This window comes from Dinoponera quadriceps, unplaced genomic scaffold, assembly GCF_001313825.1.
Source record: "Dinoponera quadriceps isolate SergipeBrazil2010 unplaced genomic scaffold, ASM131382v1 scaffold192, whole genome shotgun sequence".
NCBI classification, from domain to species: Eukaryota; Metazoa; Arthropoda; class Insecta; order Hymenoptera; family Formicidae; genus Dinoponera; species Dinoponera quadriceps.
In genome coordinates, this window is record NW_014554324.1 from 280,390 (window position 1) to 347,739 (window position 67,350).

At 44.4% G+C, this 67,350-nt stretch overlaps 6 protein-coding genes across 13 annotated transcripts in view; 3 read left to right on the forward strand and 3 right to left on the reverse strand.

The window, feature by feature from the left end:
• LOC106747025 (protein asunder homolog) overlaps positions 1-5,635 on the forward strand; it is a 6,293-nt gene extending 658 nt beyond the window's left edge. The window contains exons 2-9 of one of the 2 annotated variants that reach the window (XM_014624272.1): positions 1-36; positions 385-671; positions 796-835; positions 947-1,154; positions 1,317-1,696; positions 2,051-2,212; positions 2,624-2,952; positions 3,318-5,635. The exon at positions 1-36 is cut by the window's left edge and continues 39 nt beyond it. In XM_014624272.1, the coding sequence (XP_014479758.1) occupies positions 1-36; positions 385-671; positions 796-835; positions 947-1,154; positions 1,317-1,696; positions 2,051-2,212; positions 2,624-2,952; positions 3,318-3,588 (1,713 nt within the window). In that variant the 3' untranslated portion in view covers positions 3,589-5,635. Of the gene's footprint in view, positions 37-384; positions 672-744; positions 836-946; positions 1,155-1,316; positions 1,697-2,050; positions 2,213-2,623; positions 2,953-3,317 lie in introns of both variants that reach the window. The other variant, XM_014624265.1, reaches the window with a different exon arrangement.
• Positions 5,636-15,599: 9,964 nt separating this feature from the next.
• On the reverse strand, positions 15,600-25,029 carry LOC106746892. The gene is made up of 4 exons (XM_014624026.1): positions 23,117-25,029; positions 19,002-19,098; positions 17,825-18,140; positions 15,600-17,397 (listed from the first exon to the last, which is right to left on the reverse strand). Exons 1-4 carry the CDS (start codon positions 23,263-23,265, stop codon positions 16,934-16,936), a joined length of 1,026 nt encoding a protein of 341 aa, XP_014479512.1. The 5' UTR covers positions 23,266-25,029; the 3' UTR covers positions 15,600-16,933.
• A 12,036-nt stretch (positions 25,030-37,065) lies between these two features.
• LOC106746716 (protein zer-1 homolog) lies at positions 37,066-44,282 on the reverse strand. Of its 2 annotated transcripts, none has more exons than XM_014623585.1 (9): positions 44,055-44,282; positions 41,359-41,641; positions 40,944-41,244; positions 40,361-40,566; positions 40,087-40,258; positions 39,492-39,815; positions 39,115-39,264; positions 38,750-39,002; positions 37,066-38,374 (listed from the first exon to the last, which is right to left on the reverse strand). In XM_014623585.1, the coding sequence occupies exons 1-9, from the start codon at positions 44,140-44,142 to the stop codon at positions 38,175-38,177; spliced, it is 1,977 nt and encodes a 658-aa protein (XP_014479071.1). In that variant the 5' UTR covers positions 44,143-44,282; the 3' UTR covers positions 37,066-38,174. The 2 variants fall into 2 exon arrangements, with proteins under 2 accessions (XP_014479071.1, XP_014479061.1); XM_014623575.1 differs by lacking the exon at positions 44,055-44,282 and adding an exon at positions 42,700-44,045.
• A 38-nt stretch (positions 44,283-44,320) lies between these two features.
• LOC106746724 (nuclear speckle splicing regulatory protein 1) lies at positions 44,321-46,121 on the forward strand. Of its 2 annotated transcripts, none has more exons than XM_014623600.1 (3): positions 44,321-44,542; positions 44,624-44,733; positions 44,811-46,121. In XM_014623600.1, exons 2-3 carry the CDS (start codon positions 44,717-44,719, stop codon positions 45,955-45,957), a joined length of 1,164 nt encoding a protein of 387 aa, XP_014479086.1. In that variant the 5' UTR covers positions 44,321-44,542; positions 44,624-44,716; the 3' UTR covers positions 45,958-46,121. The 2 variants fall into 2 exon arrangements, with proteins under 2 accessions (XP_014479086.1, XP_014479095.1); XM_014623609.1 differs by having other exon boundaries at positions 44,323-44,542; positions 44,836-46,121.
• A 305-nt stretch (positions 46,122-46,426) lies between these two features.
• Positions 46,427-49,499, reverse strand: LOC106746729 (serine/threonine-protein phosphatase PGAM5, mitochondrial). Of its 2 annotated transcripts, none has more exons than XM_014623635.1 (5): positions 49,167-49,499; positions 48,820-48,998; positions 48,324-48,538; positions 47,980-48,101; positions 46,427-47,884 (listed from the first exon to the last, which is right to left on the reverse strand). In XM_014623635.1, exons 1-5 carry the CDS (start codon positions 49,451-49,453, stop codon positions 47,734-47,736), a joined length of 954 nt encoding a protein of 317 aa, XP_014479121.1. In that variant the 5' UTR covers positions 49,454-49,499; the 3' UTR covers positions 46,427-47,733. The 2 variants fall into 2 exon arrangements, with proteins under 2 accessions (XP_014479121.1, XP_014479110.1); XM_014623624.1 differs by having other exon boundaries at positions 47,980-48,110; positions 49,167-49,498.
• A 250-nt stretch (positions 49,500-49,749) lies between these two features.
• Positions 49,750-55,553, forward strand: LOC106746703 (coiled-coil and C2 domain-containing protein 1-like). Of its 4 annotated transcripts, none has more exons than XM_014623531.1 (13): positions 49,750-49,852; positions 50,010-50,260; positions 50,547-50,691; positions 50,821-50,930; positions 51,009-51,363; positions 51,499-51,894; positions 52,269-52,613; positions 52,794-53,155; positions 53,225-53,400; positions 53,678-53,944; positions 54,435-54,473; positions 55,151-55,241; positions 55,328-55,553. In XM_014623531.1, the coding sequence occupies exons 2-13, from the start codon at positions 50,207-50,209 to the stop codon at positions 55,445-55,447; spliced, it is 2,460 nt and encodes an 819-aa protein (XP_014479017.1). In that variant the 5' UTR covers positions 49,750-49,852; positions 50,010-50,206; the 3' UTR covers positions 55,448-55,553. The 4 variants fall into 4 exon arrangements, with proteins under 4 accessions (XP_014479017.1, XP_014479047.1, XP_014479037.1 ...); XM_014623540.1 differs by having other exon boundaries at positions 49,822-49,839; XM_014623561.1 differs by having other exon boundaries at positions 49,789-50,238.
• Positions 55,554-67,350: the final 11,797 nt, after the last annotated feature.

Consider the following 67,350-nt stretch of genomic DNA (forward strand, 5'->3'; position numbering starts at 1 on the left):
AACTCGTGGAGCCCATCGCAACAAAATTTGAATCATGTGAGTATCTTCTCAAATTTTTACGTTTAATCGATATGTTACTGCCAGAAACAGTCAGTTTGTGAAATATTAGGCTAATTCTAATAGAGATTTGTCTAACTATATATCAGACTAAGATCTAAAAAGTTAGTTTTGATATTGACAGCTCTTAAGATCAAGATTGAAAACATTTATTTATTATATTCAAGGTGAAATTGTTTATCTTACTCAAACGATGAGTCTATAACTAAATGTATAACTTTGGCTGTTACTGTAACTATAATAAATACGTAATTGTTAAAACAAATATCGATATTAGTATATGTTGGAATTTGCTTGATATTTTGCTTTTATTTGTTTCATGTACAGATAATGAATGGTACTGCAATCCTGGGAGTACCGACGAAAGTTCCGGAGCCCGGAGAGGACTATTCGGTGGTACATGGCCTACGAGTGGCGATCGGGACTCTGACTGAGTGTTCCGAAATACAACACGAGAAAAGGACCTCTTTAAATGAGAACGCGAATAATCTAGTAAACAGGGGCCGAGTGATATGCATCACAAGTGCACGCGACGACAGCAATATGAAAAGCTTGGAAAACATATTCCTGAATGAATTGGCACAGGAGAACAAGACTGCGTTAGCTTCGGATCGGTCAGTATTTGCATAATTATTTCACGAAAGCGTTATGTTTTACCGTAACATTACCGTTCTTACTTGTTTGCAGTTTAGTACCCATCGATTATTGTCACTTGGTTATACTAAATATATTTCCCAGCAACATCGAGCCACAAGTCACTAGCCAAGGTCCTCGAGAGGTATGTCTTGAATTATGAATCATTATTACTCAATTTTATTCGTAATATCTTATGAAAAAAATCACAAGGATTAATACAGGGATCTTTAATAAAGTAATTTTCATCACGCAGGTCTCACCATTACTGACAGTGGAAGTGCATTCGATCAAAGCTTCGGCGCTTTATTCCAAATTGTCGCATCTCATCCTGTCCCATTATGACCTGGCCAGTACCACAGTAACTGGCATACCTATGAAGGAAGAGCAGAATGCCAGTTCATCCGCGAACTACGATGTCGAGATATTCCATTCTTCTGCCGCGCACGCTGTTATATTAAGAGGTACTTCTTCAGAATTGTATTACTTGAGATATAAATGATAATTTTTTTCCACACTAAGCGTTTCAACAGGTAATAATTTTGAGCGTTCGGTAAATGATAGTCCGTAAAACTTGACGCCACACTGGTTGGTGGAGAATTTCTTCATCTGTTCTCCTCTCGCAGGAAATCCGCAAGATTCGGCGTTGGTGAAGACTTTCAGACGTTTCGAGGAAGGCTCGGAGTACGAGACCGTGACACTCAAGTGGTGCACGCCGCGCGGCTGCAGCGCATCGGAAATGCAAAATTGCACGGCGATGCACCGGATCACACCGGTCGACGTCAACAGCAGACCGTCCTCGTGTCTGATCAATTTCCTACTAAACGGCCGGTCGGTGATGCTGGAAATGGCCAGGAAGACCGGCGGGAAGACCATCTCTCACTTGCTGGCAGCACACGGTGGCGAAATCTTTATTCATACTTTGTCCACCGCTAGGAGTGTGCTCGAAGATCCACCTTCGATAAGTGAAGGCTGCGGCGGCCGTGTGACCGATTACCGAATAACCGTAGGACGCTTTTCGTAATTACCTGATAATTACACACTTCGAAAACTCCCGGAACTCACTTCGTCGAAGGAGATATATTGACTCTAGAATACTGACTCTATTCTGAATCTATATTTTTAATTCTAGAGAATTCGGGCCCTTTAACGTGACAAACGTATGATTTTTCTTTTTTTCCTTTTTCAAAGATGTCACGTAGAGAAATTGTTGGAGAAATAGAGGAAATGGGGGTTTGTAAAATATATATTTACATGTCGGAGACACACATCGATATTCTAGGGTTAAAATTGTTTACACTTTTTCTCCTCGTATTATGCGTAGCGCAATTGTAATTCGATAATGTTTCTCTTACCGCAGGACTTTGGGAATCTTATGCGAAGTAACATGTTAGTGCCGCTGAAGCGAGCTTCCAACGACAGTACCGATGGCCCGGTGGAGAAGATGAGATCCAGACTGGAACGTCACACGAAGTACTGGCCCATCGCTATCTCCGGTACTCTCATGTTTAACGTAAAGCAGGTTCGTATTCGGATTGGAAGTTATTTACGATTAAATATAAATATGAAATATAGTCCTGTTTTTACGGCCGATACGTTTAACCCTCTGTTGGTACGTTGGATCTGCGAGACCTAGTAACTTTTTTTACGCGCCCTTAAGTATCTATAAATATGCTTATTCAATGTCAGATATCATAATTTTGAGCGTACAGGAGATAAATAATTTAACAACTTGATCGCAATTATTAATTCTAAAGTTGACAATTTAAAAGATTCAATATCATTCAAGATCTCTTTAGGATCGTAATAATATTTTTGTTTAAGTCAACTCCACCCATGAATGCCAAATTAGGGTTAAAAGTAGTCCAGCACTTTGTACCTTCCTCCCGTGTGCTCTTTCTTCTCGCGTAACAGTAATTTTGTTCGCACGCAGGTGATCGATCCGCTGCCGGAGCTCATGGTGAAGGAAAAGCTCACCGCGGAGGAGGTGCTGCAGTGCAAGCAAGTGCTGTTCAGTTTGCTCCAACTGGAAGCGAAACACGAGCCGTTACCATTGCCGAGCATCGGCGGAGGCCGCGGTGGCAAAGGCGTGAGGAAAGAAGAGCATTACCGCGTGCTGTGGGAAGAGCTGGAGACTTTTCTGAGGCACCACGCCAACAACTCGGCCGCGCACATCGAAGTACTCGACTGTCTGCTGGACATTAGAAGCAAAGATGACAAGAACAAAGTGGAGTTGGATCAAGCCCTGCGGGAACTCGACGGGTAACCGAATGAACGATATTTAACTTGCGCGCACTTGCGCGATAAATAGACGTTTCATACAGATGAGAACAGCAATCGCTGAATTTTTTCCGAGAGAAATGTGAAAAGTGAACTATTCCCTAAGTGTTTTCAAGTTAGAACATTTTGTTACGAGAAATTCTAACATTTCTAAATTTTCTCTTAGGAAATCTTAAAACTTCTCAATTTTCCTTCGGAAGATCCTAAAATTTCTGAATTCTAAAATTCCAATTTTTCTAGTTTGAAGGCATTTGGAAACGATCGCTTTTCACGTTTCCGCTCCCGGAAAAATTTATGTGATCGTTGCTTACGTAGATCTGGAAATCCAGAAGTGGATTGGTTTACAGTTTTGGAAAGGAAGACGGAACCACGGGACGGGTGAACGTGATCAGAGCGACGACGGACTCGCCGATGTCCCCGCCGACGAGCGCGTCGATGCCGCTGAAGCAGTCGCACAAAGGTAAGAGCCTGCTGGACATCCTGCTGGAGCGTAGCATACCGAAAAACCCGAGAATGGAGTTCTACGGCAGACTCAACAGCGACGGTCCGAAAGCGAAGCTGTATCGCAATCTGAAGGAGACCGGAAGGGAACCCAGGGAGCCGATTATCGAGGGTTGATTCTCCCCCGACCGGGAAATAACCCTAATGGCCTCCGGCCCATAAATGCCGGACACAGGATGACGATATGTGACGTACCGCATTGTAAATACAACCGGTTTTCTACCTCGACGGTACTCGAGGATTTGTCGAACCGGAACTGTTAATTAAATTCATTGTATATAAAACACACTCGCCCAATTAGTGTTTACATCGAACGACGAACATCCCGCGACGCGGCCAACACATACGATCGGTTACAAAAAGACTGCAACACTTTTTTTTGGTAAATTTTCGAACGCATCCCGTGTCCAACAGAATTTATTTTTAAATGATTCTCAGGAAATACGTTTTCCTATTTGACACAAGATGCGTTGCAAAACTTGTCGGGGAAAAAGTGCCGCAACTTTTTTGTGACTGACCATACGTTCCCACTTTTCTCACTCGATTAGCGTAACATACTTTTATCTTCAACAGTTGACTCGTTCGGTTGATTATCTCCCACTTTTTATGACAGAATTATAGATACAAGAATGTATGATAATGTTTCCCCGAATTGGACGCAAGTTTCGCGATGAGGGATACAAATGTGCCGTAAATTTGCGAGATCACGCAATCTTTCGGATTCGATAGGAAAGAGAAATTTCGGGACTCAACTGGGACGTGAATTGGATTTGGTTACGGTCCGAAGATGCGAGATCCGGGGGTACGATTGTCCGATTGATCAGCGCCGGTGGGCCGTCTCGGCTTCGTGTGAAGACGCACCTGCGCGAGAATATAGACGGGATGAAGGCATAATGAAAGTAGTGTACCGTTCTTACCATCTCCTCGCCTCGCCTCGCCCGCCTTTCCTCGCCACTCCGCTGTTTTACGGCCGACACGTCTGCCGAGTGTCTGGTACGTCGGCCACTATATGAAACCCATAGTTCACTTTGGCGCCTTGCCCTCCCTTCCCGTGCTAATCGATGGATGGATGGAAGGACGCTCAAACCGAGTGGAGGGAGGAGGAGAGGAGACCGTATTACGTGTAAGTCAGTGTGACGCGTGCATGATCTCAACTTCAAGCAGAGAGAGGGTTCTGGGATGATTTTCACTGAACTCTGATTGGGCTGATCGATGAATGATAATACAAATTGTCAACGCCAGTTTGCAGTCCCGCAACTTATTTAACGATCAATCAAAAAGCTACTAGCGATTTGTTTGTGCCAGCGAGACAGAGCAGGTAAACACTTGAGACTGACAGCGATTTTGGATCGTCGATTTAATCATTTCAAATCGTCGAGCTTAATCGGAATTCGGAGCGAAAGTCACCTTTAGGGAGAAAGAAACGATCACGAAGCCTGTGATGTGAACCCAGGGGTGAGAAAGTTCACAAAAGTTCACGAAAGTCGCGCGTAAAAGGGCGACGTTAAAATTGAAATCAACACTCAAGCATTCCGGATCGAAAGTTCCAAAGGATTCTTCGTATGAGAGATGAAGAGTCATTGTCGCCGTTCGCTCGACACTGGCGAAGTCAACGACTCTACTCGCTCGAGTACTTGCTCGAGGATTGCTCGGGATGCCTCAAAGCTCCCGAATCCGCCCGCGATCTGCTGCTCCGGCAAGAGGTCGACGAGAGAGAAAAAGAGGCGAGAGCCTCGAGAGAGAATCAGCCGTCGATGAAATCGGTCTATTTCGAGAGCGGAGTCATTACTTATGCCGCATCTACTTACGCTCGTATAATGCAAGCAGCTAAAAGAGAAACGGACGGAGAGGTGACGAGGAAGCGCGAGAGGGTTACAAGAGATGGAGGAGGAAGCGGAGGAGGAGGAAGAGGAGGAGAAAGAGGAGGAGGGTTGCGGAAGGGGATCAGTGAGTACAAGTGCATGACGTAACGGTTCATTCATCCCGAGACAGGCGATAGAGGATATCTCGGTCAATGGTATACTTATGCATGTAAACGCCGCGCATACGTACGCGCCAGCCCGCGCACGCGTGTGTGCGTGCGGATACGCGTCAGTCTGTATCTGTGTACGTGTGGCGTGCATGTCTGCTGTCGCGCCGCTTTCCTCTTATTTTCTTTTTTCGGTCGTATACGCGCCCCACGTGTGTGCACGCGTGCAGAGACGCGGCGGCCACCGCGCTGGTAGAATGTTTGTACGCTCCAGTCTCCGTCTTCCTCTCGAGCCTCCCCCCCCCTTTCACCCCCCGACCGAACTCTCTTGAATCTCGCACCTTTCTACAGTGCTTCGCTGGCAACACTTGCCGATTCTCGCACGATCCTCGTGTGCCCCGCACGGGTCTCGATCTCGCGGAAACAAGATTTGCAGTAATGAGGTTGCGAGTTGCATCCTTAAACGTCATTTTAGACGTCTTCTTTGACGTGTCTTTTGCCGCAGATAGACAGATGCTCGTAGTCCGCTTTTCTCATCTCTCCCGTTGAGTCGTTAAGCGATGAGGAGACGACCTCGCTTATCTGAGCGAAATATATGACATAAGCGAGTAATTAATAATAGCAGTAGGAGGGTATCGAACAGTAGCATCGGTGATATTTATATCAGAGATAAGATCTATCAGATTTTATCGCGAAGGTATATATATATATATATATAAGGAAAATACGGATGTATGGCTGCGAGCGGCAGCTACGATCGTCGAACGTTAAATACGACGATTGTCATCGCATTTATGTAATTCAAACGAACACATACACGCGTACACACACATACGGAGAATGATACGCGGAGCGTATACGATGATCGATATCAATGAAGTGCGATAACGTTTCGCGTAATTATTCAGCGTCGCTGATATTTTACGTCATGAATATTGAACACGACATGCCAGCCGGCAATGCCTGGGATACGTAAATGAGCGTATTAATTGTTGCTGATAGCGTCACGCAGAGCTACCGTGTTGGTAGTGTGGCTATGCGAGAGCGCACCGTTTATATAATTGAAGCTCGTGTATATAGCCGGTACATATCGATCGCGGCTTTAAGGGTCACTGAACGAAACGAAAGAGAGAACGAGGCGCTGCGTAGCACAACTGCGCTGTGTGCCTCCGCGTTAATGTATAATCATAAACGGGAGTTTTGGTGAAGAAACGCTCAAAGAAGAAGAAAAACATCGGTTAATATCAATTGCGCGAAGACGAGGCAAAATCGAGCGATTTTCGCGGTGAATTCGGTTTAAAACCTGCCACCAGCTCGGCGTGGAGCTTCCACCGAAGTTGTAAACCTACTTGGTTAAATATACAGTCAGTCTGTCTGATAAGAACGTGACCGACGTAACTTTTAAGCTGTTTATCGTAAAAAAATATTTTAAATTACATATGTAGCATTCGATCAGTACTGTAACGCTTTTGTATTAATAAGTCGGCCAATCACCGCCGTTGTCAATTATCGCTCGGCATCTTCGAGGTCGCATTTCTACGAATGTTGCGGTATACTCTCGAGGTGAAGATCGCTATCGAATATCGAACGAATCTGTCGGGATAGTTGTCTCACCGTGTTTCACATTTTTTCCCCCACGTACCTCCATCTTCATTCCCCAGACATTTTCAATAGGATTTGCATCTGGTGACGGCCAAATGTTTCCCAACGCTATCTTCTTCTTTCCACCAGGCAGTAGAAACGAGCTCGAATACTCTCGAGTGATAAAACTAATGTCTTCTTTTTTTAACTTAGTTTTTGTCCCTGACGTATAATGATGCATAATAGAGGATTTGTAAAAAATATCTGTACAATCCGTTCATCCTCTCTGTCCGATGTTTTCCGTGTTTTATCAGAGTCTGGCAAATCGACAACGGTGTTTGTTGTTTCATACCGTTTGCCCCTAAACACCTCTGACCTTCTTATGTATTCTCCAGCCGCTTCCGGTGACATTTTCTGTCCTTTCGGACGAAGGAAAACAGCTTCGAATTCTCTAGCGTATGCGGAACTCATCGTTAAATATTAAACATGGTTCTCTAGCAAAAGCCGGACAATGACTGGGACCCTCTGTATAATACATCTCAGAAGGAAAGCCCTTTTATACCTGCTCGTTCAAAAGTTCTCAATGTAACGATTTTCAAACAAAAGTTTGCCCAGTCGCTCTCTTATTGGACAGACGATATTTCTTAAAATAACAATTTCTTTCTGTGTTTGTATTTTGTGTGCAAAATTTCGCCGGCTTATTCGGTCGGGCTTTTGCGCGACGAATCAGCATATTTCTCGAAATATCAATATTTCCTTCTCATAGGTGCGATCTTTTCGAAGTACCACCAAACTACATATTTATATATTTACACGGTTTTTGCACGGTTCAGTTGCTATACAGGTTTTGTCGGGGCCGGAAGCTCGGACTTGAATTTTTCAGTGCATCCCGAGCTCCGTGGAGCGCGACGCGGCAGCGCAGAAACCGCTTCCCCTTCGTAGGGCTGCCGCCCCTCCGAGCTTACGGCCGACCGATCCTTTGTCATCTCTTTGAACGACGTCCCTGGAGGATGTGAACGAAGCGGTATGGCAACGTAGGGGCGTATTTCACGGGGGAACAGAGCGCGTTTCACGGTAACGAATTTTGCGCGCGTTGAGCACGCGCCTTGTTTTCACATTTTTGTTACAACGAATGCGAAATATTTGCCACAACACACACGACGTACAATCCGTACGTAAAATTAATTAATTGCCTCCATATTATCTTATTGCCCGGATATTTTGCGTTGAATTTACTACCAACGAGAGTCCGAATTAAATGCATGATCGATATGATATATCAAAAATAACGTAATTTTAGAACACGAATTCTCCGAGAGACACGAGCCGAATTTACGCGTTATTTATGACATATCACGGGCATTAATTTCACCGAATAAATACGCGTCCCGTGTGCATTTATTACCGGTGACATATTTCATACGTCAAAATTCGCAGACTAGTTGCGTTAATTCCCCCTCCCCCCCCACCCCGTGATGGAACCGCCGTATCTATGTCGGTTAATTGAAGTTACTTCGGCTCGAAATTCTGTCGACTGGGTAATTTCACGTCGATTTCATACGACTTGTGCCCAAGTTTCATGATATATATCTCTCGCAGCTCCGCGGGAAAGGGGAAGCGCACTCATTTCCCATCCTCGGTTCGCCGGTTGAGAAGCGCTATCGTCGGCGTATTCTCCCGCTGAAAGTGTCGTCTCCAGGGGAAGACCGATGTGCCCGAACGGACGGTCACTGCTGGAGTGGCCAAGCGTAGCGAAGGCCGGCGCCCGCTTTCGTAGAACAGCTGCTCGTAGCTCGAGCCAACTTTCAAAGAGCAACTTCTAACGAGGTCTCTCCGCGGCTCGGCTGGTCGAAGGGTCGATCGAGCATGCCCGTTAGGGGATTTTATCCCCGTGTTTGCTCTTCTACATTCCTGCGGATTGCGACGATGATGCTAACTGACGGCAACCGTCCGGTAAACCTCAATCTCGTATCGCAACGTTGCGACTCCCCACTCGCCGGTGTTATTGCTACATGCAACGTATGTTGCGCTCGTACTGTCGAGCGGGAAATGACAACATTGATCCCAGAAGGCACGAATGGCTAGAACACGTCTCGGAGAGATCCTGAAGGGACCTCTGAAGCGAGCAGGATATCCTTCAGACGCCTCTCTGAGGCGCCTGTCGGTAGTCGTTACTTGAAACTTGTCACGTGAAATATACTCGGGTCAGGATTTAAAATTAGATCGAAGATTTCCTGTTTAAATCGTATGCTATGTTATATCCGCGATTCAACTGACAAACTTCACGTCTAACCGGAGATTTCTGACCGAGTGTCTCACTCGAGACGAGTCTCAAGTGACGATTATTGACACAGGCCTGAGGTGTCTTTCAGGCTGGATCTACGATAGTAAACCTTTAACCTTTCGCTCCGAGCATTAAATTGTAATTCCAGCGAGAAGTTCGTTTCGAGGAACGTTTCCAGCGTGAAATCTGGAAATTTAAGCGTTATCCCGGCTTTCTCTCGAGAATCACCTTACATTCTCTCATCTACACATTCCATTTTATCGTTCAAAACAAAAGGCTGACTACACCTATCGTAGACTCGGGAGTGATGAGAGGAATACGCACCGTAAGCACAGATCCTAAGGTTCTTTAAAAGCGTACGATCGCTTAGGTTTCAAGAAAGGTCCTTTTTACAACAGATCCAGACGGGTAATTGCGGTAACTGCAGACGTGAGATAACCTTCGGCCCTCCTATTAGTGATCGGTGATTAGACTCAGACCGTATGGGATGTAATGCTGCTGTCGGTTGGCTTACTGAATAATTGCTGGTTCACGCAGCGCACGTGGTAGTGGCGAACAACCACGATGATAATATCGTGCACAGTTGTGCTCGCGTGCTATCGTGCTCACGTTCTCCTCGTCGTCGTCGAGAATTGCGCCGGCGGCAGGCCGCATGTGTTACGTCATTGCATCTTCACCGACAGCAGGCGTCCACAATCGCACTTATGACCTTGTGTTTCGTATGTACCTCTCTCTCTCTCTCTTCTCTTCCTCGCCAGCAGTCCCATGCCGCACCCCGCCGGAATATCCCTTGCCCTACCCTCGGCCTCTCCACCGCTCTGGCGTCACGTGTGACGCGGATAGGAGAAAGGGAACGGGAAGGGGAGTAGAAAGAGAAGGAGAAGGGTGAAAGGGGGAGATAGGGTGGTTTAAACGGGTGAACACGTCGCAGCTAAGGTCGCGGCGGACATTACTAGGTCACTGGAGTGACCGCGATGCATCGCACCCGCTCCTCTCCCGCTACGCTTCTCTCCGGTGTCCTTTCTTTGACGCCGCCTTCCTTTGGAATCTCTTTAGGTCAAAGGGCAAGAGGCGAAGGTGCGGCCCCGCCGTGGATAAGGTGCCCGCTTCTTTCTCTCTTTCCTCTCCCTCACGCCTTCTCTTCCCCTCTCTCTCTCTCATGTTTTTCTCACTCGTTAATATCGCGCGATGATCTTTGTTCTCTTCTTACTCTCTGAGGCCCGTGTTAATGATTTTGTAACTTGACATTTATCCCGCGTGAGATATTCAGATGTAAATTTAGAGTTGGATTTTTGTTCAAGTTTTTCATTTCAGTCGCGTATAATACAGGCGGCATTACATTTGTGAGCGCGTGTGATTCCACTGAAAGAACCTCACATCTGATTCTGATCTCAGATCTGAGTATCTCGCTCGAGAGACGTTTCAAGTAACGACTATTAAGACGGGCGTTACTCTCTAAGAAGTTTCTCTCGGAGTGAAATCTCACCGAAGAAGGGTGGAAAATTTACCCGAAGCGATAGTGGGAACACCGCCGCTCGGAGCTCGCAAAAGTGAATGTCCCTCTCTCAAGCTCAGAGCGGATTCCGACTCCTACGAGCGGACGTTTCAGTCGATCCGAGTGAATTTCTCCCTATGACAGTGAAACACGTCGGATTCACTTTTCCGCGTGAAAATATCCATTCGGCGATTCAGAACGGCAAATTCGCTTTTGTGAGTGAAGATTCGAGCTCGAATTCGAGCGACTTCGCTGTCATTCCACTTTTCTGCTGCAATTTCACTTCGAGAGATCTGGAGAGTATCCCTCCGATATTTCTCCTCTACAGGAGGAGTCAACTTTATATCCGTCGGAGAATCTCGTTAAAACGAAGGTCGCCACTCAGTAACCACTAACTGGCAATCACTTTACAACTTACTGTCGTATACTGTAACTGTTGCATGCAATGCATGTTAAATAATGCATTTACAGCGTTGAGCTGAGAAATTGTAGCATTACTCCGGTTTAGTAATAACCGTAGTTGTAATTCAGTGGGCGTAGTTATAACTCAGTGGTAACTTTTTCTACATTCGCGTTTGTTTCCACGAAACGACTTTAATTAATCCCCATCGCGGAATTGATCTCTATAAAATCGTTTAACTGAACGAGCGTTTAACTGAACATCACAAGATAAGTGAAAATAAACAATATGTGGTCTTTTTATTATATCTTTTAATTCGCAGTTTAACCGTAAGAACGATTTTATCGTTCTTACGATCCCTTAAGACCGAACCTATTAGTCTACATCTGTTCGAAAATAGATGTAAGCTGATAACAACCGGTGTTATAATACCGGTGTAAAGTAGCTGTTTATATATTTGACATTAAAATTTATAACTATGATTGTTACTGAAGATGCCTAAAGACATACGTCTAAGAGTACATATGTCTAAGAGACACCTGAAAGATGTTCTACTGTCTCTAAAAGACGTCTACGACAGCTTAAGGACTGTACTGTCTACGATAACCGTAAAGTGTGCAGTAAGACGTAAGCAGTAAGCTAATTGACAAATTGGATTCATACGTTCCAAAAATAAATTCACTGCGGTTGGATCTATTAGCTTACTGCTTACGTCTCACTGTATACTTCACGGCTATTGTAGACGGTCCTTTAATGTCACCCGGATGGTTTAGTGTTGCCTTTCAAGGATATCTCCTTTTTACATCGGTTTGCAATCTTACAAAATCGTCCAAAGTCAATCGAGTTTTCTCGAACAATCGATTCTTGAGATTCCTCGAACCGGCGATTTTGCAAAAATCGCTTCACGCGGAAGTTCGTGTTGCCATTTCGGAGTTTGTCTGTTCTTTTTGCCTCTCTTCCTCTCTCTTTCTCTTCCTTCAGACGTCGGGGGCACGTAATCCAGCGGGGCCCGACCGAGCTCGAGTTCCCGCGGAGTTCTCGCTCAGGCAAACCGGTTCCGGCGATTTCAGTCGCCGGCGAAAAACCGGCCCCCGAGGGGCATGCGCGCGCGTGCCTCGTTCGAAAAGTGCGTAGTCGAGATCGACGTAGAACGGACAGGCCGCAGCGAATAAACAATTGCGAACGAACAGATGCCTTTGTTCAGTTCCTCCGAGGCGACCGTCTCGTCCGCTTTGCGCTCGTGTCTTCCTAACCCCTTCAGGGACGAATTTGTTCAAATCGGAGCAGCATCCCAGGTAGAATAAAAAAATGACGTAAAAATGATCGAAAAAGTGAATTTTTACAGTTACTTTTTTGTCACTTCGACGTTATCGTGATTTTTCGTTCCACCGTGGACAATTTAATTGCCAAATGAATACATAAATATGATATCTGTCGGCCGTGTGACGAGATTTCTCCTTTTCCTGCGGAATTTTGTGATGAAAGTTCGCTCAATATTAATTACGTCGTCGACAACGTTCGAATGAAAAAGGAAAATTTCAACGTATCGGAACGTATGTATCCTTGAAAAAGTGAAACACGCAATTCGTGCTACGAAGCGTCGATTCAAAAGTTTACACCTCCGAGGACAATTCGTCGATCAATCACGACAGAGACTCGCCCGACAATCGCACTTCCTCTCCAAGGATTCGAGGGGAATCCTTATATTGAACTATAGATTCAGTTTTACTCCAGATGCTTTCAGAGAGACCCACCAGGCGAGTCAGTCGGTGAGTCCGGTCGCGAACAGTGAAGGTTTCCTGTCGAGCAATATACTGAGAGCAAAGTACACGTGAATCATACACCGGAGATACATATCGACGATAATCGCTGGTTAATCGCCGATCTCCTCAAGAATTAGAGTCCAAGACGACGGAAACGCGCAGACCGTATCGTATAATTATATATATATATATATATACGGTGACCGAAAACGAAGAGACACGCGGTTTCGATTTCGCTTTGCGCTCCGGCGGGATGCAGGACGAGAGAGTCGAGAAAATTAGGATATGGAAAAAGAGACGTATCTTACCTTCACTCGACGAGTCCGTCCGTATTCCGTGAAGCCAACGGACGATCTTTTCGACGATCCGCGTCGGCGAGTGAGAAGCAGGACAGAAAGTCGAGAAGAGACCGAAAAAGACGAGCAGCTGAGAAGTCCGAGGGTGACCGAGATTAAGCCGATCGAAGAACAATAATAAGAATCGCCGGCCCCAATCTCCGGTTCTGAAACTTACCGACGCTCACAAAGGGTAATCGAATAATAAAATGTCAATAAAGTATCCGAATAGTCGAAAAGTTCATTCCTATCCGCGTCAGCAAGATGGGTGATGTTCGGCTGATAGCAAAATGTAAAATCGTCGATTCCACTAATCGGAATTTACCGAGTCACCCTGAAACTTCAGGAAGTTTCGGAACGTCCTCTTTAAGAAAAAGTCGGAGTATTCGCTGCAAAGTTTGAATATAATCCATAATCGTGATTCGCTGCGTCCACAGCGAAACAAAGCGGGAAGAATCAATAGTTATTGGTCTTTACTGTTAGATCTCCGAACGTAGACCAATTATTGACGAATTGCTCAACCGTTGTGCAAGCGTTGTTTTGTCTGAACGCTGCTGCTGCATTCCTCGCTTCACGTATCACTCGAGGAAACCCGAACGCGCTCGGGATCACGTATCGCACGCGCTTGCGAAAGTGCGAACGTGTATATATACGTGCGTGCGCGCGCACGCGCGCGCCACCGCGTGTCAGGGCAAACGGCGATCTTACTGAGCTTGATGGACTGAAAGCATTACTTTTATTTCCTTCTAAAGTTTCTTTTTACTTACAAGGTATTTGGTTTTCTCCATGCATCACTCTGACATGCAGTTGTTCATTAGGTATATAAATTATGGTAATGATTCGGTATTATAATAATTATAATTATATAATAATTATTTATTATTATTATATTATTAATATTAATATTATCATTATGTCCAGTATCCCGCCTTTGTTTTCCTTTTTTTTCCCTTTTCGCTATTCGCGGAGTCGTTTGCCTTCTTCCCCCCTCGCACACATACAATTCCCCCTTCTCTCTTTCTCTCCCTCTTTTACGTTTTTTTTTCTCTTATTTGCAACGATGTGTGTGTGTGTGTGTGTGTGTATGTGCGTGTATGTATGTGAGTATGTGATAGTCTCTTTCCAAGGAATGATTCGAGAACTCCGCCCTTAGTGTGCAGACGTCGCTAGAAAACAAAACCGACTAAAGCGGGGGATCATCGATATGTACGGGGATAATGGTGAGTGATTCGCGTCTGAACGTAATCCACGATCCCGTCATTCCAAGATCTCTTCGGGGCTGTAGTTCGGGGGAAGAGGGGGGGGGGGTTTCAAGAGGATACCACCGGGTGTGTATCTACTCAAGACATGAGAAATCCAGGAAACTTAAAAATACGAGAAATTCGGTAATTTTCGTGCTCCTTCCTTTCGCAGGAATTTACGGGTAGCCGCAGGGAAGCCGCTGAGATTTTCGCGGATGCCAATGAACGGGGAAATGGAAAACGCTAAGGTGAAATTTCCACGTATATCAGCGAATTGTCAGCCTCGCGCGGGGGAAGGATCACACGTTGATATATCGGCAGCTTGAGCGTAGTCGCGCGTAGTCGAATCTCCGCATTCTTCGCTCTCGGTGATCGCGAGATCCAAACAGGCTGGAAAAAGTAAAAGGCAACCATTGTTCCTTATATCGTCTGTATGTTTCGACGCGCGCTCCACGTTGCGTATGAAGTCGCACAACTTGCGTATTCTAATATCGGTCGAATTAACGGCTAAGCATTCTCCACACTGTCTCACGCTCGCTCGCGCGGTCCAAGTTGATTGATCATCTACTGTGAAATGTGAAATGAAGTTTCAAAAAGAGCGAAATGAAGAGAAAGAAAGAAAGGAAGAACGAACGAACGAACGAAAGAGGGGAGGAGGGAGGACGCGAAGTGGAACGAAAGCGAGAAGAATTAAAAAAATCGTGGAAACTCCACTACTCTCGGCGTGCGGCGGCGGTCCAGAAGAAACAGAATGTCACGAAGGAGAATATTTCCGTGTCAGTTTATTGCTCAGGATGTGTCCGATGCGTGCGACGTATGCGAATGGATCGGCACGGAAGAAGCAAGATGTACGTAAGAAAGTTTTGCATCACCTCCTTTTTTTTTCTTTCTGAAAGATAGATATTCGCATTGAAGAGCGGCGGTTGAGGAACTGTGGAAGAGAGGGGAGGGTGCGCGCGGCATCCGATTTCAAGATCCAACGTTCGCAAGCAGCTCGAGCTGCCGCCTTGTGTGTTTCGCAATCTCGAGATTTCGCGCACGCGGATCCCCCCCCCCCNGAGCGAATCTACGCGAACGCATATCCGAGAGTAGATCGCTAGCTCTCTTCGGCTCCTTCGATTCGTGCGAGCCGAGACTCGAGGTGTCAAGTGTCCCGGCAACTACATCGGACTACGCACTGTCCCCAAGTGTGTTATTATTGATCGAAGAAATAAAGAGAAACAGATCCATTGATTCGTGAAGTTCCGGGGATGTGCAGAGGTGTTTCATCACTACCGTTCGTGAAAGAGTCTCTTTATTTCTAACATTATTGTTGGCTTCTACTTCCACGTTTCCTCGTCCGTTCATCCGATATATACTTTGTATATACAAGAGAGATCCATAAATCAAGGTAGTGCAAAACTCGGGGGGCTTCGACGGTGCGAGTGTGTGACGACGCGCGCGAAATTATCCGAGCAATAACATCAACGAGAATCGGGCTGTGTCGTTATATTGCATTTACATCTATGATCGCCTACGATGACGACGACGAAATGCAGGATCCGTCGATCCGTCACTCAATAAAAGTTGTTAGCGGGACGATGGGAGCGTAAAAAGAAGCGAGACATAATCGTGACGAGAGAGAGAGGGAGAAAGAGAGAGAAAGAGAGAGAGAGAGAGAGAGAGAGAGAGAGATGGATAGGGAGGATTCGAGGAAGGAGAGAAGGGGGCAGAGAAAGAGAGAGAGGGGAGGGGAGAGAGAGAATTAGAGTTTCTAATGCTCCCTTTCTTCTCGTCCTCACAAGAGCCGAGGATGAAGCGAGCGCCCGGGCTCCGGTCTAAGCATCGCGCGATTGTGATCCATCCATCCAATTACTCAACCATCCATCCATTCATCCACCACCTATCCGCCCGACCATCCATCCCTCCTTCCATCTGTCCATCCGTCTATCCAATTACTCAACCATCCATCCATTCATCCGTCTTTGTCCTTCCGTCCGTCCGTCGGATCATTCATTTATATTCTCTCTCTCTCTCTCATCTGCTCAACCAGCCAACGGAGCCAGCCAGCCAGCTATTCTATTCATCCACTCGTCCGTCCATCCATTCGTTCAACTATCCAGCCATCCATCCGTTCGCACGTATGCCTACACACGCCTCTCGTTCGTTCTCATCCATTCATTTGTCCATTCACTCGTTGACTCATCCGTCCGTCCGTCGGTCCGTTCGTTTGTTCGTTCCTCCGTCGGTGCCTCCGCGTTCCGTTCATCCGTCCGTTTTTGTCCGTTCGTTCGTCCGTCTGTCCGTACGTACGTCCGTCCAGATTCAAAATCGACGACGCGCCGCGATGATCGACAGACTTCGGGCGGGCACAAAAGTGCTGACGCTATTAGTGCTCGTTGCGAGCCGATCGGGTCACTTCTTGCTCTTCTTAGTGGGAGGCTCCTGCGCGTCCTGCGAGTCCTCCTCGGTATCTTCACTGTCGGTCGGCCGCGGCGTGTTGTTGCTGTCGTCATCGTTGGTAATTAGGGAGTCGTTGGTATCCTCGCTGGCGACCACAGCGTCGCCGGCGGTAATCGGTGTCGCCGGCTTGTCCATCGAGTCCTCGGTAAAGGATGTCGTGGTGCTATTTTCGTCGATCGCTGCCGGATCGAGCATGCCCGCGACCGCGGCCGGCGTTTCCTTGCCGTTCGCCATCGCTTCCTGATTGCTATCGTCCGACGGCTCCGTCGCCTCGCCGTTGCTGGCGCTGTGCGAGTTGCCGTTCTCCGTCGAGCCCGGGATGCCATCTAACAATTCTGGCTTGAGCTCTGATGCCACGTAGTGCGTCCATAGCGCCAGCTCGACTCTGTGTGGGCTCCATGTTTTACCGTTTGACGCTGGAGCACAGCAAAAGTTTTCTTTTTTTCTCTAACTTTCGGGGGGATGCATCCTGAGTAATACGCGTCTTTAATATGCTTTAAGCGATACTTTTAGCGGATTTTTCAAGTGTTGCTTTTATCGATATTTGAGTTTTTTTTTTATACATGGATATATCATGAGGAAATTTGCAAGATACGGAGACGTGCACGTTAAGAATTTAACAAGGATGAAAGACTATCGGACAATCACGAGTGATCTCGTGTAAATTCTGGAAATCGGAATTACAACGAACACATATGCTTGAAACGAAAGTGAAGATACGCAACGATCGTGGACTCAAGGCGGCGGAAAAACTTTCGGGGTGTTTCCCCCTTTTAAGGACCTAAAGGAGTGCTACGGTAATAGGACGGATCGGGTGGAGCGTTAGAACTTATAAGCGCTCACCTTGTTTGTTCAGCCTCTCGACGGTGTTCTGAATGTGCTGAACGAAGTTGAGGTATTCCTTAGTAGTGTAATCGATACCCTCAATCTCCGGTATCGCCATCAGGCACTCGTCCGCCATGAAGGGCGCGTTCTCCGGCGACGCCGCGGCGAGCAAGGCGGACGCCATCGTGGTACCGACACCCTTCAGGTTCGAGAGTGCCGTAATCGCCTGTTCGAGATTCGGAAGCTTCTTGAACGCTTTCTTCGTCTCCGCCATTACGGCACGCGGTGTGTTCACCTTCACCAAGTACGACAGCTGCGGGTAGAACTTTCCGCGCTGGAACAAAATGGCGGTCAGCCTCGCGGAATCCGTTTGGATCCTGGGATCGATTCTCGCGACGAAATCTTTTCGTATAGTTATCCTCGTATCGTTATTTTCGTACGAATCGCAGCGACAAGGTGACAAAATAGATAGAGAGAGAGAGAGAGAGAGAGTAGCAACCAAGCCAACGCTTCGCCAAGCCCGGCTCTGACTTTCGCAATTAAATCTTGCCGACAATTTGACATGCAAAATACTCGGCCGACACTTTCATTCTCGACTATCTCGTGATTCCGACATGAATTCTGCACTTTCCCCAGTTAACAAAGACACGTGCGCGGCTCTCCTCATTTGCAAGAGCCACAATTACATTTTGTCCCCCGACTCTCTTTCAATCAATCATACAGTCAGCATATATATGCGCGCGTATATATCACGTATATATGCACCACCTTAAATTGAAACTTTTTACTATTACGCAATTTTTAACTCGCAATTTTCCCCACGTATATACAAAGTCGAAACTATCAGAATTAGAACTCGTGATGATCCATTGTGACTAGAGACGCTTCTGCGATTTTCAGTCTTATGTGTACACGACTCGGTCATTTTAGACTAGGTTTCTTCACCAGCCTGCTGAATGTAACACCAGTAAACATTCTAAGGAACAAACTAGAGCTCGATCCCCGCGATAACATTGTTGAACCAAGAAGTAACTTCGCCACCTTGCCGTACGCGACCAAGATGTCCATCAACAGCACTCGATTATCCGACGCGCGTCGGGAGACGATGCATCTTACTCGAATTTGGCAGACCGTGCGATACGGACGGTCGTTTTGACCGCGCCAAACTGCGGATGAAAGCAGAGGAGAGACTTACTATTTGTTTCCATTTCATCGTCTGCACCAGCTCCTCGTGATTGAGATGCGCGTCCTTGCCGCGCGACTTGATCTTCTTCGGAAGCTCATTCTGGTACCTGCAGGCACAAACAACGAGATCTAGGCGATCAAGATTAATCCGACGCGCGTGCACAGGAGGGGGGAGACAAGAAATACGCGTGCATAAACACACTCGCGCGCGTGCACACACACACACACGCGCGCGCAAGCAGCGTCGCCAGACACACGCCTACGAGAGTGTACATATGAAAGCGGGCGGGCGTTGACGTAACCACGCCGCCGGTCGTCGCCGCTGCGAAATACAGGAGAATTCGTTAAAGGCCCATTAAAAATACAAACGTTGCCGCAAGGAGCCGACACGCCCCTCGTCCACGATTGGAGGATACCCATCTTTATCGCGCACGTGGATCACACGTGGATGTGGCGCGACGTTGCGCCGCTCTTGCACCTTGTGTTGTCGATCCCCACGCCGATTACAGCGTCGATTTGCGAGCCAGGCGACTCCGGTCGCGGCGAAAGGTGAGGATTTCTCAAAGCCCGGGGGAAACAGTGCCGAAGGTGCTTCGGAGGGAGCAACGAGAGCTCCGACGGAAGAACGGTTGATAGAAACGACCCAAGATAGGAGAAACACGTGTATGAGAACGCGCGACATCGTTTTCATTTATTAATTAGCTTCGTGCCGTCGGAAAATCGAGTTCGTTCCAGAGTAATTTGCTCAGATATTGAGCAAATCGTATTTTCGCACGAGTAATTAAAAAAAAAAAGGAAAATAAACTATATCGTCAAGTGCGTACTTCGAGGAAACGAGTCGTATATCCTCCGGGATCAAGTTGCTAAAATCGAAATAAAAATCGACCGAGACACGCTCATTCTCTGGGAGCGTACTTCCGTTAAATATAATCAATTATGCGCGCAACAGGGAATATATACAATAAAAATGTATTGGTTATGAACAAAGAAAGAACGATTCTCAAGGTAAACGTTATCGCGCATCTACTCGATATTGTAACACACGCTTCTCGAGAGAGCAATTTTTAAAACAACTGCAACACTTCGCGTGTTTAAAAAGGAATGTTTAACAAGACTGCAAATAACAAAGTCAAATGTACACATACCGCTTTTCGATATATGGGAAAAACTCTAGAAAGAAGAACGACCCGAAACTGTACCGTTTTCTCGGGTATATCCGCGGATCTTTAAAATCGCAAGACGTCTTCGAACGTGTTTCCTGAGTCGCGTTACGTACTCTTCTCAGCGAAGCTTTTCGACATTTTCCACACAGTGGCCGAGGTTGCGTTAACAAAGCTTAGAAAAAAAAAGGTAGGAAAAAAGAGCGCGTACCACACCACGTAATATCGCATATCCGCACGGCTTGGCACCGTAGAAAAGCAGCCTTGACACAAACTGGCCTCAATGGGAATGAAAACAACGGTACTCCACTTCCCCTGACCCGCGCCCTCACCCGCGCGCTTCTGCAACACGGAAGAAACTAGCGCGTAAAGTCTACCCTTCCTCCCTCACTCCTCCGTTCCTTCCCACGTGTTCTTTCTGTCACTCTATGGCTCTCTTTTTTTTTCCCTCAGTTTCGCTCTGACATGCATTGCGCTTGCATCACGATCGAACCACGAGCGACTCGGATTCATCGTTAAATCCTCGGCGAATTTTGTCTACAATTCACTTTGCTCCTGGGTGAACAAAAATTTACACTCGTTACATCCAACGATAAGTTTTCTCAATGTTACGGAGATTTCCGAGTAAATTTTGAAAAATTTTATACAGAATGTGTGCATTAGAATTTTGCTATCGAATATGCTAACGAATTGTGTCACACACACAAACACAAATATTAATTATATTATCGATTTTATTTTCTGAAACGAGTTATGATCTTACGTATTATTCACTCGTAAAATGAACTAATTTATGCTACCTGTAACAATGAGCATTTTTTTTGTAACAGCGGAAGCACTTTTAAGGAAAACATTATTTATAATGTAATTTATAGCAATAAATTATTCAAGTAAAGAACTTTGATTTTGATCTGGGAGAAATATTTAGATTCCATCATCACAGAATTTTCATTCTATCGAGTATTGTGTACTAATTTTTTTTTAATATTGTTATTTATAGATTAGCAAATTTTCTAATTTCTGAATACTCAAAATTGGATTCTTAGATCCAAAGGTCCAAAATTACAAATATCCTATGATCTAAGAATGTATCATTATTATTTTAAAATACCAAAATTTCATGTATCTCATCATTTTGCAAGCTATAATTTATAAATTTATTTATAATTCTGGATTTATATAAACTATTTTTTAAGATCCATATTTTCGTATATTCGCAAATCTTTTCATTTTCTGCATGAAAGAAACTTATAACTTGATTATTTCAACATTTTCAAAAACATTCAGAAACTATTAGGAATGTCTACTGTATAATTTCACTTCAAATTTTCAGTTATTGTAAAATTTTAATTATTTTATTATTATATTAAAATTATTATTATTTTGTTAACTACGTAAGACTTTTTTCTTCAATGTTCTCGTTAACGTTTAACGTACAACTTGCTATATGTTAAAAAATGTGTTCAAATTGTATTTCCATATAATTCGGCTCTTCAATTACGGCACATTGATTTTTTCATATCAGGTCTTTGTGAACGTAATTACTGTTAGATGCACCGGTTTAGACATCGATAATAATAGCTTTTCAAGTAAACAAATAACCCTATTTACAAACGAACACACGTGCCATTTACGCGAATGCCTTATGTACACAATGCAACATATAATCCGTATACGAGCTTCAATGTAAAATTTTTAATAATTTCCATAAAATTTTATCATTTTCAAGAAACAAAATAAAATAAAAGGGATTTGTCGTCGTCGTTCTTCGTTTCGATCCAGGTAGCCAAATCGTGTTGATTAATTTGAACGACAGCCGTCGCCAAAACAAAATAACAATAAAATCACACAAATGATTGTTTTGAAAAAACAAGAAAAGAGATCCTCAGTTATACTTTATATCGATCTGGATAGTCGTGTCGACTAATTCAAACGACAGTCGTCACAAAAGAATAATAACAACAATAAAATAATACAACCAATTGTTTTCAGGAAATAAGAAAATATGTAATTTTTAAGTTTCGAAAAAAAAATCTGTTTTGTCTCAATTTTTCCGCAGATATTTTTGGTTTCTTATTTTCTTTATAGAAAAAAAGAAAGTAAATGTGGCCGGTTTTAACCGAACACATGTGAATTTTCTCTAAACGAATTCTTAAGCCCTTGGAACGGAAACTAGAGAAATTCGCGGAAAAATTCACGAGGAAAGGGTAGATTTTTTTTCCCGAAACTTTCCAACTATAAAGAAAAGAGATCCTCGGTACTCGTATTCGCTATCGATCTAGGTGGCCGTTGAAGCCATGTCGAGTAACTCAGACGACAGACCGGCATCGACCAAATAGTCATAGCGCTCACATGTTTCTCTCTCTCACACAAATACACACGCACACCGCTTCTCGCATTTTCGTATCCTCTCCGGGACGGGACGGAATGTGTCACTTTCGCGACGACCACGTGATGTGCCAGTCTCAGCGCGACTCGCGCTTTCCGCGAGTTCGCGGGGTGGTAGATAGGTAGGTAATCCCCCGCGATGACGTCTCTCTCTCTCTCTCTCTCTCTCGGCAGCGGTACCCTCCGTGCGAGGGTGACATACGGGCGCGCAGGCGGCGTTGCCGCTCGTTCGCGCTGCCGTGGAGTGCAGCGCAAAGAGCGGGTTCATTGTCCCGCGTGCGCCCCGTGGTAGCGCCGTTTCCTCCCTTGAGCCGTTGTAACGTTGCCCGTCAGCGGCGGCGTTCGTCTCTCTCTCTCTTTCCCTTCCTCTCTTGACATGCGCACGCGCACACACACAAGTCACGCGCACACATGCACACAAAGAGAGAGAAAGAAAGAGAGGGAGGGAGGGAGAAAGGGAGAAAAAGAGAGAGAAATGACAGCGTGTGTAACGCGGTCGAGCACGTATACACGCACATACATATACACACACACACACATATGTACACACCGACCGAGTACGTGCCTCACGACTTACCAATTGTCCAGCTTGATCAGCTCCTCGGGTTTTTTCGTCTTCCGATCGGCTTTCAGGCGCAGGGCTTGCGGGTAAAGTTTCAAAACGTGTTCGAATTGCGCCGCGGTACCCTCCGCGAAGAAAGTCGCTGTGTCTTTCACGGAAGCCATTGCGATAACGCGGGCTTCGATCGACGGCCGTCGGGGCGCAGCACTAGCGCCGCCTGCTGCCGCTGCTCCGTAAAGCGCCGCGTCGTCCGTCGTTCCCGTTGCTACCGCCGCCGCTGCTGTTACCACCGCCGCCGCAGCCGCCACCACCGCTGCCACGAGCGGCGTTGCCGTGTCTCCCTCGCCGCCTGCTCCGCGCGCCGAGGAATCCTACTATGCTTCACCCTCCGCGCGATTCCCTCACCAAGCGCGGCGCGAGTAAGCGCGGCGCGTGGGAAATCGATGACGGCTACGGCTCGTGCGAGACCGTACGACGACGTTCGCGACGAGAACGATGACGATAATGACACTGTTGATACCTTCGATATTCCTGGGCGCAACGGTGCGAGGGAGAGAGAGAGAGAGAGACACCGACAGACAGACAGTGCTCCCCGAGAGACGTGTGTACGTGCGACGACGAGACTTGATAGGGCGAAATTGGCAGTAGAATATCAAGACACTCGCGCGGGACGCTCACTGTTCCTTCCTCTCTCGGTCACGCGTACTGACAGTACGACGGACGGACGCGCACGTCACGTACTTGCGTGTACGAGTATCATGAACGTCCTCGGCACTGCGCGACGACGACGACGACGTCGTGCCCGAGCGAAATCGCACTGTAAGGACTCGTTCTCGTACCTCGTTCGACACTGCTCGACACTGGGCCCGGGTGGGGAGCCGACGCGACGTTGCCAATAGGCGGCAGCACCGCTCGGGTTGTGCCTCTATCCCCCTCGTGACTGCGCCTCGCTCCCACCACGTCGCTCGTATCTGTCTCTTTCATGCACTCGCCAGTATCCCGTCTCTCTATCCCCTTCTCCTTTATGCTCGCCGAGGGATAGGTCTGTCACGCTTTCTCCGCAGAGTCTCTATCCGTTTATCTCGCTCCGTCGCTAATCTCTATTCTCTCTCTCTCTCTCTCTTTGTCTCGCTCGCTCGCTCCTTCAGCGTTCGTATCTCTCCCACTCGATCGGCGACCTCTCCGTCTCTGTCGCTCGCGCGCAGGCGTCGGGTTTCCTCCGGCGTCCTTCTCCCTCGCTCTCGACTACGTCGGTGTGTATCCTCCTATGCGTTGCGCTTCCCTCTTCCTCTCTCTCGCTCCCACGGTTCGTCCCGCACGCACTTATAGGCTGCGAAATTCGGTCGAATCGCGCGGCGACGTGCCTTCGACACCTTGTGCGTCGGAGGGGAGGCGTGGGGAGGTTCAATGGAGAGGTTCCTTTCTCCGCGAGAGAGAACCGTGTGACGCGCTTCCTCTCTCTTCTACTCACGGTAAAACGCTCGTCCCCGCGTCTCTCTCTCTTACCGTCCCTCTCTAACTTTCTATCTCGCTCGCTCGCTCTTCCTTCGACAATAAGCCGTATCAATACGACAGCTCTGTATCGCTCCTCGCGCGCGTATCGTACGTACGTGCATCCGTCGGTCCGTCCGTTCGGCGGATGTCCGTGCGCGGTCTAGTGTGATTTCGCGTGCTCGCTGCCACCTCACCCGACGCACGCACGCACGCACACGCGAGACGAGTACGCGCGTACGTAACCGCGGCGAAAGAGAGAAAAAGGGGAGAACAGCGATCGCGCTTCCCTCGCGCAGTTGTGTGTCGTCGATCTGCCTAATATTATCCTGAGACTATCGCTAGCTCGATTTTGCTCGTGTCGCCCAACAGGCGCGTTTCCACGTAAGCCAAGAGACTGAGGTTACGTCGCGCGACGACCGTCTCATCGACGACGGAACCACGGGACACGGCGATTGGCCGAGCGCGGCCTCTCTCTCTCTCTCTCTCCCCGCGCCTCATTCCCTCTCCCCATTTATATATCTCCCTCGCGCTCGAGAGCTCGTTCCCCGCTCGATGACGATATTCCTCTTTCTTCACGGGAATATCGCGCGGCGATGCTCTCTCGCGACGATATACCGTCCGGCGATAATCACCGATACATCTCCGAATGCACTGCTCTATCACCTTTGCTCTCTCTCCCTCCCTCCCTCCCTCCTTCCCTTTTCCTCTCTCTCTCGGCTGTGGTGTGACTGTATGGTGTGAGACATGCGCGCGCGCGCGCTCTTATACGATGCATGTGTGCGCGACGTGCGCGCGCACGTCCACACCACTCGAGCCTGCTCCTTCGTGCTCCGAAAAACGGGAACACAGAGAAAACGCACGCAGCCAGCTAGCCAGTCGGCCAGCCAATCGTTCGTCCCATCGCGAGCGTCAGTGTGTATAATCATAGTGACGAGGTTCGCCGACTGGGGGCAGCGCCTCCGCTGCCCCGCCCCGGTCCCCGTCGCCCGGTGACCCGTTCCTGACGAGCGAGCGAGCGAGCGAATATTCCGTCCCCCTCTCTGCTCGCACTCGCAGTCTCGCCATGTCTCCGTCAGCTGCGCACTACACCCCTCTCCTTGCGAGTGCTACACTGGAGAAGCAGCGGAGACGCAGCACCCAGGGATGAATAAAATAACACTCGATATTTTCACATGGAATTTCACTGTTGCTTGCATTTTACTTCAGACGGCGTGCGCGTCCAGCGTCTCACCCGCCGTCCAGTTTTTACCTCGTAGCTTGATTCGTAAAATCGCAATGTACAACGTCGCGTTATTATCGTGCGCTCGATGAAAATCCGGAGTCGTCGTATCGTCGTTGTACAAGATCGCAAGGCGAGCCGAGCGATAAGCTGAAGAGATAAGCACTGGGAAAGTAGGTTTAAAATTTATACGCACGAAAAATTTCAGCACATTTAATTGTTATTGATCAAAGCGAAATGTTGATATTTCTCTTGCTTCCACTATTGTCCTCTCTTTTTTTCTTTACTTTCTTTTGATTTCCCTTGCGATTATTTCTCCAGTAACTGATAATAATCGGTATGAGAAATTGATAGGCCAGGAAAGCTTGTACATTATGTATACGAAGCGGATGTACGATATTATATAGCAGGAGCCTCTCTCTCTCTCTCTCCTTCCAGGGACGCATCCTTTGTAACGGATGTCCCGCGATGAAATGCCCGACTGTTTCTGGCAGCCGCTTCAGATTCTCGGAGGGTAAATTTTACGCAGCTGCGTTCGGGTGGTACGCCGGTGTGCGCGTTTGTCAAGTTTCACCGTCGTCCGCCGTAAGAGATAAAGACGTAGAGCGGCTAATGAGTCGAGTTCTTTTGGGACAGTCGGTAGAGCGTGCCGGAGGGCAATTTATCAAAACAAGAGCACGTCGTATTTTATTTAAACTTCAAAGTTTGCGAGGCTCGAATCGATCGCACGACCGAGGAACGCGCGCGCCGATAACTTTGAAAATAATTTTCTTCTCCCATAGAAGTATCGCAATTTCTTGCGAAAGGTCAAACATGCAGCACACGCAGCTCCGAAATGTCAAAGATGCAGAGCGTAGCAATTTTTAATAGAAAAATCAAGTTCAATAGGTTGGAACTTCAGGTAGCAGGGAAACTCGGAAGAAATTTCAAGCACCGTCCGAAAGCGTCGAGATACGGACGAAGTAGAATCGTAAAACTGATTTCACAGATGTTGCTGCGTTTGTTAAAAAAGAGAGAAAAAAATAAAGAAAGGGAAGCAGATAAATCACCGAGGACGTTCGGTAAATTCAGATGCCGCGCGTGAGACATCTCTGCCGAGTTCCCCTAAAACTTTTCCCTATCTGCCTAACGTACGCGCCACGACAATGTGTAATAAAGCAGTCTAGACCTTCCTCCGAAATATTTGTTCGGGGCCGCTGTGCTTGCTGTGCACCCCATGAATCCTCTGAGAGAGTCTGTTCTTTGAGTCGCACGGTCAAAGTTACAGCGCGGAGAAAAGGGCCGTAAATGCGAAGGGAACGTTCGTTTCCTCAGGAGCGTCCGCTCACATTTCCACGCCCCGCTCCTCGCGCCCGTGTTCTCGTTCTGAAATCATTCCGGCGGCCGGGATATTGATAAATTTCGGAGAGAGAAAGACAAAGAGAGAAAGAGAGCGGTCTCTCGCGCCGACCAGAGGCTGTCACGGTGCGTGCGATCGCCCTTTAAAAACTGCGATAATGCAGCGCTTTTTCGTTCGTCAGACAGCCCCATCAAGCGGAGTGGAACGGAGCGAAGCGGAGAAGAGCGATTGTGTGGAATAGGCACAGGCAGGCAGGCAAGCAGCATGCCGGGTATAAGCTCCGCAACATGGCCGTCGACTCACCGTTATGCGCCTCGTGCCCCCTATACAAAAGAGAAAGGGCCGTCATACCGCGCCGTGCCGCGTTGCGACGCGCCGCACTGCCCCCTCTGTCCCTCGGGCGCTTGAAATTCAATTCCGGCACTGCCGCTCGGCGCGCGCGGTTGCCAGATCTCTCCCCGTTCTTCGCCAGCTCGCTCGCTCACTCCCTCCTTCTCTCGCCACCGGCCGTTATCGAACGTTCGATTTACACCGCGTGGCGCGCAGCAAGATTTTCGTCTAGATGATTTCGTCCGAGAGAGGCGACCGGCGACTTTGCGGGGAATATTGCGGCCCGATGCCGAAATCCAGCGGAATAAGTAATATGATGGGCATTGCTTGTAATTGATCGTTACATTAGATTACAGTCTGGTATGATTGAACGTAATATCGCGAGCGAGCGGATATACCATATAAAATGAATGGTAGGAATGGAGGAAGAGGGCGCGGATTTCTATCGGGATGTTCATTGATCTCTCGGTAGTGTGTGTGCTTTTTACGTAATTTTCAGCGTGCTGTTTTCATCTTTCTTATTAACCGTAACGACCGGTTCGTGTGGGCAGGTTAATTCCTTGCGTAGCCGTTTCCAACGACATTTCCAATTACGGAAGCGGAAAATCACTCTCGTGTCATTGCGGAAAATTTTCAGCTCGGGGAAATTCGCAGTGCATTTGATGTCAAATGCTTCTGAGTCACAGTCCCCGCCTTTAATCTCAACTTGGACTTTGCACCTTAATTGAGCGAAATAGCAGCATTTAATATTAAAAAGAAAAAAAAGTGACATTAAATACATTCAAATAAACAAAATTGCTACATTCTTTGAGATAATAAATGAATTGTGGAAACAAAACAGGGGGAAAAACAAACTTAACATTTTCATATATTTTACACAACAAAAGAAATAAAAGATACTTTTTTTTTAATTTAATAATTAAAAAATATTTTTTTTCGTTATGCAATTCGTAGCCACATACAAATTAGTGAAAAAATAACGATCTGAGAGATTGACCTTGTCTTAACCTTCAATACCAACAAAGGCTTTTAAATCCGCTAAAGTTTTTTTTCTCTCTACATATACATATTCCTTTTTGCATATTCTTATCTATTCTTATCGCGTTGTATCCTCGCATAAGAACAATGGCCCATTAAGAAGCGTGCATATCTCGATGAGAATTAATGCGAATCCTATATATTCCATTGTATATTTAGCATTAGTATATTTCAAGTTCTTAAGTGTATTCTACATTCTTAAGTATTCAACGATATCGGCAAGTAACGAGGTGGTAAAAAGGAATCGGGTAGCGAGTGATAAGTCCACCGCTAGCCCCAACAGAGCCTGACATCATCGACTCACTCTCTCTCTCTCTCTCGCTCTCTCTCTCTCTCTCTCTCTCTCACACACTGAACGAAAATTCCCGCTGAATTTCCCCTCGATTCACTTGTTTCGCGAGGCAAGCGACCGGGAATCGAGAGGGAAACGTGTGACTCGCCATGACGATTCGACGAAAATTCGAGCGATCTCATCGCGCGAGTCGAGAGAATCGGTCCGCCTGGCCGCTCCCAATGATAAGTATCGACGAGATCCACACGACTCGACGAGTATCGCGTAACTGCCACATGTTTCGCGTACCGACATTGCACCCGCCGAACGTGATGCTACGCGACGTAGCGCACGTGGACTCGCTCTCTCTCTCTCTCTCTCTTTCTGTCTTTCCCCTTCATCCTTCCCCTACCGCCCCCTCGCAACGCCGGTACCCCTCGTGACAATGTCGCGCTACTCTGACGTGCGGACACGCGGTTGAAGAAGGAAGGCGTGCGAGCGAGTGAACGAGCGAAAGGGAAAGAGAGAGAACGCGCGAGGGACGAGGCTTTATCGCGGGCCAATCCGAACGCTGTGACCTTGAGCCGCTTCAGAGAGAAATATATATTTAGCTCTGAACGCGCGCGCGGCGGAGCGTGTTCGGGCTTCCAACCTAGCGTTCCCTCGCTCTCTCCGGAGAGCGAGCGAGCGACCGAGCGACCACGACTTCGTCGTCTCGCGCGTCGATCGATATTTATTTATTTATTTACCGCGAAGAGACTAGATTAAACCTCTGGACTCTCGAGTTATTCTATGAAAAGCTCCTTGTCTCTCTCCCTTTTTACTTTCTCTTCTTCAACCCGGTAATATTTCATCGTGAGAACCGAGCTTCTTCGACTCAGGACGATCTCAGGGATATCAATAATTTCGTTATTGATCTTTCTCTCGCTTTCAGCTCGGAGAGCCGCTGCACTATCGATCTCGTCTTCTTCGTTTGATCTTGATCTTGGGCTTGACCGTGACGATACTGTCGATATTACGTACAGAATATGAAGTAACTCTTCGCGACGGATAAAATTTCGCTAGAATTTCTTGTACAAATGTTGCACACGTGTTTGGAAAACGAGGACTCTCGTTTCCCGCCGCCAACGCGCGTTTCTGCGAAAAACGAGATCCCTCGTTTCCCGTCGCCGGTGTGCGTTAATATAAAAACTGCATACTTCATATGAAAGTTTTCCAGTGTGAAATTCCAGTCGACTTTGACCTTACAATGTGAAAATTTACTACATACAAAATAATATTTTCCATGTGCTATCGTCGAATGAGTTTCGAGTTTTATTTGAACGTATCCTGTATCCGGGTAAGTTAGTAAGTCTCTTTCTCAGTTTACGAGTTTTGATATCTTCTGGAAAAATTATCTTCGCGTATAAATCGTCTTACGCGATGATGCATCGCGATTACATTGCCGTGAAATCACACCGTTCCGTTATCGTTCCAGGATATAGGAGAATAATGGAAAGATATAAATCGTACGGCAAGTATCGCGACGTGCTAGCACGCTAAAGCGCGACTAAAGTGGCGGTGATGACGAGTTGGAGAGCGAAGCGGTTCGCCTTGGTCGCGCCGTGAGACACAGCTCGGCGATACCGCGTCGCTCGAGTTATCATGCGGTTTCTGCGCTCCACGCCGCGAAGCTATATTTTCGAACGATATATCACTGTTAATGCCACACCGGGGAGAAAAATATTAAAAAGATAGAGAATGTTTATTCGTTGGGTGGTAACAACATATTTACTTAAATCCCACAGTGAATTATTTTATTTAAATAGAATAAACGATCGTTTTCACGAGAAGTTCAGAAAATTCATATTTTCTCTATTCGAAGAAATTTGTTTCCCCGTGTAAAAATATGCATATTGGTATAGTAAATATGCTGTTGGTACTCGTCGAATAAATACTTTTCATTTCTTAGATATTTTTTCCCCTTAGTGTGCTAATCGCGTATTTCACATCGGTTTGACAGACAGATCTTCACTCCAATAAAATGTAAACACATCTTATGTACAGACAATGAAAGCGAAGTTGAGTTATAATTTGACGATTCACTAACCGTTTAAGTATTTCTGCAATAAATTCCACATTCGATTCAAAACTAGCTCGATGATAAAATAAAAACATTCCTGATTCTAGGAGGTAAACAGAACGTTTAATCTGATCATAACGTATCGATACACGTAACAAGGTATCACAAGTATCCATATCGATATAATTTCAAAGTTTCGAGGAAAAAATCGTGTTTTTCTTCCATTCTTCCGCGATTTTGTCTTTTTTTGTTTTTTACCTTCATTACGAAAAAAGTAAACGTGGCAAGTTTTAACCAAATACACGTGAGTTTTTCTAAACGAATTTTTGTGCCCTTGGAACAGAAGCCGGGGGAATCCGGGAAAAAATGAGGAAAAAACGACTTTCCTCCGAAACCTTAAAACTATACACGTCAACTACAGTTCTAGGCGTTCGAATGCAAAGGGGTTGAGAAGATACACTGGCCTCGGAAGGAAGTTGAATAAAGTGATGCGTTACTAAGTTTTGCATATTGATGTTAAATTAATTGATGTTACGCGTTCATTTCCGCGCGTGTATTACGCGCGTTTTCGTGCGCGAACAACAACAAGAGAGAAAGAGAGATAAGTCGCAGACACGATCGGCCGTCGCGGCGCGCCGTGCAAATCTATCTTTTCCGTGATTTAAGGCCCTCCCCCCGCGCACGGATAAGATTGTCATTCATGCATCGTGAATCAGGAACTTTATTTTTAGACGGCGTCTGAATGAAAGTGGAGTAACCCGTCGTAGTACAGCAAGAATAGAAGGAGAACAAGAGAGGGGAGCGAGAGGGCGCGGGAACAGGGGGGTGATAACGGGGCAGCGGGGGTATGGTGGTAGACGCTTCTGGGATCCGCGAGGAGAGTAAATCGTAGTAGATCCACCGCACACGTGACTCCGAGTCCCCCTTTTCCTCTCGGCACGATTCTCTCATTCTCTCTCTCTCTCTCTCGCTCTTTCTCGCGCCCTCGCCCGCCTCGCACCGCTCCCTTCTGTCGACTCGTCTTCATTCTCCCGAGCTATCGTCGTTCGTCGAACGTGGACACGCGAGACACGCAGCCAGACGCACGTGCGCACTCGGACACGTTTGGTTCACCTACCGTACGAAACGGTGGCGGAGAGCCGACGGGGGCGGTGGAGGGCGGCGGGCGGTGCCGGTATATGAAACGATTGACGAGTGTGACGTGTACGCGGCGACGTGACGACGCACCGAGTGTGACGCGTGGGAGCCGAAAGTGAAGACATATATATATATATATATATATATGCACACGCGTGTATGTATATAATACGTAATGTGTCGCGTCGTCGTAAAACTAATCAGGTAGATATTACGTAATACACGAGGCGATGCATATGTAACGTACACTGTGTCTTGGAAAGCCACATTAATGGGCGCCCAGATTGATCGGAGAATCACACGATGACGACGTCGGAATGACGAGAAAGTGAGGGTGAAATTTTTTTCTCGGCCATGACTCGAGTATTTTCTCGTCATTTCGACGTCGTCGAGGTTTTCCATTCTACCTGCGCGAAGGTTAAAATCTTGGATGACTCGGGTCAGGTTTCGAGTATTGTGGAATGCTTCTGTGAAGCGATAACGCACTTCAACTTGATGTGAGCTGACGTGAAATCTGTACTTGGATCAGGTAATATTTACTCGAACGGTTGGCAATTGTGTTAACGAAATATGAATTTCTCAAACATCATCGGGTATATCCCTCCGAAGTCAGCTGACTGTTACGGCGAATTGAGAGGAATGACGATTAGTGCTGAGCGAAGTTACTTCGCCTTGAATATCCTCGCTTTAATTATAATCAACTGTCGGACAAGCGTCTAACGGTCGAAAGTTGAAAAAGGAGAACTTCGAGGAGCAGTCTTTGAGGTTTCCTCAGCTGATTGTAAGCGTCGCTTTGTAAGAGTCTCTCGTGCTTTCTACCCGCGGGAAGGCTTCATTCGTCGCGCATTGGTGACTCGATGGATAGGAGTTCTTTAAGAGTGACACACTGAATCCCGATTGAATTAATCAACGATTAATTGACGGAATTACCAACAGCAATTTCTCTGAGCGAAGGATTAACGCAAGCCTACGCGATTCTGACGGAAGGCTTGTCGAGTAATTATTCTTCCCGTTTCTGAGAAAACTTGTCTCTTTATCGTCTAATAAAATGTCGAGAGTCGGCTTCTCTTCTTCTCGATCGTTAACATTCTTACTGTTTTCGTCTTTAAACACGAATCTTTACACTTTCAACAAAACAGAATATAAAATCGAATGTATGTATTGGGTTGAAGCGAAAGTTCATCCCGTTTCCTCATCAAAATATACATGTAATGTATATCACAATATACATGTTTGATGAGCTGCCATCCCTCCGGTAATTACATATCCTATACACTAATTAAGACAATAAGGATGACCTCCGCCATAATCCTATCAATACACGATTTTAAATTTCTGTCAGTTTCAAGTGTTACCTGCTCAATCGTTGAACAAGTTACAGAATTGAAAATTGGTGCTAACGATTTTTATGTCAATTAGCTCAACCAGAGTTTAACGAAAGTCACCCTAAGAACGATTAGAATTAACTACAGACATTGGTATTGGGCCTGTTGGTTTCAGCTCAACTAGTATTGCACTGAAACTTCCCTTCAATTCTGCGGGGTTGTACATTTATTTCACTCTAAAGGCAAAAGTGCAATCTAGTCCGGCCAAAACGAACAAACCTATATTATTCTTCCAATAAACGACCGTAGCTGGTCAACTTGATATTGCTTACTTAAAGCAAGATAGTGGACAAGGGGATAGTCGGATCTTATACTTAAGACCGTCTTAAGTTCATCTTCAGACATGCATTGTAGTCAATTAAACGATCCTTACAGCATCGGAAGACGGAAGTTAAGCTGAAACCTTAACTATAAGATCAGACTGTGAATACCGGCCGCTTTCGCTTCGCAGCTCAGCAACTCGCGCCGGGCACGGACGCGCGCGACTTTTCGGTCACCCTGTAGAGGCGGAAGAGAAACACGGCGGTGACACACGCGGTCGCGCGCGCGCGAGCGATTCAATAAGTGGTGGCAGAGCAAAGGGGATCATTGACATCGTCGGCGCCTGCCGCGTGGTTGCGAGAAGGTTGTACTACGTTGTGTTTACGGTTTAATTCGAGATATACTCGAAATGTCATGTGTGTGTGTGTGCCTGCTCGCACACACAGCCGGCGACACACAAGTGCAGCGGGGTCGGCGGGTGTTAGGACGAGCGAAGAGCGCGAGTGGAAGGGTGCAAAGATCGACGTGCCGTCGCAGTCGGCAGAATGAGTCACCGCCGTTACGTGCGACTCACCTCACCCCCGGCCCCGCTGCGCGACCGACGCTATCGTTCGCGTTTCTATCAACTGGGTCACCACTGCCTCTTTCCTCCCTTCTCTCCCCTCTGCCGCCGCTTCGCCCTCTCTCGCTCTGATTTATGGATACTCTATCTTTCTCTCTCTCTCTCTCTTCGCGCGCGCGTTATCTTCGTCGGACGTGCAGCGCTTTCCTCGGGATCGCCGAGTTTCGAACTTCTGTTTGTACGTACATACGCGCGTTTCTCAAAAGACGACGCGTCGTCCGCTTGTTTTGACGTATGTACGCTCTCGGGTATTTTGAGAGAAGCCGGGCGGGGGGAGGATATCGTCTTATCGCGACGTGATCGCGCGCGGTTCTCCGTGACTTTCCGCGTTCCGAATTCTGTTTTTTTCCTCCGAGTCTTCGGGAGCAGCTGTTTCGGAGGTGCCGCGGCGAGCTCTCAGCTCGTGCGAGACGAGCCACCCGCGTTCCAAGGACCCGACGGCGATTCTCCGAATGTCGTCTCGGAGAATTTCGAACGTCGTGACTTTTTTTCACTTCCTTCGCCTCAGCCTTGCCGAAGGTCGTCGTCGCGCATTGTAGGCCCGTCGAAGGAATTCGAGTTAAGGTGAAAATCCCGCCGTGCGTTCCGTCTCGCCGGAAGGGGCAGCTTTTTTTCTGGAAAGACGAAAGCTAAGCCGGCCGTACCGAAATTGAACCTATACCGAGTGCCTCCGAGCCGGACAAAAGGACGGGATTGTCCCGTGCGTGTCGGCTTTGTGTCGGCTCGGAGAGAGAGAATCAGAGGAAAAACACATTACCTGGTCCATCTCCGGAACGAGCCGCGAGAGGTCGGTCTCGTCCGTATTTCGCCCGTGGCTCGCTCGCTCGCTCACATCCTACGTGCTCTACGCGCCGGGAACGGCAACCAGGTCGTGCTGCCGCTGAATCTGATGACGTAAGAGAATAAAAGCAGCACAAAGGCTCGCTGGTTCATTAGCGCAAACTGTACGACCCCCCTCCCCCCACTCTCCCTCCCACGGCCGAGCGCAAGCGGCGCGATCTTTGTCCTTTTGCGCCACTAGACGATGCTCCGATCGTTCAGGCCAGATCCAGGACTCGCCGTCGAATCGGCCGGTCGATCGTTGAATTATTCACGATCCCGCTTCTTCGCGGTCTCGTCCTTGCCGGCGACATCCTCGAGCAATCGACTCCTCCAGCTTCGCGCGAAATCGTAAAGCGCTTTACGATTTCAAGTGTTCCCCCGAGTTTTTCGAGGTCGCCGGCGTCGCCGATTGGCCGGCGGGACGTTATCGTCGCCGTTATTGTAAGCGCGTTGCCAATTAAGACTTCGAAAACACTCGCCCGGAGATCCGGGGATTGAGGAACGAGGAAAATGAATTCTGTTTCCATCTCTTCGGCCGTTTTAACCGCGTCTCTTTCTCTCTTTTGTCTCATCATCTTCATGAATAAATAATTATATCTGACCGATTCATTTTCCTTATTACGAATCAGTTGGAAATTTATCGGAAGACGTATCGTCCCCTCTTTGAAGTTACGTGGAGCGAGGAATCGCGCGTTTTAATCATGTATTTCGCGCGATATGCCGCACCTGCCTCTCTTACCTGTGCAGCTGCTTAGGTAAGCTCTGCAGAAGACGTTTCTCCTCCCTGTGCTAGCATTATAGGTTTTTTTATCGCGGGGTAATCTCCAAGTATTTGCGCTCGACAGCCCGCTATTTAAAACGAAAGTTCCCCTCGACTTGATCTGACCGCGAATGGAAATTTACTCGAATCGTCCCGGCTGAATTGCCTCTCCAAGTCCGAAAGTGTGTTTGAATATGTACTTAAAAATACAAATACGGCATTTATATACATATATATGTATATATCTTTGCATATTGTTCGAGAAATCGAAAATTCTCGCGGAAATTTCGCGAGTTCAAGTCTCTACGGGCGAAGGCGACTCGAAATACTCGAAAACCCTGCTCTCTCTCTCTCTCTTTCGCGGAGTCGTTCTATGGAATCTCGAGGTGAGTCCGCGCGACAGTATCGTGTTGGGTATTCAAGGACTCAAACTTCCGTGACCGAAACGGCTGACGAGTTTGCGCGAGGAACGCGAGACGAGTGTCTACGTTAGCGAAAACGAACGGACGGGCTCGCATTTCTGACCCCTTCCCTATCTCGGACGGAGGATAGAGGAGGCTGCGGGAGCAGAGAGCGGCGGTATGAGGAGCAAAAGAGGGGGCAAAAAACACCTGTTACGGACTTCCGCAAACACGAGGTGTTCTGTTTATTTTCGTACGACGACATTAGAATCACAATGCCTGTTCATTGTCACGTCAAGCGAATCGTCTCGCTCTGCTTTACCGGCCGCCGCTCGGCGCGCGAGATGGCAGCACCTGCCGACCCCTCGTTTCACGCGGCTCTGCCAGTTCCGCTAATTAAACGAAATCTTTAACGACTTGAATTTCCCGAATTTTCCAATACGAGGTAAAGAGAAAAGCGTGATTTGGCGTGTCGCATGGCCGACGGACGAAATTATTCCGCAGCAAGGAGCCCTTTCGATTTATTTTTTCGAACTATTTTTAACTCGCGTCTTGGCAATCCGAGTTTGCAACCGGATGGGTAAACATAAGATGCCACGTGTGTGGAAACGACTCAAAGGCCAAGACGAATCATTAGTATTATCGTCATCGTTATTTTTACGTTACTTCGCATTACCATTGTATCACTGAGATTTTCACGTAAAAACAGAAAAAAAGAGGAAGGAAATCTTCCGACATATGAATGAACCTGTGTGGCGACCGCTGCTGCAATTACGAGCATTTTTTTTTCAAGGGTAATGAGAAAAGAAACACGAGACGCATATGTATGCGGCAATCTTAGACGATATTATATTACACATCGAACAAACCGGGTGTGTGCATTGAGCGCCTTACTCGCTTACATCGTCGCGTACACCGGGCGTCATACATGCCTTATAACATCAGAACTATTACTTGTAACACGTATTTATTACGGTTTCGCTCAATCCTGAACGGTCGTTGATCCTGAACGATTGAAACTCCGCGCGACTACCCGTCAATTATAAACGTTAGGGCACACGTGACGCCTGGTGTACGTTACATTGACACTGGTAACAGTCGCTATAAATTATTCGTTCGTACATTTTTGTTGTCTCAAGTTGCCCCAACCTATCAAAAGACAAATCTAGAAATTTGTTAAAAGTATATACGTTTAGTTGCGCAAGTTGTGTGGTAATCTAATACGTGTCGGTGTTGCCAATTTCTTCAAATGACTTTAATAGTATAATAACGGTAGTATACAAAACATTTAAACCTAAACATACCTTACCGCTTTTCCTTACTCCTATGTACACGCAGTCCCTCTACGTAGTATATCTCACTGTTTTCGTGAATTCAAAAAATCCGGTTAACGAGAGCAAATCATATACCATTTATTAGGAAGAGGAGAAACCCCGGGGGCAAACATTCATACATTGTAAGAAAGTTAATACACATAGATGAGAAGACAAATAATAAACGTGCCGTCGTTCCTTTTCTCTCGTTTCAGCTGTGCGCATGCGCGCGTTATTACTCGGTTTCAACTTTCCTTTTGCAGTACAAGCGGGCTTTGTACACATTAATCCTTCGTAATAAGATATCCGATAAATATGTATACTGATGATCGAGTAACGGACTCAAAATATTACCCAATATTTCTCTTACACGCAAACACCAGCAACACACCTTTCTAGTTATACTATTGAGCGTCCGTTCGCGCCTTTCCATCCGCGCTTCATTCCGCTTCTCCGCCGGATCAACTCATCGTAGAATCGATTTAACGCGTTTTATTTTTAATCCGACCCGTCTACTTCGCCCGCTAACGTTATATCGGTATTACGGTCTGTTCTTGTCTAGAGAGAGAGAGAGAGACAACATAATCGAGACGTGCAAACGACAATATCGAGATCCGTTTTAGCCGTCTAGACTATACTCCGCGTCTAAAGACGAATGGGATACGTTCACGTCGTCCGAATGGCAATCGTAATGACAGCAATTCTCGATCACATAGTTGGCGAGTTCTTTTATACGTTCGTACGGCCTGGGGTCCAATATTACTGTGTGCAGTTTCTCCATCCCTCCTTCTTTCACCACCAACGCGCAATACTTGTTAGCTAAAAACCACACGTCGACTCAGATAATAGTAAAACAGTGGAGAGCCGAAACAATGAGTGCATTCGGTACTAAAACCGCTCGGTGAGCGATTTCCACGCACTGGATGTGTCGCTCACAGTCTTAGGAAATTTATTAAGAAATTAATCACTATGTTCATTTATACAAGATATAAATTATATATCAAGATATCTGCCACAAGTTTGTGCTGTCTGGGAAGGTAAGTGAGCGACATGAAATTGCGCTCACAAAAGTGGCGACCGTTCACTGCACCGAGCAGCTCGGCGAGAGCTTGCGTCTAGTGCACGAATCTAAAGAGTTCACCGAGCGGTTATAATGCCAACAAATGCATAGATGCAATGTTCGTGTGTACTTACGATACACGTTAGTGAGATTAGCGAGAGCCCAAGCTGCCCAATGTTGACACGGAGGAGTGTGATACACATCCAACAGACGTAAAAGAGGTAGGAACGAACGGTAATTGATGTTACGTTCCGCGGATAGATCCCAACTTTCGATAGCTTGCACCATGTATTTAAGAACCTCGTTGAGAGTCGGCTTTACTATTGTCCATGCGTCGGCGCCATCGGACGCCATGTGTGCCAATATGCCAGCGGCATTGTACGGGACCTACGGTGAGTGAGGAAAGATGACTCATCCGGTCAGTCACACGGGTAAGCTGAAGCAAGTGGGAGCTCGAGACTCGACGCAGGCGGGAAAAGAGGAGAAACTGATACGAAACCTCGATTCCGTCGTTATTGGAGCGTAGTAGGTTGGCGAAGACAGTTACGTATTGTTCCTGCATCAGATGGATCCGTAGGTACTCGACCTCCGCCACATTGCCGAGTAAGCCCATCATATTTCTCAATAATTCTTCCTTGTGTGGATATTTCTGCGCGGGGGAGTATTATTGAAATGCGGGTGTAGATATAAGAGCGGTGTTCACAGTCAGATTTTATACTTGAGATCTGAGTGTAAATACCGGTTTAAGGGAAACGACGAACGTGGACAACGAATCAAGGCTCCTGGATCCTTCGCTTCCGACGTCGTTAATCAAGATGACCTTGGCGAGGAGACAAGAGCCTGAAGCGTGGTTACATTCCGTAAAATAAGACGTACCTCTACGCACTTGAGAAAGAGCGCCATGCCTTTCTCGTCCAGGAACCGTTGGCAATTCACGGACGTCTCATCGGTCATGTTCCACATGGTTGACCATGCGACCTCTAACACATCGTCAAATATATCGGCCTGCACCCTGTACTCCACCAATTCTAACATGGTCTTAACACAGCCCAATTTGCCCAGCAGTCTTTTCTCCCTGCCTTCCACCTGACAGGCCAGAGAATTCAACAGGTATATGCCGATTCTCTGAACGAAACTCTCCGGTTCCGAGTGCTTGGCCGAATGCAGCAGCACCTTGACGAGCGCCTCGTAATTCGACATCTAAAATAAGCGCGCGATAACAATTTTATTAAACGGGGGGAAAGGGGGGAGGGAGGATAGAACGAAAACGGTCGAACGCCGTTTTATCAATATACATTACGGCAAATCTCGGCGAACAATCGCGACTCTTTCTACGCGAGCGTGCAAACTTAATTGCAAACACAATACGTGAGATCGGTTTATTCGGTCGAGCCGGCGAGCGTTTTCGGATACGCATTTCGTCGCGTGGCGAATGTGAAAACCTAGAAAAACCAGTCAAAGCAACACGAACCACATCTTGTGGTATGCGGAATTGGCACAATGCCAAACAACCGTTCCGCATCATAGTCTCCTCGTCTCTGTGCGCGCTCATACCAGCCAGAAGGGTACTGATAATCCGTCTTTTCATTCGTGCAACTAGCTCGACCCTCTCTTTCATTTTCATTATGTAAAATAACGTAGCGCTGCAACATCGACACACACACACGTGTAAAATTGACCAGCGATTCTCGCAACTGTGCCTCTCGATACAAAACGAGATTGCGAAAGTGATCACGGTACGATACCTTCCAGATATTTGTATGTGCTTCTGAGCCGGGTGCTTCTCCATCGCCTCTAACACGGTGCTTAACGCTTGATCCATTCTACGGCAATTTTCGTACCTAAATACATGATACAGATCGCTCAGCACTTTTTGCAACATCTCCTGCTTATTGTCCATGCAAACATGAGCTGCAATTAATATCTGATCTTCGTTCGCGTCACCCGCCACCTAAATCACACAGCGACGATGAATATTGACAGGATTAACGGATACACGCGCTCTCTGATGCATAGTGATCTAAAAGAAATACTTCTTAGCCAAAACGCATGTTTTGAAGTTTCACGAGAGAAGAAACGATGCGCAGTTTCGAAGAAAATTATTCATAAGAAAATCGAGTCATCTTGTACTTATCCAAAAAGAAAGTGAGATAAATATTGAATAAAAAAATAGTTACTTTTTTCTTTTAAGGACATTCTCTGTATATAAACGGTCAGTTTTATCGAGATTCAGAGTTTCGGAATCAGAAACCCCTGCTTTCGAATCACTATGCACTGGTGTGTGAGCGATCGACGAGCTAGAAGTTCACACACTCAAAGAACTCTCACCACTTTTGCCGGTATGTCGTGCCTCCTACAAGCACCGTGGGCTGTACCATAAAGACCTAAGAATTGTAAGGGTTTGTGTATTCTAGACGCGAGCCCCGGTATGTCGGAAAGTTGACTGAGATTAGCGTCCTCGACATTCGTGTCGCTACTGGGACGTTCCGCTACACCCCTTCCCGCGAGATTCGTACCACCGATATCCAAGGAGACCAGTTGCGGTAAGCCATTTACTAAGTCAGCTAGGACCTTATTGGGATTCTCAAATTGTCCGTGCTTGGGTATTGACTGCGAGATATCCAAGTGCCTACAACAGTGCATACTCCATATATACAAGTACTAATATAACGTACGTGTTTTAAACGTGCGATGTGATATCGTTCGCTCCGTACATTGCAGGCAACACGACGTCGCGACTCACCTTAGACTTTTCAGCTCACAGATATTTTTCACGAAGGCTTTCGACGAGCTATTGACTTTGACGTTGTACAAAGTTAGAGACACAAGTTTTGGTACTAAATGAAAAAAGCGGAAGGTATCGACGTTAGAACTGTTCGATAAGTCCAGATGCGTCAGGTTGGGTAGTTTTGCCAGAAGCAAGACGTATTCCGACGTAGGTATCCCCACGTATCCTAATGCTAAGCGCTTCAAGTTGCGTGTCTTAAAAACATATCCACGTCTGTAGTAATCGTAAGTTGAATCGTCTGGAACAAAACGGGACAAGTAGATTAACTTTCTTGTCAGGTATTACCTGATCCTAAAATAGATTCGTGATTGGTCGGTGAGACGGATCAGGTTTCAATGATTGCTTCCACACAGACATTCGCAGACCAAGAGGTATCATAGGGAAAATGATCTCTGTTATTGGAAGCTTCTTCGCTGTTTTCTTAGCTCTGAGATGATTGGAACTTATCGAATTAGCCAAGAACATGACCAAAAGAGAATTGAGAGCTTCTAACAAAACAATATTTTCATCTCTGACAGACCGTCCTAACACATTTCCAACTTAAGTCCCCAAAAAACAAATATTGATTCTGTGAATATAAGGGATGATATTTTATCAAGTATGCATATTTTATCAATTAACAGCAAATATGGATTACTCATGTGTGTAAAAGATACGAAAGGTTTTTGTGAGACAAAAAGGATAGGAAACACAAGAATGGATAGACCAATAAGATTATTGTAGCCAATACCAGATTGGGTTTAACCTTTTGCTTCACAACTTATCAATGAGAAGGTGCAATGGAACAACAATTACAGGTATGTTTTTTTTTATTTCTGAACTGGCTGCACTAGTTCAAAGAGGCTTGATATTTACTGTCAGTATTGAAAATCTATAGTTCATGTGTTTCACGTATACTATATATAATATACATAAGCCATTAGGGCTTTTTACAGGCCTATTGGCCTTTGTTTATCTTACTACTACAACTACTACTGATATTAGATGTTATCGACTATGTTTGCATAGCAAGCCAAAATCAGATTAGCAACGCCTGTGATCTACATTTGCATAATCAGCGTAAAACTGCGACAGATCCGGAAATTACAACTACTGCTGTTACATATCACACAATAGTCATAATTATTTATGCAACATCGAAAGTCACGTCGAGAGAAGCTAGAAACTGATTCCGCTGTTCACACATTATTATTAACGAACTACAGAATTCGCTGAATCGGTCTTAAGTTGCCATTAAGTAAACATAGTCATTGACGCGACAAGCCACGGTACAGATTAGTGACAGCAAACTCTTACTAGTGATCAGATGCGGCGGTATCACCATTGAAGTGCCGTGAAACGCTAAGCTATGTAGATTCTCCGAATTGGCATTAATGTGCTCGATACAGAGTTCCGTTAAGTTACTACAATCCGTGAGTTCCAGCTCGTAGAGCTTGTGACTGGCGAGCGTGTGGACCGAATTGTTCGTCAGGCTGCAGTTGGCGATCTTCACGTGCTTCAGCCGGGTCGCCGTCAGGTTCTTGAAAATCGAGAAGAAACAGTCGACGTCTTCGGTCGCCTCGCTGTGCTGCGCATATTCGATTATCTTGTCGCATATCTCGCTCGGGAAGGTTAACCCTTTCCTCAGTATCCGATGGCCACGTTTCCCCTTGACCGAGATTATGTCGAGATTCTCGCAGATCAGTCTGAAGCACAGATCGGTCAGCCGCTCTGGGCCTACATATTGATCCTTGTGAAACAAATCATCCAGCTCCGCCATTCTCTCTCTCTCTCTCTCTCTCTCGAACGTATTTATCGGATCACAGTCGAATTACGCATGAGAAAATGCGCGTTATATGTGTATATGAAGATCGCGCCCCCTCTAGAATTATTACGCAATTCGCAGGCACGTTTAGAATCACGGAGGAGCACGTCCGAGGTGTCAAACACACGGAGACATCAGCTGGGAACGCGCGACATGGCGTTGCCAGAAATCCTCCGTTCGCGCGCCAGCGGGAGGAGCTTCCACCGAACGATATTTAATCGTTTAAATCCGCACTCTCTTCGCTTCCGCGTTATTAACGGAGCGGGCGTCGGTAACGAGGCACTCGCGACCTCATCGTCGCCGAAGTGTGCCTGACGCGGCAGGTGCGCGACGCGTGTCGAAATAACTCGAATTATTTTCCTCGATCCCCACGGTTTTCCGGAAAATTCAGCTACAGCTGTTACACCGTTGCCACTGCCGTCGCTACTGTTACCGCTGCTGCTGCCACCACCGCCGTCGTCGCCGTCGGCCTACGCCACCATATTACCACCGCTGTCAGCTACCGCGATGATCACTGTTATCCCACTGTTGTTGTTGCGCTTCTATTTCCTTCTTCTTCTTCTTCGCGTTGTCTATCGCTTCATGTCGAACTTTTCAGCGGTTGACATTTTTTTACATATCTCTCTCTCTCTCTCTCTTTCTTTCTTTTAGTAATGGTTCCAGGATTCCGGTCAAGGAGGATCCCCAACAGTATCAAGTATACAAAAGATGTAGGTTACAAAAAATGCGTTCAGTCAAAACAGGACGTCAGAAATATGCGGGTAACGAACAAAAGCTTCGCAAGCACGCGCGCACTCACGAGTCGACGGACAACAAAGATTTTTCGCACATCACACTTTTCACATACCCGGAGCAATTCGGCTGTCGATTGCGGTGAAGTCGTGTGAAGTCGCTCGCGGTCTCGACAGCTTTTTCCGATGCATTTCGAAACACATCGATACTTTCAAGCCGCTGCTCACGCGCCTGCGCAGTGATCACGATAAAGAAATCTCTGCTCTTTTGCTCCTGATTGGTCAATTAAATGTTGCCTTCGTAGAGGCGATCAACATGGGCGTCTTCCTCGCTAAATTTAAACGCGTACACTTCTTTCTTCATCTAAAAGAGAATGTTATTTTTTCTTTCAATTTTAGAGACATTCGCCTATATTATAAATTTGAATCTTTATCATCAAATAAATATAATGATCGCCTTAAAATATGTGGTTTCAGCGATATAACGGATACGCGATAACCCGATTGCAAGTATCGCAAGTAGACAGCAGGGAGCGGAGTGTGAAATACTTGGATCATAAATAGGCAAACATACTTTTTGCCAGAAACTAATTGCGAATTTGTCGTAGGTGTCCTTTACATCACGGTCGTAAGTGCACGTGATGCCTTCGTATATAGCACGTGATTTTGCTTATCTTGGTTACAGGTAGTTCGTGGGTATCGCGAACTGTTCCGAGATTTTTTTAGGGTTAGGTTTCACTGATAATGAATTTGACTGCATAGACAACATCGGATCAAAATGACTGCTAACAAACAGTAAGTAATTGGAATATTAAAAGTTGTCTTGTAGAATCCTTATATAGTGACATTATATTGATATTCTAAATATCCAGGTATGGTCTGATTTTGCCAAAAAAGCAAGAACAGAAACCAGTAAAGCTCGTCAATGTTTTCGGCGACGATGATGCTTCTGACGAAGACGGCGGCACTGATTGGTTCAAGAAGGCTATTTTGGCGGGGGGCAAGCAGAACAAGATAAAGAAACAGACAAAACTCAACATGCAGAAAGCATTGGACGAGGACCCGACGATTTATCAGTACGATGAAGTATACGATGCCATGGAGCAAACCAAAAGCAAAGCGGATGCCGGTAAGCATAAAGACAAGAAACCCAGGTACATCGAAAATCTGTTGAAAACGGCCGAGCGCAGGAAAAAGGAGCAAGAGCACAGAATCGAGAGGATGGTGCAGAAGGAACGTGAAGCTGAGGGTGAGATGTACGCGGATAAGGAAAGCTTCGTCACATCAGCGTACAGGACCAAACTGGAAGAGTTTAAGAAGATGGAAGAGGAGGAGGACAAAATGAGCAGATTGGAAGCTATCGGTGATGTGACAAAACAGCAAGATATGTCAGGATTCTACCGTCATCTGTATGAACAAACTGTTAACTATCAGGATCAGAGTAACGACGATAAAAGTGGCAAGACGAAGGAAAAGGATACTGAACCAGAGAAACAGAGAATTTCAGCGGACGATTCAGGTGAAGCAAGAGAGAATAGAACGATAAATGAAACGACAAATGTAACGGATGAAAGATCAAGAGCAGTCGCAAAACATAAAAAGCCAAGGCAATACAGACAAAGAGTGATAGAAACGTATGAATCTGATCCAGAAAGCGAAGCGAGTAAAGAGGACTTGCAGCAAAATCAAACCGTCACTTCATCAATTAACGAGGATACGGATAAGTTGAAAATAGAAGAGCCGGAGAGAAAGAAACAGAAGTGTGATGTAAGTGACGTGGAAACGGATAAACATGCCACAAATACAAAAACTAAAGATTCCAGGATGAAAGATGGCAAAACACCAACTCAAGATGGTGAGGAAATTGTACCAGATAATGAAAAAGTTGTAACCGAAAGGAAAGCCGTTGACAAGGAAAATAGGTCCTCTATCTGGGAGAAAAGAACGATAGGCCCAGTATTTGAAGCAGCGTTACAAAGATATTATGCAAGGAAAGCAGCTAGGCTGGTTGCGGTATAATTTTAGATGTGATTAACTTATAAATATTTCACTGTTATACAACCTGTGTGATACCGTTTCCGTTTCAATATTACATAAAATATCCTTCATTAAATATTGTCTGTATTACTTCGAACTTCTTAAGTGGTCAAATCAAAATAAATTATTCGAGTCGCAAATTTAAACAGTTGCAATTATATTGATTGATCTGTTCTATTGATTCAAATGCTTTTGCAAATTCCGGGCCTGTTATTCCCTTTTCGCTCGAATCAAATCTGCTGATGAACATGAGACGGTGCTATAAAAATGTACCATGAGAAAATTGAAATCTCAAATTCTTTTGCAGTATTAGAAAAAATATCAAATGTATTTGAAGGCAAAAATATATATTATACATGGATTCATTGTTCGATCACACAATAGTTACACAATTTAAACAGTTGTTACACAATTATTTGTAAAAAATATAATTAGATAAGTGATGTTTTTCTTCATTCTTTGTAATTATTTTTACTGAATTTTTCATCAACAATTGTGTTATGTTAGTGTTATTCTTAACCCTGCAATTCTTATCGCGTATATATATTTAATATGTTCGAGTTTAAACGAACAAGTCTTCAAAAAAACTGCACGAAAATTTTAATCGCACACACACACACACACACACACACACACACACACACACACACACATATAAATAGAATCATGCAATTTCTGAATGTTAAGGTAACGGATACAAAACACTTTAATTTTAGAAATAAAAGCTAATTAAATATAAAGGTGAATGGAATAACAGGGCTAAGAATTTTTGACAAAATTTTACGGCCAATCTTACACGGGCGTTGCAATTTCATTGATATGATGACGACTAAACAAAAAGAGTAAGCCATTTCCGTGATAAAAAGATATTAATTTATTCATACGTCAATTTCGTAAAACACAGTTTGAATAATTAATTTTTTTTATTAGTGGTTTTTGTAGCTTACGTCGATGTTTTTAAAATAGAGATTTAAAACGCTTTTTCGTTGCAATGTGATCAAAGTGTTTAATTTGTAAGATATTCCGCCAACACTAGCATTACCTAAGATATGTGCATGTATGTATGTGTGTGTGTATGTGTGTGTATTTACGCGCATGCATATTATGTACGTGTATACACAGTGTTTTAGAATTTTCCGACCAAACATCTTGTCAGAATATATAATATATATATATATAATATATATATATAATATATTCTACGAGTATAAATACAAATTGTAATAAAAATATAAAATATGAACGAAACAGTAGTGGACTTGTTCTCAATATGGAGCAAGATAACTGTTTTTTTTTTATATTTTAATAAAGCTTCAAATAGCCTATAATTATAGACCATTTCCCTTATTTCTATTTATAGCAAGTACTGAAGTTTGGCCAAAAAATTCCAGAGCACCATATACATTATTTATATTCAGTATGCTCCAAAATTTGCAGTTGATACTATATCGAGATCTAAAGAAATAAAAAAAAATATATAAATAGAAAATAAAAATAGGAAAAATCTAAAAAATGAAACTAAGGTAAATATTAATAATAAATATATTATAATATATATATTAATAATTAATAAACCTGAGAAACAAGTTTTAGAAATAACTGCTTAAAGCAAATAATAACGAAGACTTTTGTTAGTTTTCCGTAATTTTTCATTGTAATAATAATATTGGTTGCAAATTTTGGGACATCTTTATATACCATATAAGTTACGATGATGTGTGTGTGTGTATTTTTCCATGTACAAACCGTCTTACATCTTTAGCTAGATGTTAGATTTTGTGGTATCATATGCCCTGTGTCACCCAAGCAAAAGAGCGTTACTCTTCCATTAGGGAAGATGCAGAGCCAAGTGATGCTTGCATGTTTCAGGCATATTCGTAACCATGCCTCTGGTGGAAACTGCAGTGCTCTAAAAAAAAAAAATGGTTTCAATACATACGTATGGTAAAGAATTGTAAGACAGGGATATTTATTAAAATATGATCAAAAGTAGAGAAGGCTTACCGACAAACAAAGTATCTAATGACATTTGCATGGCACACGAGAAGAGTGTAAGAATCATTTTCTTGACTAGGATCTGCACGATGGAAATATTTTCTGAACGCCGCTTCTATTCTGGGCCCGTCCTGGAAAAACTGAAATCATCAATTATATTATATGTACACCTACAAGTATTATTTTCATATTTCGTTTTAACGTATCACACTAATAATTTAAGGTGTTCCTCATTTTACAAGCAAAATGCTTCAAGCGAAAGTTGGTATGGTTCTGTGATCACGTTTCCAGAGACATAAGATTGCAGAAACAGACATTAATCCTTTATCTTTCAAGGTAGAAATTATACTCACGTGTTTTTCAGACCGCCAATGACCAATAGGCGGTTCTGGAGGTATAGGTGCACCTTCAATCAACAAGGAATCATCCTCAACTGGGACATTTGATAGACTTTTTTCTATGATTTTCGAAGTTTCTAGAGCACGAGTCATTGTAGACCTCACTATTAATGAATAAGGCAAGTTCAATTCCGCTAGCCTTTTTCCTGTTGCGTCAGCTTGCTTTCTACCTTTGTAGCAACAGAGAATAGATATATTCTTAAGAATAATATAAGTTCGGTATATATTTGCATGTTAAACATACATGGGCAGGTTTAAGTCGGCAAAAGCACCAAAGCATTTTTCAGAACGATATAAGAGATGGAAATATAAATAAGAAACCAAGTTGCATATTAATCTACACTGTGCAGCTGCGAGTCTTTCTAGAAACTAGCCAGGAAATGGTGAGTGTTTGAGAAGATATTTACAGAATCTCCAAATGATCGAGTCTATTACTTTTTAAGTAACTTACCAAGTTCAGTTAGCATTCTCTCAATGTCGGTCTTTCCATCAGTATGATATTGGCCATGGCGAATCAAAAGTACGTGTCGCACAGCCTTCGCTCGTTTCGCCTCGAATTTTTCATTATACTTGTTCTCATCGTTCTCGTCACTTATTTTCATCGGCTTCACTAAACTCTTTGGATCTCTTCTGTAAACATAACGCAATATAACCGGTTTATCTAAATCAAAGAGTCAAAATCAGAATAGGTACAATAGTGAGGAGCACGTGTTGTGCATTGAAAATCGAAGCGAAGAACACAAGAGAAGTGGCGTGCCTCAATGACGATCGAAAATACATTCAACGAAAACAAATTACCTGTCCCAGTTGTGATCCCACTTCACCGAGGGTGTAAAATTTGTGGTCCACGAATTGTGCACTCGCAATGAGTCCTTATCGCTGTACGCATTGTAATAATATAATATTGCACCGCTTAACGCGCCCAACCCTAAAGCCACCTTCTGATATCGCGAGATGACTGGCATTTTATGAAAAAAAAAAATTTTCACGGCGACTGACGGCCAATCCGCATGAATGTCGTCTTTTCTCCGGCAAATTTGCAGCAATCCTACTGTCCTGTAGGAACAGGGCCTCCAAATTCTCATGCGGATCAGTGATGAGAGGTAGAGGGGCGAGATCGGCGCACGCGCATCGAGAAAACTTCTTGGTTTATTCCTCAGAATACCGTCTCACGTGCGGAACGATAAGAAAGTACGATGGTGAATGGGCCATCATCTATCTCGGAAAAAAACAGAGGTCCGTTTCAGATATCTTCCTTATACATCGATCTATGCATAATCATAGTTTTGTGCCTTGCAATTCTATAAAAAAGGATACAATATTTCGAGACGTTTGTATTCAGGCAAGAACACGGATATGAATGTGACGTTACGTCAGGAGTGGGGAGTACTGGCTTGGGTGTCTGATTCGTGAGATGGCGCTAGTGTCGCGAGATGGGTTAGGATTTTCGAGTATACGCGGCCTCAACGAAGTATCTAAAAGGAGTAAAATATCGTTATTGAGTTTTCTCTCATTTTTTGGCTCTTAGTAGTTCGATCTGTACTTCAAGCATCCGTGCTTTTAATACGAACGTTAATATACTAATTTGCGTAATGTCCATGTACTCGCCAAATCATCTTAATCTTATTTCTTGCCTGCCAGTCGGATCCCACCAAAGCTAATGTTCGTCCACACGCCTGTACGTTACTGGATTCACCACCATATTGCCGCGCACGCGCGAAAATCCTACTCGTGTCGCACACTGATTCATCACTGTAGTTTCGTTGATTACAAGTTCCCGTAGCTTTGACGTATCTGTCAAATCCGTACGCTGTACCGTCCCACGATTAAGGCGTAACATGTTTGGCAAGAAAAAAGAAGGACGACATAGGCAAGTCGGTGGTCTGGAGCAGGTATTATGTCATTTGTTGGTGTCAAACGCGCGATGTAAAGTTGCCTGACAATTTTTTGGAATCACACATTTCGTGTATTCGGAAATTAATCGTCGATAATTTGTAGAAAATAGCAAATTTTAATTCTTACGATCCCACAAGTTTGATAGATGATCTATGATAATAATCTATACTGCGCATTCACCTCTCCTTTGAACTCAGTTTTACATGAATACTGTGTAGTACAATAAATTGATGTGCATTGTTTCTCTTTTGTTTCCTATTAATGATTACGTCCCGCATATAGTATGGTATCTTCGAAGTGCCTGATATAAGTATAGACAATATTGGTGGCAATACAATGGAAGATGACGACAACGATGAGGAATTAGAAGCTGAATTAGCTGCCCTGACAGCTGGCAATGACACAGGCTACAAACGTAGAAATAGGGGTATGCCGATAGTTTATAGATTGTATATCCTTTATGAGCAAGTTTAAAAATTTCTGACTTAAGAATTGCTGCAAGCTTAATGTTTTAGTGTTGGCGTTTATGTTATATCACGTGTATGTATTGTTATAGCTGGGCTTAAACCCACTGCTGGTGCAAATTTGGATGAAATGGTGGCGGACTGCATGAAAGACACAAATAGTGATGAGGGATCTGAAGGGGATGACGACCCTGCACTATTGGTATGTGATACAATGTTTGGTGAGAGATCGCAATTAAGTTTGTCGTTGAATCGTATTTCAAGTTTCTCTTTGTTTCAGAAAGAGTTACAAGGACTCACAGGTGATGAAGTTGGGGTTGCGACGGAAGAAGTGAAAGAGTTAGAAGTAGCAGAAGAAGAACAAGAGGAGCCTGACAATCGTGAAGCCAAGGGAGAAAATGGTCCTTCACCGGAACTGATCAAGCTGTTGCAAGAAAGACTGACGACTTATAAGACGGCTGAACAAAAAGCGAAGAATGAAAATGAATCCAGCAGAGCCAGAAGATATAATAGAGGTGCAAGGATACTCAAGGAGATGATAGCTTCTGCACAATCGGGCAGAAGTGTAAATGAAGATGAGATTCCCCCGGTTTTGCCTCCTTCGGCTACTGCGGAATCTACAGATGAAAATATAAGTAAGAATTGTTTTATATACAGAGTAGACCATTATAATGTACGACTCTCATTCTATATATAATATGTATATATATAAAATACATAAAAGAATAGGCATTTTAAATATTTATTTATTATCTTGTATTTTTTTACAGAGGAAACACCAATTGAAGTCACAACACCAACCGCAGTCACGGTACAAACTGAAGACAACGAACCACTTGTTGTTCTGGAAGATCATTCTGAACCGGCAGGTGACGTCACAGTCGACCAGGAAGCGTTAGAAAAATTGAGGATGCAGCAACAAAAGTACAAGGTCGCAGCGGTTGCCTGGAAGAGGGCGGGCAACAAAGAACAAGCGATAGAGTATGCAAAAACTGCCAAACAATTCGACATAGTTATAGCCGCGGTTGCTGCGGGTGAGAAGCTCGATCTGTCAGATATGCCACCTACCCCGACCTTACCTTCTCCCCCGGCGGGTGCTGCGGCACCACCGGAGAAAGGAGAAAGCGAGGTTCAACAGCAAGCTTCCACAGATGTATCACCTACAGGTGAGATGTAGATGTTGAATATATGTTGAATGTATCATCAATTTATGCTTTTATGCGATGAAGAAATATACAAAGATTGAATATTCGTTAAAACGTACTTACTTGTGTTTATTATTCAGTATAAACCTTTCATATTATTAAGTGCAACTGTACAGAGGTCGCGTTTGTACTTTGCACCTGTACAAAGATTTAGACCTAATAACAAAGTGGGCTCTTACATAAATTCGTGTTTGTAATATATAATAAGAGTTACGTAAAACGTGTCCATGCATGTATCATAAAATTCATGCCGAATATTCTAGAATATTCTTGGATCGTTTTTATGGAGAGGATTTTGATAGAATTCCAATAACGCAAATATTCTATGTTGAAAGCTGATTCAGGCGAAGCGAAGATCGGTCCCGAGGATATCGCAGGCGCTCTCAAGGAGCGCCTCGAGGTGTACAGGAGGACGAAGGTAGCCGCAGAGACTGAGGGCAATGTTTCAAAAGCACGTAGATACGGTAGGATCTGCAAACAGTTCGAGGACGCTGTCAAGTTGCACGCTCGCGGTAAGCCGGTAGCATTGGACGAGTTGCCCGTTCCACCTGGTTTCCCGCCGTTGTCGGCCAATTCGCAGAGCAACATTGCGCCACAGCCACCCGAACCCGTGGTACCAGAAAATAATACTGCGCCGGGTCCTGCGTCACCGAAACCACCAGTACCGCCTCCTAGAACAGGTAAAAAATAGTGAACTCTTGCATGTAAATTATTCTACGGTCTGTGCTATTATTTATATATATATATATCAATGACAAATATAACTTATTTTGTTATTATATGTAAAATATAATATAATTTATATCGTAATAACAATACTCTCTATATTTATGGATCTTCCACGTTGCACTCTTCATCAGGTCAGAAGCCGAATCAACGAATTACGTCGCGCGCGGAGAAGCAAATGATTCAGCTGCAGTTACGGCAGCGTGAATTGAAGCAAGCTGCTCTAAATGCGAAGAAAGACGGGGACTTGGATCTGGCGCGTGACTACCTCAGGCAGGCGAAAGGGATACAGCCTTTGATAGAAGCCAGCAAAGCCGGCCTGCCTGTTGACATGAATTCGATTCCACTGTCTCCTCGTGAAAGAGTAGAACTCAGTATATCCCAGAAAGATGATAATTTCACACTGGTGTCGGCTGACGACTTGATAGAAGGCCCCAGCGGGACCGACGATCAAATTTATGAGAATCTCGAGGGCCAGTTGATCAAACAGATTAAGGTAACGTTGAAATAATACATTGGGATTGCGACACGTGGTTGTCGGTGAAACGATCGTTTAATGTTACAGTGGTGTTTGTCCACGCGAGATCACTCGAAAGCACTGGGAGACGTGCCTGGGTATAACAAGTGGGAGCGGCTCGCGCTCAGCTACACGCGAGACTTGGATATGTTGCGGGTCCGAAAGCGCAATTCACTGCCGCCACCACAGCACCACTACGAGACCAAGACCTATCAAATAGTACAGTTAGTATAGAATTATCCTCCCGACCATCGACACGTGTGATCGCATTTGAAACGTCAATATTTAGCGTATCATATGCACGTGGATAATACGAGATAGACACGTGAGAGATATAAAACGAGCTGTTGAAATTGTCGCGCGATATCTATCGTTGTAATCTTTCCGATCGCACAGGGCGCTCGAAGAAGGTATCACGTACGCTAATCGTTCGACTTCGCTTCCTTTCTTCGTCAAACATGCGACAAGAGAATTAATTCCGAGGACGATTGTTATTTTCAGGAGTTGCACGGACCTAAACGACGGCGATATCGAGATTTCTGTGATCAGGGGAATCAATTATCCCCGAGAAGCGGATACGTACGTGATATTCGAATTTCCATTCCCATCAGACAGCCATCCTACGGATAGAACGTCGACGGTCAGGACTTCCGCCAATCCCGAGTACCAGGCAGTGTTCCCTTTAAACGGGATCATAAATCGCACCGCCAGACAATGCCAGAGAGTGTTCAAACGACACGCCCTGAAGTGTGAAGTTTGGGCAAAAGGGTAATTTGATCAGCAGCGTCTCTAACACACTCTAATTTGGATATTTTTAACTTACTGTATGCCAGTTTATTCTGCTAGAAGGTACTCTGCGAAATCAACGAGCGGAATAATACTCTCCTCCCTCCAAAAGCGCATCTTGAGAAACAATTTGAAATTTTCTAAAACGTAAACGCAAGTTCTCGTTTAATCAATTTCACGCGTTGAACTTTCGTTTGTGAAATATTGCCCTAACTAATTATGTCCGACTAATTTTGTATTTAATTTCTTTATTTTTACTTGTCTGTAACTTGAAGACTATCGGTCCTTTGGTGTATCTTTTGGTGAGAAGAAAAATGGACTCGACACACGTATGAAAGCAGTGTGTGTAGATAAAGAACGACTAATGGTGGATTTCCAATATACCCCGTTAACAGTATCATAAAAGTACAGAGAATTTTGCAAAATGTGATTATATATATCGTATATAAAAAAGTAAGAACGTTTCTTGCAGATGCTCACTGAATCCCATCCTGTGTTGCACTCATCCCAGGTACGACATCATCTCCATACTATCGTATAGTATGCAGCTTATTATACACAAGAGCTTTCGAAAGCACATTTTTAAGCGTTGATGTATCATTATATATGACGTTTTCTTAATTCATTATAAAAAAAAGGAAGCCTTTAAGAATTGGCCGTAGAAGTAAATATATGTGTAGGAGGGGAAGAGACAGGGAAAGAATATGTATGGTGTTAAATTCGTGTCTCTTTTTATAACGTCGCTCTTTATTAAAAGTCGTGTCCAAAAGCGTTGTTGGGTTTTGCGCTTTCTATGTTCGCTTTTGCGATGTGCGATAAAGTAAGAATTTATTAAGTAAGATCCAATCCGACCGACGTTGTCTCTTGAACGAGTGTACGTCTGTAAGCCACTCGCTTGTGTATGTGTGAGTGATACTGTGGTTCGAAAAGTTCAAGAATCTTTCTTTTCTTACAATCCGTTTTCGATATATTCGCATTTTTAGAAACGTACTTCCGTCTTTATTAGAAAAAAATCTTACAACCTCTCTCACAGATTCTAGAATGTTTTTGACGCAAAGTGTTTTGTATATATTTGTATCATCTGAACAATTTGTGACGACGTACGCTGGAATTTTCGCGACGCGAGAGAACAATCCTTCCGAGTATCTGCGTTTTTCACTTGCCGTCTGTCTTTTTACGATGTTACAGCGGTTTCTTCCGAAGCGACAGTCTTCTTGGCACAGTGATGGTTAAGCTGCAACCTCTAGAAAACCGGTGCACCTTGCACGATTCCTTCCCAGTAAGTAGACAATTCATTAATATCGCATACCGTCCTTCGGTGTTTTATATACAGAGTAAAGAAAAAACTCATCCGTGCCATTTCAGCTTATGGACGGCAGAAAGGCAGCGGGAGGGAAACTGGAGTTGAAAATCCGTCTGAGGAATCCGATTCTTTTCAAGCAAATTGAAAATATAACGGATAAGTGGTTAATCATCGGCGAATGAGATTCGATTCGCCAGCTCGACGGTACATCGGACGTTTTGCATTAATTGTATACGGGAGTGGAGCCTTCAAAGGAAAAGATATTATATGTGATCATTATGTACAGAACGAGCGACTTCACTTTGATTCTGTCCCCGACTGTCGAAATCGAGAGCGCTAGCGGAAACGTAAGCGATGAACAAATTGACCAACCACGATCGATTATTCTCCTTACAGTTCAAGAATCGACTGTGGTTGGTCAATTTGCTCACTGCTTGCCTTTTTGTGAGCTTTGCGCTTAGCCGTGTCGGTTCGCTGTCTGCAACCTTATTCTTTTTCGCTGTTATCCGATATCCATCGTCGTTTGTCCATCGTCAAGCAATCAAGGAGCCCGAGATAGTTTCCTCGGAATATCCTACAGAGCTCGTCCTACCTTTTTTAATTAATATGTCCAGACTATCGTTTTATTGTGTATCGTAATCCTTGCTTGCAAAGTGAGGACTTTTCCGTCCGACGAGTTCTATCCGCGTACGAACGTTGGCTGCGTTCAATTACACTCTGTTTCAGATAGAACATCGCGATGGCGGCAGAATGACGAGAAAATATCGATGAAAACTCACTTTTCGACCATTCCCTCATCATTTCGACACTTTTTACTTCTTATTCCACCCGGGATATTTTCACGTGCAAACAACTTCGTAACTACACAGAGTTCGTGACTACGCGCAGCTATTTCCTTTCTTTCTTTTTTTTTTCCATCAATCTCATTACTTCAAATTAAATCGCGCGTACCACGTTACTGTTTATCGTGCATGCGAGAATCGATCTGTGTACTACAGTACACCATTAAAGTTCCCCACAGAGGTAAAGCACGTCTCGTTAGAGAGTGAACTAATGGTATAGCGAATTGGAAGGAGGCAGAGTCGAACGATTATCGGACAATAGTTTGTTAGTGAGGCTCACCTGCTGTATTGTTCTCGGAGAGAAACGTGGATTCAGCTCTAATACACGATTCATTCTGTTTCTGCATGTAAATGCAGAAGCGACATACACTTCTCTCTCTCTCTCTCTCCCTCTCTCTCTCTCTCTCTCGCATCCAAGGAATTTCTCCGACTAATCTTTCGCATTAGTATTCTTTGCAGAAGCAAAAGCTGAACCGATAGCCGATGTAAGCATCGAGTAAGAATAAAATTACATCGATGTTCTAGTTTCCCACACAACAATGCAAGCACGATACAACGTATACATTGTATACAACGGTTACATTGTTGAGCGAGGAGTTATAATGATTAAAAAAAATGAATGACTTTCTTGAGCTGTAATTATTTGTGTATTATTAGTGACAACATTGAATTTTAATATTATGACAGTGTCAGTTGGTATTAATCGGACATTGGCTTTACGAAATGCGGGACGAAAGTACGGAGTAAGGAAAGAACGTAGAATTCGATGGCTGGTTTTCACGAGATCAGGCTGAAAGTGCCGGTATCCCGCGGAGCCTCTCGCCCTTTGCTCGCGTTCTGCCGGGCGTTCCGCGCACATGTTGCACCCGTGCAGAATCGAGCGATCGATCGTGCGAGTGGTGACACCCAGGAGGATGTCAAGTATTCGGCACATAATCCATCTCGACCGGGCAGCATTTAGGAGAGCCTCTCTCGGGCTCACTGACGAACGCACTAACTGGCGGAAAAGCGAGTAAACGGCCGCGCGTTAAGCTCGCCCGTCTCGGCGAGCACATATCGATCGCGCGATTGGAAAACAATGGGGATTTATTTGCCAATTAGACAATTAGGTTGGTGATCGAAGGGGGTCACCGTTCCCCTTCCCGGCCTGCCGCGGCCGAGTGGAAATTCAGCGTTGGCCTGTCGAGTGCGTACCGAGGCGAGGAGTATTTGCTGCGCATACACACGTAACCGCGGTAATGTTGACCCCTTGGCTTCTACCCGGGCTGGGGCTGAAAGCCGCGCGCGAATTAACGATGTTTGTTCGCCTAACCCTTTGCCCTATCTCGGCTCCGGGCCGCCGCCCGGCCGACTCTCCGATTTTTGCGCGACGATGCGGCGTCGCGGCGCTTTTTGCGATTTTACTATCCTCTCGTGATCTCGCCCGTGTGTCCTCTTTCCCCGTGTTCGACGGTAATTGCACGGGGTCAACTGGCTCTCGGTAACATCGGCAAAACTTACATCTGGTGTTTCCCTGTTGATATTCCGTTTTCCACGTGTGATATCCGCGAAGTGGCACGTCACTTTTGTGTGGTCTGTTGCGATTCGGTCATCCGGCCTAAATCGGGAAAAGAACATTCTAAACCCACCAGGGAGAAGAATCAGATATTCCTACGAAAAATGACGTCCTGATAAATATTTCAATAAATGTTTCAGAATAAGTTGTGCCTGCTGCAGAGTTTTAATTGACTGATTTTTGTACTCCTTTCGTAACCTTCTTAAGATAGGGGTCGGAGTTTCGGATGATCTACATCGGTTAATGAGATTAATGACGTCATAAGCTCTGTCTTGGATTCAAATCGAAAGCATTCGATTGATATGGTTCCATTAGCATGTCTGTTAAATATGTTTTATTGACTATATTTTAGACATTAGTTAAGTTTGATATAAACATACCGAGTGGATCTTTTAAGATTCTAATTATTTACGATTTATTTATATTTTGCTGTTTTTTCTTCCTTGTCGACAAGCACGTTCATTTTAGCATAATTGAAAGACAGATTTTACGGTCTGCACATACATGCGATTTTATTATTAATCTTTATAGAGTTTTAAGTTTAGCCATCATAAGTAATTTTCTGAGATCGGACGTTTAAATTAACGACGAGAAACGACGATCGTTTGTAATGACGCAATATACGTTAAATGGCAAAAATGAAAATACTTTCAGGCCTTGTGAGGATAGCCTTTGAAATAAACAACAATTTATCTCTGAAGCACTTTATAATGTTTCGATTCTAAGTTTAACGATGACCTACAATCTCGGCTGGGTCAGTTGAAATTATGAATCAATCTTATATTCGAATAGATTAGAGTATGCTTCGGAATGAATAACTAATTTAACGATCGAAATATTATGTTTGCTCAATGAGTGCGATATCGCGGTTATATTTTTCACAATGGCTATCATACGAAGTAAACATGATTAGAATCCCCACGTGGTAATAATTATCACGCATAAAATTATTGTAAGCGCTTAACTGCGATTATTACAACTTTATAATTTCAATCCGCACTGGCGCAATGTGGTATTGCGTAATTCATCAATGCATATATGTGTATTTGATACAGTAGTATCGTTAAATTTTACATTGTAACTTTGGAAATATAAAGTACGTGTGAATCTAACGAAATACTTTTTTTTATTCGGCTAAAAGATGGTCCTAAGAGTAAAAACAGCCTTTTAACGAAAATATGATGTTTTTACATATTTGCATAATTTTACATAATGATATATGATTAATAATGAAGGATATGTATATAAATATTAATTGAGGCAATAAGCTAGTTAAAGATTGTTTGTCGTTTAATTCTTATGCGATGCGATATATCTATAAATCTAAATATCATGTCTGATACGTACTTTATAATGCGCACCAAGCAAATATAGCTAGCAAGTCAAGCAAGTGTAGTAACGAGTTTATTAATAGGGCGTAAAATAATATAACGCACAGCTATTTCGCTACGGAAGCAAATTGAAAGATAATTAACTGCTCGTTGAAGCAATTTATGTCTTCCTACTAGTTCAATTATAAAACTCAAGTGTCGATAAAGAAAAGTAAGTCGTCAAATAAAATCAATATATAAAGAATAATTTTTCAGAGCGCAGCATCATCAAACAATTTAATCCTTACAATTTCCTTATCTTTGAAAGAATGAGATGTAGGTAAATAATAAATTATCGTGTGCGTCATACGCACAATTACGATACATGTACATTTTATCGAGAGCTGGTATCTTTATATTAATTAACACATAATCTTGTGTAACATAATGTGAGGCATCCTAAATTAACAATGGCGAGCGCCAATTAATTATTCGTAGGAAATTCTACCTTAATTTCCCCTTTGATTTTTTCGTTTTTAATTTTATTATTCTTTTCTCCCTAATTCCCTTTTCTTTAATTTTTTAAATTTTACTTCCATATTCTCAACGCCGATTGGATTCATACGCGGAATTCATAACGAGGGAGGGTTAACAGTTGATTACGTGCTTCGAATTAAACGGTACCTGCGACCACCTGATCACCACCCTCATTATGGCGTGCACTGAAGTTGCATTCGAGGTTCTCGATCTGATTCGCCCGTATCGCCCTTTCCCCTTCTGTATTCGATCCGTTTGATTCTTCTTTATTTTGAAACATGCCCGTGTCCCGATGCGACACGTGCTTCGCGGCAGTGTGTCTCTCCTTTTACGAAATCGTTTCCCGCAGATAGAGTTCGGTTACGCGGTTTCTGCTTAGTCGGCGCACAGGACCGGACGTGACGTCACTGGAACTATGTGACTGTTGATTGCAGATGCCAGATGCGATCTGACACCCGAGGAGTTCTTTTGCCTTCCCCTTGCGATTCACTCGCGTTATCATGATGGTCTTCGTTTTTGCGAAACGGAAACGATACAACGAAATACCATCATTGTTGCGTAACATTCGCACACTGAGAAGAAAAATCTGCTACATTCGAGTAAATATTTACTAAGGAGTGTTGGAATAATTACTTTACTTGGATCAAGTAAATATTACTTGAATATAGCTCTTTTCTTCTTTTAGTGTGCTATATTTAAATAATATTTACTTAATTCAAGTAAAATAATTACTTCCTTGGAAGATCTTTATTGAACGTAGCGCTTTTTTCTTTCAGAGTGTATCGCATTAACTCAGGTAGGAGAAAATGTATCCAAGATCTTTTAAAAACGTCCGAAGGATATCTGAAACAATGGAACGCCCTTAAGACATTTCTTAGACACTTGTTCCGTCTGGGGACGTGCCTGAAACAATTGTTGAGGAAGGACTGGAACGTTCCGCACGTTCAGGAATGATTTCTGCGCGTGAATTGTGCGAGGAGGACAAGCTACGGTAATGATTACGACGCAAATTCCACCGATGCGACTACAAAGTACGGCCCGGCTATTATCATTCCTTCGGAAAGCAGCCTCGTGTTTCGCGCAGGCAAAACTGCATCTATGAGATATCCTCGAGTGGATTCGGCCTCCCGCCAACTCACACACGCGCGAGCGGTCGTATATGTGAATAAGGTCGCGCGCGTTATCCTATTTGAGCGATATCAGTGCGTGCGTATCGATACTGTTCCGGATCGAGGCGCACGCCCTCTCTCTTTCTCGGCGAAAAAAGGGAAGAGCGATGCAAAAATGACACCGCGCGTGCAACCTCGGATGCACGAAGGTCGGCGTTTCAAGACACCGCGGTGCATCGGCGCGATCCGAGACGACACGATGTGACGCGACGCAACGAGAGAGGCGCGAAGCGCGCCTTTCGTTACCGTACCGTCGTAGTCAGCGATTGACTCACAAGAGTGCTCGCGTTGCGCACCGGTTATTAATAATTCCTTACCAGGAAGTCCGGCCGGGCAGACGAGCACGCCGTCGTCGATCCAATGTGCGCGGTTGCACCGATGCAACCCGCACGATAACACCATGAAGGGTATAATGTGTCGCGCGCTCGGCCGGTTTGGGTATCGCACGTTGCCGCTCTTTCGATCGGCCAGCACTGTTTTACACGGGGTGACCTGTTACTTGGGCACACTCGTGCAACGTACACGTGGCCCGGCCGTGACACGCATTCCCGCAAATCGCCGAAACATTTGATGATCTTTCCTAAACGGAGCGCTCGATCAACTATTGAATATTCATTTTTTGCGCGACGATGATTTATAGGAAAGTTATGAAGAAAGGGAAAATGAAGAAGGGCAGGATGAAGGAGCTCGTAAGCGAGTGTTCCTCCGTTTATCCCCTTTTTTTTCCTCACGCACGGAGGAAAAGATTTCTTCGGGTTGAAAATTTCCTTCACCGATACAGCTTTGTCTTTTGGAACGGAGCGAATGATTGGTGTAAATGTTTGATTCAACAAACAGGATCGTTCGGTTCCCCGAACGATAAATATATTTACATCAAGTAACGTGCTTTTTGATATTTTCATCCGAGCACTGCGATGATTGTAAGAAATAAAAAATTCTTTGAAAGAAGTAACACTGTGTTAGAAAATGATTAAGGAACTTCTTTGTTTCGGTGGAGCGATATTAACCCCGTGTGTACTGATACGGCCTTATTTCCTTTAATTATTCGTAATTTTATAACAACAAAATATTACAACAATTACACAAATATGTTTGCACATGAAAACATTCAAATATTTCGCGCCTGTGATATTTCAGGTATAAACACTATTATATAATATTAAAAAAACATATATGTAATAATTGCATTTTTGTTGCACACCCAGATTATATCTGCACACGTTGCTTTGAAGCAACATTTGTATCTCGTTGTTTTTCATACAAACAATCGCCCATCTGCCGATAAGCGTCTCATTGAACCAATGTTGGGCCGCCAAATTGAGCTTCGCCGCAGCCGGCGGGAACCATCGGGCGTTTATCGATGACGAATCGGATGTGAGGACGGAGGCATAAAAAGCGTCATCACCCTGGCGGTGGCTTGACGGCTATTAAATTTAACAGCCATAAAAGAAGCACGTTCGCGATTGTACAGTTCTTCGCTCGCCCTTCGACGACGGACTATACTTTTTCTTGCCTCCAGCCGGTGGTCGGGGCAATAAAACGCGCCATTAATAACGGAACCGGTGACAAATATGACGGAACTTCCGACGCGGAGCGGAAATCGCTAAATGCATCCCCCCGTCTCGGCCGGTAATTCCCATAAATGTAGCCTGTCATTCCTCGCTTCGCGATTCCGCGGAAGTAAAAGACCCGCGAGGAAACGGCGGGTTTGCGCGCAGCGAAATATTTTCGCCGTTAAACTTTCGCGTTCGATCGCAGCTGGGATCGGTTACGTTATTAATCACGCGACGACGACGCGACGAATCACGTGGTAGTGGTGGTTCGATTGTCCCCCGATATATGACGATGATCCGAGAATAATTGAGCGAACGACAAACAGATTTCGCGCCCCTCCGAGCGTGCCGCGATCTCTACTTCATTGTCATCCGTCATCGCGCCCAGAACAAATGAACATCTCAACAGCGAGCGGACAAATTATTCGAGGATTATCCACGGAAACGACGGGCACAGTTTGGGCGGGGGAGGAGGGGTTGTCGATCGCCGCGACTAGACACACTCGATTTGCCGTGACTGGGTGCAAGTGTATTCGCGACTGGCGTTCGGGATTTTCAGCCAGTTCAGGATCGAATGTTGAGATCGAATATTAAGTTGTTTATTACGAATCAACAAGATATTTATTACGATCACATTTCATTATTACGAGTATACTTTGTTTCTCTTTTTAGGAATATAAAGTTTGAGCAATGAAAATTCACAAATGTAAACTGTCGTGCATTTTTTATTGAAAGGTTTGGATAGGAAATTTCTCGCCGACATTTCCGGCTTCTCGATATGTCGTGAAACAACTGAAAGTAAAAAACACGTATTTGTACATAAATCATGTAAATAGTATTGAAAACCAGTTGTCAGTTGCCTAAGACTGAGTTGTAAAATAGTTGAAACTTTAGCTTTCTTCGTATCTGTGTGAAATTATTAAGAGTGTTCACAGATAATTCACAATTCGTTTGTTTCGAATTCGACGTGCGTTTGTTTTGAAAATGTTGAAGATAAATTCAATCGCATAGTAATAATCGCTGTTATTTCCCACAACGTCGAGCCATCTTTCGGGCAGCTCAGGAATTCCGTTCACAAAGGTGTGCCGCTCGCGTGAGACGAAGTAGTCGAGGCACTTCCGAATTTTTCCCGGTGTTTCCAAGTTTTCGTCCTCGCGGGCACGTTGCCTCGACCGGAATAAATAATAATCGGCGGGAGCGATGTCTACTGGATATACCGGATATGGGGTAGAACTTCCCAGCCAAGTGTCAATAATGTATCCTTAGTCGGTTGAGCAGTCTGAAGCATCGTCATAAAGCAATATCGCAGACTTTCTCTCTCTACTTTTGTACGAGCATTATTGCAGATATTCGGTTCGGAGTAATTAAGTATCTTGCAGCGATTCGCAGTAGAAGATTCATCTGGCTCGAACAGTTCGTAATGGAGCACACTTTTAACAAGAAACCAGATGCAAAGCGAGACTTCCTTGCTGTGGAGTCATTGCGCATTTGATATCGACGATCGGAATTTATTCACAATTTTTTGCGCTTAGAATTACCGTGATCCATGATAGATCCATTTTCTAACGTTTGTTATGATTTTCGAACGCCACTTTTGATGGTTCTGTGTGCAGTAAGAGATTTTGTTAATGCGAAAATGTCGAGGTTACGATAATTTTCGGATAAAGGTGATCAAAATTTACCGAAGATATCGCGTGGATTTCGTCTTGAGACCCCGAAGTACGTGTGCTCGTTGATCTGATACGTATCATTGATTTTCACAGATCAGCTGATATTGATTTCCATGGGTCAGCTGATTTTGTCTTTTGGTTTTTTTTTTAAGTACTATATATCAATCATTAGTCAGTCGAAGTTAACAAGTGAATATAAATTCTGACACCGGTGAACTTTTACAAGCGAGATATTTAATCAGCCCTCTTAATAAAAATGGCAAAAGTCGATTAATTATTTCAATTAAAAGGAATTAATAAGTCGTTATTCTCTTGAGCTAAATAAATCTTTTTCCTGTTATTATTTTCGTTTCTTATTTTGCAAATTTTTACGATATCTTTTGTAATATGTGTGTCAAGAGTGAAAATTAATTTTAAATACACACAGTGGCCCGCAAATTTCTGCGCGGTGTGACACTTTTTGCAACAGTAGGAGATGCTGAAATTGCGTATTAAACAACTGTTTCCTAATTTGATTATTCGATGCAATTTAGGCAAGCTGGGTGACTCCAATAAGGAAGAAATGGAGCGTGAATCCGAGTAGAATCCGTCGGCTCGTGTCTCCCGACCGCGCCGCTGGAGTTCCTTAATCTTTCATTGTTAGGTTGACCGCTGAAACTTTCTTCTGTTTCAATTCGCCATCTACCCACACTCTTTGTCGCTACGGTCTCCTACTTTCGTGAATTATTACCGCCAAAAGGGAAGGATTATTATAGAAGAGCGTTAAAAGTATTATCGAAATAATTTATTATTGATTTTCCGCCATTTCCGTCGAGGAAAAATTTATCCGAGAGATTAGCCGTTTCCTTCACTCGTTACTTCAATGATAACGATACATCCCCGATGCGTTATCGGAAAGAACGGTTGAATACAGTGACAAATAACGCCAACTCGGCGAGCGAGTTCGCCTCTAGCGATAAACACAGCTGCTTTAGCAAAAATTTAACACGTGCTTGGATGCCGTTACCCAGTTTCACGCTGTGATATATGTACTACGTGTGCAAGGTCGCTCATTAGGGTGTGAGCATTTTTTCCACTGTGTGAAGGTGAGCGAATTTTAGTCTACACAATTTGCCCCGTTTGTATCTAGAATTTCTATTTTATTTATAATTATACACAGTGAATTTGTGAACACTCTTTTTCCTAATAGGAGAAATATCTCACATGCTATATTGATAATTCATATATATTTTGATGACGATTGCGGGTGTTGAAAAAACGGGAAGGTCGGAAAATGAGAGACGACACGAAGAAGCTGCCGGCCGATCACGGTTTGCATCTCCTCGATATATATATGTGCAACTTCCCCTTAGATATTTTTTTTATATCTTCAAAAGAAACGAATATGTTTAATCTACATTTGATAGACGAGAGATACTTATACATACCTTGTGTGTGAAATCGAATTGTACGTAGAACTTAGCCTCTAATTCTATCATATATTACGGGATGTTTATAGTAAGCTTAAAGGCCTATCGGTTCCCGTTGCAGTAATAAGATGAGATAATGTAGCTCTCGTACGATAACCTTAGGACTCTTATGACATTGCTGCACAAGGTGATCCCACTCATGAAACAAGAAAAAGGAGAAGCGAAAAATTGCGCAGTATCAAAAAATGATCTCGGAAGAGCCGTGTTTGTGTCGCATGCATTTTGCGCAACGTTTTCGACACGACGTAACACGTGCACGTGTGTATGTGTGTTGGTTTTCTTCTATAGTATTTTTCCCGTATTAATTTTTGCAAAAACGTCTTTAAGGTTTAAGATTTTATTTTTCACACTGATATTTACTTTGATATTTGGATATTGTGTTAGGACTGTAACGCTTCCTTAAATTCTTTTATTTTCAATGTAGTTACATTGTTACATATTTTAAGTATTTTCTAGTTACATAAATTATACGCAAATAATTTATATGCTTCTTTGGAGAAATATTTTTCGAGAAATTGATGAGTAAAATAGAAAATATAGCGAAACAAGCACAAAAGAATGGTTATCACGAGCTTCCAATTTTTTATATCAAACATGTTTATAATTATCCTATCATTGACGATTTCAGTGTTTTTGCGACGTTCTTGCTAAGAAAAGGTTAATTTCAAATTGATCGAGGGGCTCGTAGATAAAAATATCGTAATTTTAGCTCGACTCATCGAATCACCTTGAAGAATGGAAAAGTTATGGTACACGATAACTTCTCTCTCAGCGTTTACAATATAAACAAAAAAGCGATCTCGGTACTAGTAAAAGAAGACGACAAGTAATTAATCGGTGGCTCTTCGAACGAGATTAAAAATCCGAAATATTACAACAACAAATACACGTAAATATACTTAATGCGCAACTCTAAGAAAAAATGCTCATCGTACGTTTCCCCCGATATTCGAAAATAATTCGGGGATGAAGTTGTTAAATGTCATTCGGCGGTCTTGTGAAGAAATGGTGTCGAGGGATCGATGGAATGACGCGTGAAATTACGATTGCACTTGGATCAACGCGTACGGTAACGTTTTCTACCGGGGAGAAAAATTTCTCTATCGGCTGTAGAGGCGGGTTCATTGGTAGGTAGGTTGGCTTGCCGGCTGACTGGTTGGTATCGATGTGCAGGCTGGCAAGCGGGCTATGCTGGCTCAGCACTCTCCCTCATTCCTCCTCTCTTGCGCCCTCCTCTCCACGTTTACTCCCGATTCCGTAGCCATAGCCGTAGCCCCGGAGAGTCTCGAGCTTGCGAGAGAGCCTCATCGCGAAATTCCTCCATAAACTTAACTTCCGTAGCAGCCGCGAAGGCTTGATACGGTTGATGATTTTTAATTCGTGGGCGAAAAGAATAATCTCTCTCCTTCTCTCTCTCTCTCTCTCTCTCTCAAGATCAACGTCGAGTTCGCCCGCGTGCCGATTTTTGCGCACTTTATCATCGATCTTCTTTCGTTTCTTCAATATACATATATATATAAAGTGACCCAGACTTCACCCAGAAATCACCTTTCACCCCGGCGTTCCTTGACCAACTTAGAATCGACCTCTTCTTGGTAGAGATGTCGGGGAAGGTCATCGCTCGTCGTCGGTTTTCAATGTCTAGCGTTGAATTTATCTTCTTTCATCTTTATATCTCCGATCCTTAAGTTAGAGATCTGTATTCTCTCAATAAAAGTAAAACTCATGTTTAAGGAAAATAAGAGTCTTGATTCTTTTCGCTATTTTTTCAAGTATCGTCGTTTTTTACGCTTTTCATGTTTAATATAATATAATGTTTAATATAAAATATGAATGCTCATTCTCTCTCTCTCTCTCACACACACACACACACACACACACCTCTCCTACACCCCGCTCTCATAACCCTCTTCTACCTCACACCCTCTCAGTCTTTCTTGCTTACTCGCACTCTCACTCCTTCCTCCCCCCCCCCCCCCC

Excerpts from the sequence above, each read along its gene's own strand:
- LOC106746892 (XM_014624026.1), bottom strand. The coding sequence starts at position 23,265 with ATGGCTTCCGTGAAAGACACAGCGACTTTCTTCGCGGAGGGTACCGCG. Across the intron at positions 19,099-23,116 it reads CTGATCAAGCTGGACAATTG|GTACCAGAATGAGCTTCCGA; the intron begins GTAAGTCGTGAG and ends TTGTGCCTGCAG. Across the intron at positions 17,398-17,824 it reads CGAGAGGCTGAACAAACAAG|CGTCAAACGGTAAAACATGG; the intron begins GTGAGCGCTTAT and ends GCTGTGCTCCAG.
- LOC106746716 (XM_014623575.1), bottom strand. The coding sequence starts at position 43,162 with ATGGCGGAGCTGGATGATTTGTTTCACAAGGATCAATATGTAGGCCCA. Across the intron at positions 39,816-40,086 it reads TCCGCATACCACAAGATGTG|ATGTCGAATTACGAGGCGCT; the intron begins GTTCGTGTTGCT and ends CGCTTATTTTAG. Across the intron at positions 39,265-39,491 it reads TCTTTCTCAAGTGCGTAGAG|AAATATCCACACAAGGAAGA; the intron begins GTACGTCTTATT and ends TCCCCCGCGCAG.
- LOC106746729 (XM_014623624.1), bottom strand. The coding sequence starts at position 49,453 with ATGAGAATTTGGAGGCCCTGTTCCTACAGGACAGTAGGATTGCTGCAA. Across the intron at positions 48,999-49,166 it reads TGGGATCACAACTGGGACAG|AAGAGATCCAAAGAGTTTAG; the intron begins GTAATTTGTTTT and ends TTATGTTTACAG. Across the intron at positions 48,111-48,323 it reads ATTGGCGGTCTGAAAAACAC|TTTTTCCAGGACGGGCCCAG; the intron begins GTGAGTATAATT and ends TGATGATTTCAG.
- LOC106746703 (XM_014623531.1), top strand. The coding sequence starts at position 50,207 with ATGTTTGGCAAGAAAAAAGAAGGACGACATAGGCAAGTCGGTGGTCTG. Across the intron at positions 50,692-50,820 it reads CTACAAACGTAGAAATAGGG|CTGGGCTTAAACCCACTGCT; the intron begins GTATGCCGATAG and ends GTATTGTTATAG. Across the intron at positions 53,156-53,224 it reads AGTTGATCAAACAGATTAAG|TGGTGTTTGTCCACGCGAGA; the intron begins GTAACGTTGAAA and ends TTAATGTTACAG.